This window comes from Zea mays, chromosome 6, assembly GCF_902167145.1.
Source record: "Zea mays cultivar B73 chromosome 6, Zm-B73-REFERENCE-NAM-5.0, whole genome shotgun sequence".
NCBI classification, from domain to species: Eukaryota; Viridiplantae; Streptophyta; class Magnoliopsida; order Poales; family Poaceae; genus Zea; species Zea mays.
The window spans coordinates 121,164,819-121,236,757 of NC_050101.1; the positions used below are offsets into that span (position 1 = coordinate 121,164,819).

At 47.3% G+C, this 71,939-nt stretch overlaps 2 protein-coding genes across 4 annotated transcripts; both read left to right on the forward strand.

Annotated features, from left to right (window-relative positions):
* Positions 1-29,705: 29,705 nt before the first annotated feature.
* On the forward strand, positions 29,706-44,394 carry LOC103629895 (STOREKEEPER protein). 3 transcript variants are annotated; one of them, XM_020539447.2, is made up of 2 exons: positions 29,706-30,775; positions 30,877-30,996. In XM_020539447.2, exon 1 carries the CDS (start codon positions 29,850-29,852, stop codon positions 30,768-30,770), a length of 921 nt encoding a protein of 306 aa, XP_020395036.1. In that variant the 5' UTR covers positions 29,706-29,849; the 3' UTR covers positions 30,771-30,775; positions 30,877-30,996. The 3 variants fall into 3 exon arrangements, with proteins under 3 accessions (XP_020395036.1, XP_008649214.1, XP_008649213.1); XM_008650992.3 differs by lacking the exon at positions 30,877-30,996 and adding an exon at positions 39,979-40,381 and having other exon boundaries at positions 29,707-30,775; XM_008650991.4 differs by lacking the exon at positions 30,877-30,996 and adding an exon at positions 43,929-44,394 and having other exon boundaries at positions 29,710-30,775.
* A 5,399-nt stretch (positions 44,395-49,793) lies between these two features.
* On the forward strand, positions 49,794-52,366 carry LOC100286130 (DNA-binding protein). Its single transcript, NM_001159018.2, has 2 exons — positions 49,794-50,036; positions 50,138-52,366. Exons 1-2 carry the CDS (start codon positions 49,965-49,967, stop codon positions 51,851-51,853), a joined length of 1,788 nt encoding a protein of 595 aa, NP_001152490.2. The 5' UTR covers positions 49,794-49,964; the 3' UTR covers positions 51,854-52,366.
* The last annotated feature ends 19,573 nt before the right edge of the window (positions 52,367-71,939 follow it).

A 71,939-nucleotide genomic window follows, 5' to 3' on the forward strand; every position in this document is an offset into this window, starting at 1 on the left:
CTTATCCTCTCGATGCTCCCCAGCCTTCATAACCCTGGGGTTTGAACCGTACGAGTTTAGATTGAGTGACTTCCCATACAGTCTCGAGTGGTTGTACTTATCATGAGTACAGGTAGTGAAGGATGACAAACCGGTCCTTATATGAGGGGACACTCCTTCTGCTCACACCTAAACCAGCTGAGCCATCACCTTAGGCCCTCCCCTAAACTAGGGAGTCCCTGATCATCCCTACTCAAAGGTGATAAGGGTGAAACCCTTCATCATACATGTTTTGAAAAGCATTTTCTTTTGAAAACTCACACCTTTTCTCAAATCATTTGTAACAAATATGTCAAGGATTGATTGCGGCAAGCGGCTGGGTGGCCATAATAACTTGTCTCAAAATCATATCATGCATAAAATAACAGGGTGAGGGTTGTGGTTGAAAAATTATAGGTAATTTATGCATCAAAGGGATCCAGTGAGCTTGTCGTGCTTATCCGGCGAAGGGGGAAGGGGAGCTCACGGAACTGGCTTCTAGCTCCACTGCCTGGCGTAGACTTGTAGATCTGGCCTCCACGAGACGGCACAAATGCTCCGATAACTATGCAACATGAATAAGCAAACATACAAACCAGCAAGTATACCAACAAATATTTAGTATAGTGGTCAGAGTAGCGATATATGGACGAGTAGAGTCTTGAGCAGAATCTGTGTCATGTGGTGTTTTGATATACTGGTGGTGGAGCGGATGTGCTTACCGAGAGGGTGGATTGGAGGCGAAGCGACACTATGCGTGTAGCCGGCGGAGCGAGGTAACTGAGTGGGTGGGGTGTTTGTCTTGGCTGAGGGTGTTGAGTGTGTGGAGAGGGAGAGGGTAGCTAGGTGTTTTTATAGCTGGGTGTATGTGGTGTAGCACAATGATGTTCACTGTTGGTGAGAATAGTGACGAATGAATCATCTAACTTAGTATGAACAGGAGAGTTATAGGCAGAATATGGGACAAGAGTATTTTGGGAGTTTTCTGGAATATGAACCATGCTTAAGGGATGACATGGTTGGATAGGGAATAGTTTGATAAGAATTTAGAAACAAGAATTATTGGAATCTGAGTTTGGAAGCCTGGTTCAAAGGAATCTCAAGGTTAAGCATGCTCAACTTGGAGAAACATGGGATGGGTGACCAGATGGGAAGTTCCCTACCGGAAGGAAAATCATAGTCACCGAAGTTCGTATGACTGGAATATGGGTCTGGCTGGTCTTAGGTGGACTGGACAGCATGATGGATGAGTAGTTGAAATTTGGGGTGATCGGATGGTCGATGAATAGTAACGATGAATAGTGACGGCGAAAAAGTAATTATAAATATCATCGATGAATAATATCGACGATGAATAGTGGTGGTGAATAGTAACGATGGTGAATAGTGTCGATGGATAGTAACGATGATGAATAGTAATGGTGAATAGTGCTGTGAATAGTCGTATGGACGAACGATGAACGATGAATAGTGGCTATGAACGAACGATGAACGATGAATAGGAACTATGAACGAACGGACGAACGATCAAATGATCGGACGAATGAACGATCGGAATTTCGGCAGCATAACGGCAGGACAAAGATTATCTGGACGAACGGTGAATAGGGACTATGAACGAACGATGAACGATGAATAGGAACTATGAACGAACGATGAACGATCAAACGAACGAACGATCGAAATTTTGGCAGCATAACGGCAGGAAAAAGATTATCTGGATGAACGACGAATAGGGACTATGAACGAATGATGAACGATCGAATGATCAAACGAACGAACGATCGGAATTTCGGCAGCATAACGGCAGGAAGAAGATTATCTGGATGAACGATGAATAGGGACTATGAACGAACGATGAACAATGAATAGAAACTATGAACGAACGATGAACGATCGAATGATCGAACGAACGAACGATCGGAATTTCGGCAGCATAACGGCAGGAAAAAGATTATTTGGATGAACGAACGGACGAACGATCGAACGATCGGACGAACGATCGGACGAACGAACGAACAAACTAAGAACAGAGGGACGAATGATTGAAGAACGACCGAATGATCCTTGTGCTAGCGTGTGCTTATGTGGGAAGTGGAGTGGGCGTGTGTGTGGGGGGGAGGAGAGTTGCCATGAAATGGCTTGGGGTGGGATGAGAGGAGGCCCTTGCCCCTCTATTTATAGCCATGGTGGGGGATTAGGGGGAGGGATGGAGGATTAGGGGGGATGGGAGGATTAGTGGGAGGATGAGAGGATTAGTGAGAGATTAGCATGTATTTGTCTTGTATGAGTGAGATTAGCTGGTAGAGCTCACCGTATGACACCGGAGGCATACATATACGTATGAGCATGAGGAAAGTTATGAAGAAAATATTTGTAGGGACTTTTAAAAATGATTCTGAAGGTATTTCTCAGTAGAAAAATACTTGGAGAAATATTGGTGGAATATTTGGACAGTATTTCTGGAAAGAATCAAAGGGGATCACTGGGAAATATCTGGGCAGTATTTCTGGAAAGAATTTGAGGGGGATCACTGGGGAAATATTTGTAGGATATTTTGAGGGGGATTTTGGAGAGAATATAGACCACTATATTTTATTTGTTGATATCAACTTGCAAACAAACATTTTGAAATGAAATTTAAAATTCATTTTGAGTTTAGAGCGAGTTTGAAAAAATTTCAAGATTTGAATTTTTGGGATGCTACACACGTTCCGCGCCGCTGTTGAGCACGCAGCACTTTCAGCGGCACCGGTAGTAGTCTGCCATCCTGGACAGGGGGTAACCCCGCACGCTGCTCCGGTGGTTCACCCTTGTGGCGCTTGAGGAGGCCCACATGAAATACGTCGTGCAGGCGGGCTCCCTTTGGTAGCTCCAGCCAGTATGCCACCTTGCCGATGCGCTACAGGACTCGGAACGGTCCGGCGTAGCGAGGGCCGAGCTTCCCTTTTGCGTGTGGCTCCAGGGACTGCACGGGCCGATGTAGAAGGCGCAGCCACACCCAATCCCCGATAGCCAGCTCCATGTCGCGATGACCAGCGTCGTAGTACCGCTTGGACAGTTGTTGTGCCTGAACGAGGCGCTGCCGGACCTCCACAAGGATGTTGTCCCGGTCGCGCGACAACTCCTCCTCCGCTGCCGTCCGTGCAAACCCGGGCTGGTATGGCAGGATTGGCGGTGGGGGCGTCCGTACACCACCTCAAATGGCGTGGCACAGAGGGCGGTGTGGAACAAGGTGTTGTAGCAATACTCCGCCCAAGAGAGCCAGTCCACCTAGGCCCGAGACCGATCACCTGTCACACAATAAAGGTACATGGCAATCACCTTGTTGACAACCTCGGACTGGCCATCCGTCTGTGGATGGAACGTCGTGCTCATGCGGAGGGAGACGCCGGCGCATTTGAAGAGGTCACGCCAGACGTGTCCGGTAAACACAAGGTCTCGATCGCTGACGATGGAGGAGGGGAACCCGTGTAACCGGACGACGCCATCGAAGAAGGCCCGCACGACTGATGCCGCCGTATACGGGTGGCCGAGCGGAATGAAGTGTGCGTACTTGGAGAAGCGATCGACCACCGTGAGGATGATCGATTTGCCGCCCACCTTAGGCAGCCCCTCGATGAAGTCCATGGAGATGTCGGCCCACACCTGGGACAGCACCTGGAGGGGCTGCAGCAGCCCCGCTGGCTGCAGGGTCTCTGTCTTGTTCCGCTGGCATGTTGTGCACGTCCGCACCCAATCAGCCACCAAGGTGCAGTCACCAGGAACATAGAACTCGGCGCAGAGGTGATGGAGGGTTTTCTGAATGCCCTCATGCCCCACCGAGTGGGCCAGGAGGATGGCCTGATGTCGGAGGTCGCCGTGATTCGGTACATAGACACGCGAGCCATGAAGGAGGCCATCCTCCAGGCGCCATGGGGCGGTCAAGGTACCATCCTGGAGCTGCTGGCACAGGCGGCTGCTGTCCGAGGATGTCGCTGTGGCACGACGGATGTCGTCGAGGAAGGCAAACGAAGGCCCAGAGAGGGCCAGGGCTCCTGCTGCCCCCGGCTCCCCTACGGCTGGCTGGAGTAGCTCGGCGTCGTGGCGGGACAGTGCGTCCGCGGCGATGTTGAGGCGACCCGGACGATACTCAACCTCGAACTCAAAGCCAAAGAGCTTGCTCAGCCACTGGTGCTGGGGCACGGTAGGCAGTCGCTGGTCGAGGATGTACTTCAAGCTGTAGTGGTCAGTGCGGACGGCGAAATGACGACCCAAAGATAGGGTCGCCAATGGCGCACCTGAGAGCACCTAGAGGGGGGGTGAATAGGTGATCCTGTAAAAATCAACCACTTATAGCCACAAAAACTTGGTTAAGTGTTAGCTCAAGAGAAACAAGTGGCTAAGGACCGAGCTCTTGTGAAACACAATAGTCACGATGAAAACAGGCACAAGAGACACGATGATTTATCTCGTGGTTCGGCCAAGTAACACTTGCCTACTCCACGTTGTGGCGTCCCAATGGACGAGGGTTGCACTCAACCCCTTTCAAGTGATCCAATGATCAACTTGAATACCACGGTGTTTTCCTTTCTTTCACTATTCCCGTTCGCGAGGAATCTCCACAACTTGGAGCCTCTCGCCCTTACAAATGATGATCACAAAGAAGCACGGAAGTAAGGGAGGGAAGAGCAACACACACAAGACTCAAAGCACAAACACAAACACGCACACAAGTCACAACTTGAGCTCACAACACGATGTGGGGAGTTCACTACTCAACTAGAGCTCAAATCACTTATCACAAAGAATCGAATGTGCGAGAATGGAGTCTTGGTGCTTAGAGATGATCAAAGAATGTTTGGTGTACTCCTCCATGCGTCTAGAGGTCCCTTTTATAGCCCCAAGGCAGCTAGGAGTCGTTAGAAGCAATCTGGGAAGACAATTCTTGCCTTCTGTCGGGTGGCGCACCGGACAGTCCGGTGCACCACCGGACAAGCACTGTTCATGGTCCGCTGTCGATTGCCTTCCAAAAATAGAACAGTCGATCGTTGTAGAAATGGAGCCATTGGCGCGCCCATGCGTCGCGCGCGGATTACGCGGCTAACCGTTGGCACAGTCAACTGTTGGCTCACCGGACTGTCCGGTGCCTCACCGGACCGTCCGGTGAATTTTAGCCATACGCCGTTGAACGATTCCCGAGAGCGACGACTTCGCCGCAGACGGCTCACCGGACAGTCCGGTGCACCACCGGACAGCCTGGTGAATTATAGTCGTACACCGCCGTCAGTTCCCGAGAGTGGCCTGTTCACCGGAGGCTGGCCTGGCGCACCGGACACTGTCTGGTGCACCACCGGACAGTCCGGTGTGCCAGACTGCGCTGTGTCTTGGCTGTTCCAGCCAAGATCTTTTCTTCTTCTCTTTTCTCTGATTCCAGCACTTAGACAAATATATTAGTACACAAAAACCAATGTACTAAGTCTAGAATCATACCTTTTTGTTGATTTGCACTTCATCAATCATTTGGCACAAGATTACTCACTCAATACGTGTTGGGCACTTAATCACCAAAACTATACTAGAAATGGCCCAAGGGCACATTTCCCTTTCAATCTCCCCCTTTTTGGTGATTTATGCCAACACATCAAAAAGCAACTAAAAGGAAGTGCAACATCAAAGCAATTGAGAACAAGAATTGTTTTTTATTCAAATTTGGCATATTTGGATCATTCTTTGCCACCACTTGGTTTGTTTTCGAAATCAGACTCAATTTCCTATCTCTAGTTCAAACACACTTGTTTAGGCATAAAGAGAGGTATTCCATGAGAAAAATTGATCAAGAGCCATAAACTCCCCCTTTTTCCCATAATCCTACATTCTCCTCACAAGAGGCCAAATTTTGCACATAAGAGTATTTTGTCAAAACAAAAGTTCTAACTCTACTATTTTCAAAATTCTCAAGTGGTTCTCAAGTGGTAGCTGATCCATTTGCTTTGGCCTTAATTTCTCCCCCTTTGGCATTAAGCACCAAAACGGGATCATTATTGGCCCTTAAACCCCATTGCCTCACCAAAACCGTCAATTAAGAGTAAAAGGGCAATAAGAGCATAGAGATGAACTTGGAGTAAAGTACCCTCTCATCGGAGTGCGGTGGAAGTCTTGTATGGTCCAAGTTCACCTTTTCCCTTTCAATCCACCTTTGAGACTAAATTAAGAAAACTCAAGCACACGGTTAGTCTCAAAGGGTCAAGTTGTAGCATTTCTCCCCCTAAATATGTGCATCATTCACACATGGAGTGAGGTCCGAGGATCCCTTGCACAACTTGAGCACCATAGATAAGCAATAATATGCATAAAAGAACATGATCAAAGGCATAAAACACATGTATGCTCTAGATCAATCCAAGTTACGTGAATCTAAGACATTTAGCTCACTACGCAGCCTGCAAAAGGTCTTCTCATCTAAAGGCTTGGTAAAGATATCGGCTAGCTGGTTCTTGGTGCTAACATAAAACACTTCGATATCTTCCTTTTGCTGGTGGTCTCTCAAAAAGTGATGTCGGATGTCTATGTGATTTGTGCGGCTGTGTTCAACAGGATTGTCCGCCATGCGGATTGCACTCTCATTGTCACATAGGAGTGGGACTTTGCTCAGATTGTAGCCGAAGTCCTGGAGGGTTTGCCTCATCCAAAGTAGTTGCGCGCAACACTGTCCTGCGGCAACATACTCGGTCTCAGCGGTGGATAGGGCAATGGAGGTTTGTTTCTTAGAACTCCAAGACACCAGGGACCTTCCTAGGAATTGGCACGTCCCTGATGTACTCTTCCTATCAACCTTACATCCAGCATAGTCGGAATCTGAGTATCCAATTAAGTCAAAGGTAGACCCCTTTGGATACCAGATCCCGAAGCAAGGCGTAGCAACTAAATATCTAAGAATTCGCTTAACGGCCACAAGGTGACACTCCCTTGGGTCGGATTGAAATCTAGCACACATGCATACGCTAAGCATAATATCCGGTCTACTAGCACATAAATAAAGTAAAGACCCTATCATAGACCAGTATGCCTTTTGATCAACGGACTTACCTCCTTTGTTGAGGTCGACATGTCTGTCGGTTCCCATTGGAGTCTTTGCGGGCTTGGCGTCCTTCATCCCAAACCGCTTGAGCAAGTCTTGCGTGTACTTCGTTTGAGAGATGAAGGTGCCATCCTTGAGTTGCTTCACTTAAAACCCAAGGAAGTAGTTCAACTCGCCCATCATCGACATCTCGAATTTCTGTGTCGTCACCCTGCTAAACTCTTCACAAGACTTTTGGTTAGTAGAACCAAATATTATGTCATCGACATAAATTTGGCACACAAATAGGTCACCATCACAAGTCTTAGTGAAAAGAGTTGTATCGGCTTTCCCAACCTTGAAAGCATTAGTAATTAGAAAATCTCTAAGGCATTCATACCATGCTCTTGGGGCTTGCTTAAGTCCATAGAGCGCCTTAGAGAGCTTACACACGTGGTCGGGGTACCGTTCATCCTCAAATCTAGGGGGTTGCTCCACGTACACCTCCTCCTTGATTGGCCCATTGAGGAAAGCACTCTTCACGTCCATTTGGAACAACCTGAAAAAATGGTGAGCGGCATAGGCTAACAAAATACGAATCGACTCTAGCCTAGCCACAGGAGCAAAAGTCTCCTCAAAGTCCAAACCTGCGACTTGGGCATAACCTTTTGCCACAAGTCGAGCCTTGTTCCTGGTCACCACCCCATGCTCGTCTAGTTTGTTGCGGAACACCCACTTGGTTCCCACAACGTTTTGCTTGGGACGTGGCACCAGTGTCCAAACTTTATTTCGCTTGAAGTTGTTGAGCTCTTCCTGCATGGCCAACACTCAGTCCGGATCTAGCAAGGCCTCTTCTACCCTGAAAGGCTCAATAGAAGAGACAAAAGAGTAATGCTCACAAAAATTAGCTAATCTAGAGCGAGTGGTTACTCCCTTGCTTATGTCACCCAAAATCTAGTCAACGGGATGATTCCTTTGAATCGTCGCTCGAACTTGAGTTGGAGGGGCCCGTGGTGCTTCTTCCTCCTCAACTTGGTCTTCTTGTGCTCCCCCTTGATCATACGCCTCCTCTTGAGGAACCTGTTCATCATCTTGAGTTGGGGGTGCACCATTGTTGAAGAAGAAGGCTGATCTTGCACTTGGTGTTCCTGTGGTCGCAAATCTCTAATCGCCATGGTACGAATTGCGTCCATTGGAACATCGTCTTCATCTATATCATCAAGATCAACTTGCTCTCTTGGAGAGCCATTAGTTTCATCAAATACAACATCGCTAGAGACTTCAACCAAACCCGATGAGTTGTTGAAGACCCTATACGCCTTTGTATTTAAGTCATAACCTAGTAAAAACCCTTCTACAGCTTTGGGACCAAATTTTGAATTCCTACCTTTGTTCACTAGAATGTAACATTTACTCCCAAATACACGAAAATATGAAACGTTGGGTTTGTTACCGGTTAGAAGTTCATACGACGTCTTCTTGAGGAGGCGATGAAGGTAGACCCGGTTTATGGCGTGGCAAGCTGTGTTCACAGCTTCCGACCAAAACCGCTCGGGCATCTTGAATTCTCCAAGCATCGTCCTCACCATGTCTATAAGCATCATGTTCTTCCTCTCTACCACACCGTTTTGCTGTGGTGTGTAGGGAGCGGAGAACTTGTGCTTGATTCCTTCCTCCTCAAGAAATTTCTCCAGTTGAAGGTTCTTGAACTCAGACCCGTTGTCGCTTCTAATCTTTTTCACCTTAAGCTCAAATTCGTTTTGAGCTCGCCTTAGAAAGCGCTTGAGAGTCCCTTGGGTTTCTGATTTATCCTGCAAAAAGAATACCCAAGTGAAGCGGGAAAAATCATCAACAACAACAAGACCATACTTACTTCCCCCGATGCTAAGTGTTGGGACCATGCTTCGTCGTCGAAGGTCCTGCAGGAAGAAACAGCTTCGGCTAAAGCTGCTTAAACATGATGACCGAAGCTACCACTCATGAAGCTTCGGTGTTATAGCATGCCCGAAGATGAAGGATCGAACCGACTTAAAGATAGAATGACCTTTTAGCCCATAAGGGTCTGAGTCATTGTTGTAAACTTTTATGAGGGGTATGATTGTAATTCCTTACAGGCTGTGTCCTGTGTCTATAAATAGTGAACAGTATTCCTTTACTGTTCACGCTTCCCTGTAATTGCAAACGCATTGCCCGGGAATTATTATCTGTCACGGAGAAGGTATAAATGTACTCAAACTCTATGTTCTGACATTTTTATGTTCATATAATAATATATTTGAATGATGTTACTTATTTCTGATACATTTATCTTTAATGTCTCATGTTTTATATATTATTTCATATTATTTTGTAAGTTTAATCACGAAGGTGTGGCCTTCGTGATATTTCACTCATGGTCTTCGTCCGAAGTTCATTAAATCCTTGGGGAAATAATGCTTCAGCGGACGAAGGGCATTAATATTTAACATTTTATGTTGCCTTGTTCTTAATTCATAGCATTTGAGAACAAGTCCCCAACATTGGCGCCCACATCCGGTGAACTCACTTCCACTTTCCTGAGACAATGGCTTCGTTCAAGAACCAAGCTGGAACTGCTTCGGCTCCGAAGCTGATTCTCTCGATAACAGGCGGTTCATGCTCAGAGCCGGCTAACAAGAAACAGAAGAAGGAGGCACAGAGAAGAGTACAACATGTAGGGGTACAAGGACTCTTCATCAAATCAAGATGGTCTCACATCCCAATTACCTTTTCTCAAGAGGATCTTCAGCTCAAGGATTACCCACACAATGATGCCATGGTTATTTCTTGTGTGATCAAAGGATTTCTGGTCCATAATGTTTTGGTTGATACAGGCAGTGCAGCAGATATCATATTTGCTAAGGCCTTCAGACAAATGCAAGAGCCCGAAGACAAGATTCATGATGCTACGCACCCTCTTTGTGGCTTCGGAGGGCGGCAGATTGTAGCACTTGGTAAAATTACCATGCCAGTAACCTTCGGATTCGTCAACAACACAAGGACTGAGCAAATTGTGTTTGACATTGTTGACATGGAGTATCCTTACAATGCTATCATTGGTCGCGGAACACTCAATGCTTTCGAAGCAATTCTTCATCCAGCATATCTTTGCATGAAGATACCTTCGGATCAGGGACCTATTGCTATTTATGGGAGTCAGGAAGCCGCCAGAAAGGCTGAAGGGAATTGGACTGATTCAAAGGCAATCCATAACATAGATGAAGCCGAAGCTTGTGAGCAGTACAAGCATAGAAGGGAGAAGGCTGCTTCGGCCGATTAGCCGAAACCCATGCTTTTATGCGAAGATATCGCAGAGCAGAAGGTGTTGCTGAGATCTCAATTGTCTGAGGAACAAGAGAAAACCTTGATAAGATTCTTGTTTAACAACAAAGATGTCTTCGCATGGTCGGCTAATGATCTTTGCGGAGTTAACAGGGATGTTATTGAACATTCGCTTAATGTTGATCCATCCTTCAGACCCAGAAAGCAGAAGCTTCGGAAGATGTCTGATGACAAGGCCGAAGGTGCTCGAAATGAAGTGAAAAGACTTCTCAGTGCTGGAGTTATCAGAGAGGTAAAATACCCAGAATGGCTGGCTAACACTGTTATGGTAAAAAAGGCCAATGGTAAATGGAGGATGTGTATCGATTTTACTGACCTCAACAAGGCCTGTCCGAAGGACGAGTTTCCATTGCCAAGGATAGATTCCTTAGTTGATGCAGCAGCTTCATCAGAGCTTATGAGTCTGCTGGACTGTTATTCAGCTATCATCAAATCTGGATGAAGAAGGAGGATGAGCCGAAGACCAGCTTCATAACCCCTAGTGGAACATATTGTTACCTTCGGATGCCTGAAGGGCTCAAGAATGCTGGAGGAAGCTTCAGCAGAATGACAGCGAAGGTTCTTCAGTCACAGATAGGCAGAAGTGTGTTACCTTATGGTGATGATATCATTGTAAAAAGCACGAAGCAAGAGAATCACATTACTGACCTACAGGAAACCTTCGCTAATTTCAGACAGGCCGGTTTAAAGTTGAATCCAGAAAAATGTCTCTTCGGGGTGAAGAAAGGGAAATTTCTTTGATGCCTAGTTTCAATAAAAGGGATTGAGGTTAATCCAAATAAAATCGAAGCTATCCTTCGAATGGAACCACCCAGTACAAAGAAGGGGGCTCAAAGATTGACAGGAAGACTGGCATCTCTCAACAAATTCATATCTAGATCAGTAGAGAGAAATTTACCATTTTTCGAAGTGCTGAAGTCAGCCGAAGTTTTTCAATGGGGACCGGTCCAGCAGGGAGCCTTCGAAGAGCTGAAGCAATATTTGATAAACCTAACAACGCTAACTCCACCAACGCCAGGGGCTCCTCTGTTGTTATATGTGGCAGCCTCGCACTCAGCGGTAAGTGCGGCACTTGTCCAAGAGAAGCTTGAAGGGCAAATCAAGAAGCAAACTCCAATATACTTTGTATCTGAAGTTCTTAGTTTATCAAAGAAAAATTATACAGAATTGGAGAAGGTGCTATATGCTGTTTTGATGGCTTCTAGAAAACTTCGGCATTATTTCCAAGCATACAATATAATTGTCCCTTCTTCACAACCATTGAAGGACATTATGAGAAATAGAGAAGCTACTGGAAGGATTGGAAAGTGGGCTGTGGAACTTAATGAATTCTGCATTGATTATGTACACAGATCTTCGATTCAGTCCTAGGCATTAGCTGACTTCATTGCTGACTGGACGCCAGGGGCTCAAGTAGAAGAGGCAAATAAAGATGTCAAAGCATGGACAGTATTCTGCGATGGTTCTTGGGGAACCTTCGGAGCAGGAGCAGCCGCTGTGTTGGTCGCACCCTCCAAAGTTAAAACTTGCTACGCAGCAAGACTTGATTTTAGCTGCACAAATAACATTGCTGAGTACGAAGCTTTACTTTTGGGTCTTCGGAAGTTAAAGGCAATGGGAATCAGAAGGGCGGTTCTTAAAACTGATTCCCAGGTTATCTCTGGTCATATTGACAAGAGTTGTAAGGCAAGAGACCCGAAGCTTGAGAAGTATCTAGATACTGTCCGAAGGATTGAAGCTTCCTTTGAAGGGTTTTCTGTAAAAAATATTCCTCGAGGAGAAAATGAGCATGCTGATTTGCTAGCCAAGTCAGCAGCGCAGGGGTTGCCCTTACCTTCGGAAGTATTTTTTGAAACAATAAAAGCACCTTCGGTTGAACTTCTTGAAAGAGCGGTTCTCAACATTTCTCCTGTTTATAGTGAAGACTGGAGAACTGAGATCATCTCTTACCTTAAGGGTAATTTCCTTTCAGATGACGAAGTTTATAACAAGAGAATAGAGGCAAGAGCTCGTCCATATGTAATAATAGAAGGGGAGTTGTACAAGCATGATGTCTGCTCTCCGTTACTCAAATGTTTATCCAGAGCCGAAGGTATAGAATTGATGAAGGAAATACATGCAGGCTTGTGTGGATCTCATATTGGATCTAGGCCTTTGCTGGGAAAAGTTTTTCGCCAAGGATTTTATTGGCCAAAAGCAGCTTCGGATGCAGCGGAACTAGTCCAAAAGTGCGAAGGTTGTCAGAAATGTGCAAGAGATCAAAAACAACCTTCGTCTCTAACTCAGTTAATACAACCCACTTGGCCGTTGCAAAGGTGGGGCCTTGATTTGTTAGGTCCACTACCACCAGCACAAGGAAATTTAAGATATGTTGTAGTGGCAGTGGAATATTTTTCTAAATGGATTGAGGCAAAGCCTTTAGCCACAATAACTTCGGTTACTGTTCAAAAGTTTTTCTAGCAAAACATTGTTTGTCGCTTCGGAGTGCCGAAGGCTATTACTGTGGACAATGGAACGCAGTTTGACTCCGAAGCTTTTAAAGAATTTTGTGACCAAATTGGCACAAAGATCCATTTTGCGTCAGTTAGACATCCGGAATAAATGGACTAGTTGAAAGGGCTAATGGCATCATAATGACAGGAATAATGAAGTTAATATTCAATCAGCCAAGGGGAAAGTGGCCAGAAGAATTAATTAAAGTGGTGTGGAGCCACAACACAACAGTATCAAGGTCAACAGGTTTTACACCATTCAAATTGTTGTTTGGTGATGAAGCAATAACCCCAGAAGAGGCTAAGGCAGGATCAATAAGAACAGTGGCTTCGGTGATAGACGAAGCTGATTGTTCTGTGGACAAAGATGCTATAGAAGGGATCAGGCTTTAGGCTGTGGAAAACATCAATAAATACCAAGCCGAAACAATAAAATGGCGTGATAGAAAGGTTCGATTGAAGAACATTAAGCCAGGACATTTGGTGCTTCGAAGAGTGGCCAACCCAGACACAGTGGGCAAACTACAACTAAAATGGGAAGGCCCCTTTCTGGTAGTATCTTCGTCAAGACCCGGTTCCTACAGATTAAAGGATATAGACGGCAACGACATTCCTAGATCGTGGAATGCGGATGAGCTTCGGCGGTATTATGTGTAACTTGATGTAATCTTTTCTATTTTTCATTGTTGTTTTAGTTTTTCCTTATGGCACCCTTTTCCTTTCCAAAGGGGGAGAAAGGTTTTTAATGGGGCCACAACATGTAATTTTTCTTTTCCTTATTTCAATTTTATAAGAGTGATATCCCCCAAAAATGTAAATGTAAAAGCTGACAACGCACCATCGAGTGCAATGGAAAAAAGAAAAGAAGGAGAAGCTCAAAAGTCGTTCCCAAGGGAATGCAGAGCTTACAACGAAAAATAAACGCTGATTCCGCCAAAAGTAAAAGGCGAAGAAGCTCCTAAGGGAGGCTTACAGCGAAAAATAAACACTGATTCCGCCGAAAGTAAAAGGCGAAGAAGCTCCTAAGGGAGGCTTACAGCGAAAAGTCAGCGCTGATACACCGAAAAGTAAACGGTGAAGCCGAAAAATAAACGGCAAAAAGATTTGAGTCATTCTCAAGGGAATGAGGGCTATGATTATGGTTTGCACAATGCATTACATCATGACATTTGCATTCATAAACATTCATTTAGACATATATAGGATCATCATTATCGTATCATACAGAAAAGGCAAATGCTTCGGCTATGAGGAAAAACTTCGGAGAAAGAGGAAATTTTCATGCTTCGTTGTGTACGAAAAGAAGGGAAGGTGTTTTTCGCCTTCGGCTCAAAAGTAAAGTTTCGTTCGCAACAAAGCAGATTGTACACGGATAAAGGAGAAACGATATATTACAAGGTATGCACAAATTTACATTAGTTTTTTCCACAATTATATTACAAAGATCTCTTCAGAATTTTTTGCAGGAAAGTCTTTTACATCAACTGTTAAGCTTCAGCCCGTTATTCTTCAGCTTCATCATCCTGCATATATTAAAGCAGAATAAGAAAGGTGCAAATTTCAAGGAGAAGGTGAAAGTAACAAGTATAAGTTTCTCACCGGCTTAAGGTGGCTCCGAGCTTCGTCACCAGCCATTTTTCGCCCGCCATTTACCCAAATCTGAGTCATAAATCTGTTTCCAATGCTTCGGGCTAGGCTTGGGATGTCAACCAAATCTGCTGGTGACAAGCTGAAGTTTGGCCTATTTACAATCTTTCCGTGCGTATAGCCAGCCTTCAGGAAAGCGATGGTTGTGCCTCGAGAAGCTAGCAGGGCGCAGAAGTCAGCATGCCCAGCAATAACTTCGTCAAGTGCATCAACCTCGCCTTCAATGTATTCTAGGGTGTTGGGCAGGTTTTCAGCTGAAGGTGTAAACGTATCAGAGCTGGCTCCAATCGAGTGAAACACATCCTTCAGCCGCTGCACGCATCGGCTGCCAAAATTTAAGCATTTCTCCTGAAGCTCCTTCAATGATTTTTGCAAATTTGAATTCTTCTCGATTTCGGTCTTGACACTTGTTTCGAGGTTCTTCTTTTCCTGCTCAGATTTTTCTAACTTGTTAAGTAATTCATTGTTTAACCTGTTATTTTCGGCTTGGGCTTCAGCCAATGAACCTTCCATAGAATAAATGATGAAGTCCTTCTTTTCCAAGACAGCTTCGTGATCTTTAACTTTGATTTTAAGATCTTGTACAACGGAGTCTTTTTCCTTCAGAGCAGCTTCGTAATTTTTGACTTTGCTTTCTAGATCTTTGATAGTAGCTTCGTTCTTTTCATCCTCAAGATCTTGTTGCATTCTCAGCACTTTACTTAGAAGTATACTCTGCCAAAACAACCTTCGTCAAAAAACAACTTAATTCAAAATAAAAAATATATAATAATAAAAAATTGAGACTTTTTTACCTTGAAATTAGCATAGAGCAGGCTACCGGCGATATGCTGTCGCTGGTATCGGCAGAGGTCTGCTTCAATCTTCGGCAGGCCAACGCTTTTGGAGAAGGTCCTAACAACCTTGGCCTCAGTTCAGTTCCGAAGGCATCTCAGCTTCCCTTCATTGACTCCACCAAATAGCAGAGACCGTGGTTTGTATCCACAGGATATAGCATATTTCTTCAGCTCTTCTTTTTCAGCGTCTGACAACTCTTGTCCAAGTATATCTTGAAAATTAAAATCTTCTTTTTCCAAAATATCTTCAATCTGCTCTTTTCCTTTTTCTGTTGTCGTGTTCACTGTAACCACAGCAGTTTCTTCTTCAGCCATTCTCAGAAGCATATTGTCAATATCTTCAAGTGTAGTTTCCAAGTTAGGATCTTCGTTGGTCCCGGCTTCGGCTCCGGTGGCTTCGGCTCCGGTGGTTTCGGCTCCGGTGGCTTCGGCTCCTCCGGTTTCGGCTCCGGCGGTTTCAGCTTCGATGGCTGTGGGATCGGCAGTGACAATTTTCGACGCCGAGGTCGGTGGCGGTGTCTGATGAATGACATCAGCCACTTGGATCATTCTTTGTTTTTTCGGCTTTGCGGGACTTTCTGCTGCCGAAGCTTCTTTGCCCTTCTGAAAAAACTTCGTCAGTTCTGGCGCCAGCGGGCTTAGCTTGACAGGCAAAGGTTCAGTCATTACCTTCAGAATCTCTTCCACTTCGGCAGTAGAAGGTGTCACAGGAGTTTCCTCCTCCTGGGCCGACGTCTTTGGTTTTGGAGATGCAGGTTTTGGAGATGTACCTTTTCTTTTCCTTGAAACAGCTACCCTCGGTCCAGGGCTCAGTTTTTCAGAAATTTCTTTTTCCTTTTTGGCCAATTTGGTGCTTTCTTTGTCCAGGGCGCTGGCAATCCTCTTTCTCTTCGGGCCTTCGGCATCTCCGCCCAGTTGCTCGTAGTCAGGGTAATCAAAATTCAAAGCATCTAGCACACGGTTCAATCTTCGCTTTCGGACGAGTGCTGAAGGCTGCAGTCATCAACTGATCTTCTTTCTTAGAGTAATTTCCGAGGATATCGTTGCACATAATCTCGATTGAGTCCAGCCACTCTTGGCAAGGCTTTTTAAAGTGTTTTTTAAACTTGTAGTAATACGGCAATCGAACAAATTCTCCCTTTTTCTTTTCTCCCTCCAGCTTCGGCATCTCCCAATCCCTCATTGTTGGAAACACTTTAAAAGCCAGAAATTCCTGCACCAAGTCTCTAGTGCCAATATGATCTGAAATCACGCGAAATTCAGCCAAAGCAATTTGGCTCGGGCTTCCACTTATCATGTTGCATCGGGGCCTCGTTTCTCCGAAGGTTAGCTCTAGTGGACTCTGGACCAATTTATCTTCATCTTTATCAACTTTAACATAAAACCACTCAGATTTCCATCCGGCTGGCCATTTGCTTCGGTAGCTTATCACTGGAAACTTCGAAGTTTTGCGATAAGCAAAGTTGTAACATCCAAAATTCTCATGAAGACCATCTCCTCTGGCTTTAGTCTGATAGTGTAGTTCATGAACTCGACAGAAACCTTCACCGAACGGTTCCACTCCCTGGCTACGAAGGGCCCAAATATAAACACTTAATCTAACAATAGCGTTAGGGGTTAGCTGATGAAGGTAAACCCCAAACTTCTTCAACACATCAGCAATCATCCCGTTCAAAGGAAATCTTAATCCTGCTTTAAAGAAGCTTTTGAACACAACCACTTCATTCTTTTCCGGCTTCGAAGTAATCTCCTCCCCGCCAAAACGAACCAGCTCCTTTTTTGTTTCACTAAAGTAGCCCAGCTTCACCATTTTTGGAAGATCAGCTTCAGAGGTGGTGGACTTTCCAAAGTCCAAATGACTAGGTTTGCTTGGCATCCCGCAGTTGTACTCATCTTCGGAACCAACTTCTTCAACATCAACTTGTGTTGCTTCGGCAGCAGGTGTGTCTTCTGATGGAACCAGCCCGGAACGCCTCATCGCTTCAGAAATCGGAACAGTTTCAATGGCTTCGGTCTCGTCTCCATCACGCTCAACCCTAGCAGTGGAGCGTATTCTGGCCATTTGATTTTAAATTTTCTTGAAAAAATTCTTTGGAAGTCAATAACCTTTTTTCCGAAGCTATCCTCGTGACGAAGCACAAATCAAACTGGAGCTTCATTTTGAATGCAAAAATCAAGCTTCGGCTATGGTTAAATTTTTGGCAGCAAAACAGTGCAATAGCAATGAATGTCGTGGTAACTTCACACCTACCTGTCTGTTTATATAGTGCTGCAGGTAAGAAGGTGAATCGTCAGGATTTTTTCACCGGGCAAACAGTCACTCGCACCCACTGCACGGTGGGCCGCAACAACCAAGAGGGTGAACCTGCATGGTAGGACCGCTCCACGCTCGACAACTGTATCGTTTCTCGGCAACGAGCTCAGGGAAGGTGTTTTTTGGACCTTCGGCTTCCCGAAACCTAAGAGACTTTTTTCACGGATCAAGCTCGTTACGAAAAACGATCTAGCACCGCGAAGGGGCTACTGTTGGGACCATGCTTCGTCGCCGAAGGTCCTGCAGGAAGAAACAGCTTCGGCTAAAGCTGCTTAAACATGATGACCGAAGCTACCACTCATGAAGCTTCGGTGTTATAGCATGCCCGAAGATGAAGGATCGAACCGACTTAAAGATAGAATGACCTTTTAGCCCATAAGGGTCTGAGTCATTGTTGTAAACTTTTATGAGGGGCATGATTGTAATTCCTTACAGGCTGTGTCCTGTGTCTATAAATAGTGAACAGTATTCCTTTACTGTTCACGCTTCCCTGTAATTGCAAACGCATTGCCCGGGAATTATTATCTGTCACGGAGAAGGTATAAATGTACTCAAACTCTATGTTCTGACATTTTTATGTTCATATAATAAGATATTTGAATGATGTTACTTATTTCTGATACATTTATCTTTAATGTCTCATGTTTTATATATTATTTCATATTATTTTGTAAGTTTAATCACGAAGGTGTGGCCTTCGTGATATTTCACTCATGGTCTTCGTCCGAAGTTCATTAAATCCTTGGGGAAATAATGCTTCAGCGGACGAAGGGCATTAATATTTAACATTTTATGTTGTCTTGTTCTTAATTCATAGCATTTGAGAACAAGTCCCCAACATTGGCGCCCACCTCCGGTGAACTCACTTCCACTTTCCTGAGACAATGGCTTCGTTCAAGAACCAAGCTGGAACTGCTTCGGCTCCGAAGCTGATTCTCCCAATAACAGGCGGTTCATGCTCAGAGCCGGCTAACAAGAAACAGAAGAAGGAGGCACAGAGAAGAGTACAACATGTAGGGGTACAAGGACTCTTCATCAAATCAAGATGGTCTCACATCCCAATTACCTTTTCTCAAGAGGATCTTCAACTCAAGGATTACCCACACAATGATGCCATGGTTATTTCTTGTGTGATCAAAGGATTTCTGGTCCATAATGTTTTGGTTGATACAGGCAGTGCAGCAGATATCATATTTGCTAAGGCCTTCAGACAAATGCAAGAGCCCGAAGACAAGATTCATGATGCTACGCACCCTCTTTGTGGCTTCGGAGGGCGGCAGATTGTAGCACTTGGTAAAATTACCATGCCAGTAACCTTCGGATTCGTCAACAACACAAGGACTGAGCAAATTGTGTTTGACATTGTTGACATGGAGTATCCTTACAATGCTATCATTGGTCGCGGAACACTCAATGCTTTCGAAGCAATTCTTCATCCAGCATATCTTTGCATGAAGATACCTTTGGATCAGGGACCTATTGCTATTTATGGGAGTCAGGAAGCCGCCAGAAAGGCTGAAGGGAATTGGACTGATTCAAAGGCAATCCATAACATAGATGAAGCCAAAGCTTGTGAGCAGTACAAGCATAGAAGGGAGAAGGCTGCTTCGGCCGATCAGCTGAAACCCATGCTTTTATGCGAAGATATCGCAGAGCAGAAGGTGTTGCTGGGATCTCAATTGTCTGAGGAACAAGAGAAAACCTTGATAATATTCTTGTTTAACAACAAAGATGTCTTCGCATGGTCGGCTAATGATCTTTGCGGAGTTAACAGGGATGTTATTGAACATTCGCTTAATGTTGATCCATCCTTCAGACCCAGAAAGCAGAGGCTTCGGAAGATGTCTGATGACAAGGCCAAAGGTGCTCGAAATGAAGTGAAAAGACTTCTCAGTGCTGGAGTTATCAGAGAGGTAAAATACCCAGAATGGCTGGCTAACACTGTTATGGTAAAAAAGGCCAATGGTAAATGGAGGATGTGTATCGATTTTACTGACCTCAACAAGGCATGTCCGAAGGACGAGTTTCCATTGCCAAGGATAGATTCCTTAGTTGATGCAGCAGCTTCATCAGAGCTTATGAGTCTGCTGGACTGTTATTCAGGCTATCATCAAATCTGGATGAAGAAGGAGGATGAGTCGAAGACCAGCTTCATAACCCCTAGTGGAACATATTGTTACCTTCGGATGCCTGAAGGGCTCAAGAATGCTGGAGGAAGCTTCAGCAGAATGACAGCGAAGGTTCTTCAGTCACAGATAGGCAGAAGTGTGTTAACTTATGTTGATGATATCATTGTAAAAACGCATTGCCCATGAATTATTATCTGTCGCGGAGAAGGTATAAATGTACTCAAACTCTATGTTCTGACATTTTTATGTTCATATAATAAGATATTTGAATGATGTTACTTATTTCTGATACATTTATCTTTAATGTCTCATGTTTTATATATTATTTCATATTATTTTGTAAGTTTAATCACGAAGGTGTGGCCTTCGTGATATTTCACTCATGGTCTTCATCCGAAGTTCATTAAATCCTTGGGGAAATAATGCTTCAGCGGACGAAGGGCATTAATATTTAACATTTTATGTTGTCTTGTTCTTAATTCATAGCATTTGAGAACAAGTCCCCAACAGTAAGGTAGGCGACGGGTCCAAAGAGGTCCATATGCAGTAGCTCCAGAGGTCTTGATGTAGTCATCACATTCTTGTTGTGATGAGCGCTTCCCACCTGTTTACCTACTTGACAAGCTGCACAAGGTCTATCTTTTTTGAAAAACACATTTGTTAGACCAAACACATGTTCTCCCTTTAGAAGTTTGTGAAGGTTCTTCATCCCAACATGTGCTAGACGGCGTTGCCATAGCCAGCCCATGCTAGTCTTAGCAATTAAGCATGCATCTAGACCGTCCTCCTCTTTCGAAAAATCCACTAAGTAGAGTTTGTCGTCTAGTACACCCTTAAAAGCTAATGAACCATCACTCCTTCTAAAGACAGACACATCTACATTGGTAAATAAGCAATTGTAACCCATATTACATAGTTGACTAACGGATAACAAGTTATACCCGAGCGATTCAACTAGGAACACATTAGATATGGAATGCTCGGATGAAATAGCTATCTTTCCTAGTCCTTTAACCTTGCCTTGATTCCCGTCTCCAAAGATGATCGAATCTTGGGAATCTTTGTTTTTGACGTAGGAGGTGAACATCTTCTTCTCCCCCGTCATGTGGTTTGTGCATCCGCTGTCGATAATCCAGCTTGAGCCCCCAGATGCATAAACCTGCAAGGCAAATTAGGCTTGGGTTTTAGGTACCCAACTCTTGTTGGGTCCTACAAGGTTAGTAACAATAGCCTTTGGGACCCAAATGCAAGTCTTGTCTCCCTTGCATTTGGCCCTCATCTTTTTAGCAACCACCTTTTTATTTTGCAAGAAAGAACAAATGTAGTGTTGCAAGTATGAAAACAGTGGTAGGTTTATTACAAACTTTCCTAGGAGCATGAGACACAATATTTCTCCTAGGCCTACCATTAAAATTGGAACTCAAAGCAATCATGGCATGTGAGTCAAAAGCATTATAACTCCTATTATAATGAACATCTCTAGAATATTTTCTATCATGGTACATGAAAGCATGGTTCTTTTGACTACTACTAGCCATAGGGGCCTTCCCTTTCTCTTTGTTGGGAATGGGAACCCTTTGGCTTGTTAAGTTCTTGGCTTCCCTTCGAAAGCCAAGCCCATCCTTAATTGAGGGATGTCTACCAACGGTGTAGGCATCCCTAGCAAATTTTAATTTATCAGTCATTTTTGCAAGTCTTAAGTTGGGCATTAAGACTTGCTACTTCATCATTAAGTTTTGTAATAGAAGTAAGGTGCTCAACACATGCATCAATATTGAAGTCCTTACACCTATTACAAATCACAACATGCTCTACACAAGGACTAGATTTATTAACTATTTCTAGCTTAGCATTTAAATCATCTTTCAAAGTCTTCAAGCTAGAAATAGATTCATTGCAAATTGATAACTCAGAAGATAGTAATTCATTCCTTTTAATCTCAAAGGCAAGAGACTTTTGAACACTAACAAATTTGTCATGTTCCTCATACAAAATGTCCTCTTGCCTTTCTAGCAGTCTATCTTTTTCATTTAAGGCATCAATCAATTCATTAATCTTTTCTACTTTAGTTCTATCTAATCCTTTGAACAAGCTAGTGTAATCTACTTCATCATCACTAGAGTCCTCATTACTAGAAGTAGAGTACTTAGGAGTTTCTCGAGTGTTTACCTTCTTTTCCCTTGCCATTAGGCAAGTATGGCGCTCGTTGGGGAAGAGCGACGACTTGTTGAAGGCCGAGGCGGCAAGTCCTTCGTTGTCGAAGTCGGACGAAGAACAATCCAAGTCTCACTCTTTGCCAAGGTGCGCCTCACCTTTCGCCTTCTTGTAGGCCTTCTTTTTCTCCCTCTTCCCATTCCTTTCTTGTTCCTGGTCATTTGTATTATCGGGACATTGAGCAATAAAATGACTTGTCTTACCACATTTGAAGCAGGAGCGCTTTCCCTTTGCTTTGTTCTTGTTAGGGTGTTCCTTTCGTCCTTTTAGCGCCATCTTGAAGCGCTTGATAATGAGGGCCATTTCATCCTCGTTTAGCCCGGCCGCCTCAACTTGCGCCACCTTGCTCGGTAGCGTCTCCCTGCTACTTGTTGCTTTGAGAGCAACGGTTTGAGGCTCGTAGATGGGCATGGGACCATTCAATGCCTCATCCACGTATCTCGCTTCCTTGATCATCATTCGCCCGCTTACAAACTTCGAGTATTTCCTCGGGCGTCATCTTTGTGTACCTAGGATTTTCACGAATAGAGTTCACAAGATGAGGATCAAGGACAGTGAAGGACCTGAGCATAAGTCGAACGACGTCGTGGTCTGTCCTTCTCGTGCTTCCGTAGCTCCTGATTTTGTTGACCAGGGTCTTGAGCCTGTTGTACGTTTGGGTTGGCTCCTCCCCCCTAATCATTGCGAACCTTCCTAGTTCGCCTTCCACCAACTCCATCTTAGTGATCATGGTGGCATCGTTCCCCTCATGAGAAATCTTGAGGGTGTCCCAAATTTGCTTGGCGTTATCCAAACCGCTCACCTTATGGTACTCGTCTCTGCACAAGGATGCTAGCAAACAGTGGTAGCTTGTGCATTTTTGTGGATTTGCTCATTAATGAAAACGGGGTTGTCAGTACTATCAAAAAGCATTCCGTTTTCAACGATCTCCCAAATACTTGGATGGAGAGAAAATAGGTGACTACGCATTTTGTGACTCCAAAAGGCGTAGTCCTCTCCATCAAAGTGAGGAGGTTTCCCAAGTGGAATTGAAAGTAAATGAGCATTTGAGTTAAATGGAATACGAGAATAATCAAAAGAAAAGTTTGAGTTGACCGTTTTCTTTTTCTCGTCGTAGTCGTCGTCTTTTTGGGAAGAAGAAGACTCGTCACTGTCGTAGTAGACGATCTTCTTGATGCACCTCTTCTTCTTCCCGTCCTTTTTCTTATGACTCGAGCCAGAGTCCAAGGGCTTATCATCTCTTGGCTCGTTGACGATGGACTCCTTTGTCTTGCCGTTGACCATCATCCCCTTTCCCTTAAGATCCATCTCTTCGGGCGATTAGTCCCTTGCGTGAACGGCTCCGATACCAATTGAGAGCACCTAGAGGGGGTGAATAGGTGATCCTGTAAAAATCAACCACTTATAGCCACAAAAACTTGGTTAAGTGTTAGCTCAATAGAAACAAGTGGCTAAGGACCGAGCTCTTGTGAAACACAATAGTCACGATGAAAACAGGCACAAGAGACACGATGATTTATCCCGTGGTTCGGCCAAGTAACACTTGCCTACTCCATGTTGTGGCGTCCCAATGGACGAGGGTTGCACTCAACCCCTTTCAAGTGATCCAATGATCAACTTGAATACCACGGTGTTTTCCTTTCTTTCACTATTCCTGTTCGCGAGGAATCTCCACAACTTGGAGTCTCTCGCCCTTACAAATGATGATCACAAAGAAGCATGGAAGTAAGGGAGGGAAGAGCAACACACACAAGACTCAAAGCACAAACACAAACACGCACACAAGTCACAATTTGTGCTCACAACACGATGCGGGGAGTTCACTACTCAACTAGAGCTCAAATCACTTATCACAAAGAATCGAATGCGCGAGAATGGAGTCTTGGTGCTTAGAGATGATCAAAGCATGCTTGGTGTACTCCTCCATGCGCCTAGAGGTCCTTTTTATAGCCCCAAGGCAGCTAGGAGCCATTAGAAGCAATCTGGGAAGGCAATTCTTGCCTTCTGTCGGGTGGCGCACCGGACAATCCGGTGCACCAGCGGACAAGCACTGTTCATGGTCCAGTGCTGATTGCCTTCCAAAAATGGAACAGTCGATCGTTGCAGAAATGGAGCCGTTGGCGCACCGGACACTGTCCGGTGCCCCCCGCCGACCGTTGGCACGCCCACGTGTCGCGCGCGGATTGCGCGGCCGACCGTTGACACAGTCAACCGTTGGCTCACCAGACAGTTCGGTGCCTCACCGGACCGTCCGGTGAATTTTAGCCGTACGCCGTTGAACGATTCTCAAGAGCGACGACTTCACCGCAAACGGCTCACCGGATAGTCCGGTGCACCACCGGACAGTCCAGTGAATTATAGTCGTACACCGCCTTCAGTTCCCGAGAGTGGCCTGTTCACCGGAGGCTGGCCTGGCGCACCGGACACTGTCCGGTGCACCACCGGACAGTCCGGTGTGTCAGACTACGCTGAGTCTTGGCTGTTCCAGCCAAGATCTTTTCTTCTTCTCTTTTCTCTGATTCCAGCACTTAGACAAATATATTAGTACACAAAAACCAATGTACTAAGTCTAGAATCATACCTTTTTGTTGATTTGCACTTCATCAATCATTTGGCACAATATTACTCACTCAATACGTGTTGGGCACTTAATCACCAAAACTATACTAGAAATGGCCCAAGGGCATATTTCCCTTTCAGCACCGCCTGAACCAAGTCGATCAGCTCCCGCTCGTAAGCGGCAAGCTTGAGGTGCCGCACCGCAAAGGGATGACTGAAGAACACCACGGGTCCCGCACCTTGGTGAAGGACAGCACCGAAGCCCGTACCGGAGGCGTCGCAGTCCACGACGAAGGTCTTCTCGAAGTCAGGCATCTGAAGGACCGGACCCGTGGTCAAGGCTGTTTTCAGCTGCTGGAAGGCGGCCTAGGTGTCGTCGTCCCAGGCGAAGGCATCGCACCGCAGAAGGCACGTGAGAGGTGCCGCGAGGACATCAAAGTCACGGATGAACTTTCTGTAGTAGCCAGCGAGGCCCAAGAGGCCCCGCAGGCCACGAGCGGAGTGCGGTGCTGGCCACGAGGAGACAGCCTCCGCCTTGGCCGCATCCATGGCCACCCCCGCGGCGGAGATGACGTGCCCGAGGTATGCCACTGAGCGCGCCCCGAAGGAGCACTTGGAGCATTTGAGATGTAGCTGGTGGTCGCGCAGGGCGTGGAGGACGATGCTGATGTGCTGGAGGTGTTCCGCCCATGTCTTGCTGTAGATGAGGATGTCATCAAAGAACACAAGCATAGACTTGCGCAAATAGGGGCGGAGGACGTCGTTCATGAGGGCCTGAAAGGTCGCCGGAGCATTGGAGAGGCCAAACAGCATGACCAAGAACTCAGTGTGTCTCTCGTGTGTCCGAAACGCCGTCTTCTCGACATCAGCGGGGTGCATGCGCACCTGGTGGTAGCCCGAGCGCAAGTCGAGCTTGGTGAAGAAGTGGGCGCCATGCAGCTCATCGAGCAACTCATCGACCACTGGAATAGGGAACTTGTCCTTCGATGTCTTGGCATTCAGGGCCCTGTAGTCGATACAGAACTGCCACGAGTTGTGAGGCTTGCGGACCAGCAAGACCGGGGCAGAGAATGGCGATGTGCTGGGGAGAATGATCCCTTGGGCGAGCATGGCGCTGCACTTACGCTCTAACTCATCCTTCTGGAGCTGGGGGTAACGGTAGGGCCGAACCGCCACCGGTGCCGCCCCCGGAAGAAGATGAATGCGGTGGTCGTAGGGGCGGGCGGGTGGCAGCCGTTGCGGCTCGGCGAAGACCAGCTCAAACTGCCGAAGAAGATCGTCGAGGAGCGGCTGTGTGGGCGTGCTGGACACTACACACGCAGCCGGGTGTGGGGGAACCGCGTCGGGCGCCCCTAGGCCGAACCAAATGATGCGGCAGCCCCCTTGGTGAAGGACATGGACAGGCGATCGTGGTCCCAGAGGATCGGCCCCAGTAGCCGCAGGAACTCGAAGCCCAAAATGACGTCGAAGGTGCCGAGGGTGAGGCCGATACAGTCGATGGAAAACTGTTTGGTGCCCACCCGCAGGTCGACGCTCCGCGCCATACCTTGGCACGGTATGTTGTCACCGTTGGCCACATGCACTTTGATGGTGGGGTGTGGCGTGGATGGCAGCTGCAGGCGGCTCATCAAACTAACCGACATGAAGTTGGTGGTGGAGCCGGAGTCGACGAGGGCCATAAGACGGTGGCCATTGATGGATACGGGCAACAACATGGTGTTCGATGTGCGCACCCCTGCTAATGCGTGCAGTGAGACCGTCGGAATGATGGCTGCGGCGCGCGGGGGTGGCTCTTGCTCGGGCGCGACCTGTAGGTCAGCTCCCTCCTCTTGGGGCTCATCGTCGATGTAGTTGTCGTTCTCCAAGTAGAAGAGGCGGGGACACACGTGCCCACGCACGTAGGGCTCATCACAATTGAAACAGAGCCCTTGACGGTGTTGTTCCTGCTGCTCGGCCGGTGTAAGCTGACGGAACGGTCGCGCTGGGGCGGCTGTACCTGCTGGTTGCGCTGCAGCGGTTGGTGGAGTAGTCAGCAGACGCGGCGGTGCTGGCAGTCCCGAGCGAGACTGCCGGAACCTGCGCACTGGAGGCGGAGTGGTCTGCACCGCTGCACGCTGCTCGAAAGCACGTGCCAAGTACATCGCTGATTGAAGGTCCTAGGGGTCTCGGATGGCCACATCAGCCCGGATGTGGTCGGGGAGGCCGTCGACGAGGAGTTCGACCGTGTGCTGCGTGTCGAGCTTGCGCGTGTGGCCGAGCATAGCGTTGAAGCGGTCGGCGTAGTCCTGTACCATCGAGGTGAAGGGTAGGCAGGCAAGTTCGGGCAGGCGGGTGCCACGAACAGGCAGCCCGAACCGAAGGGTACAGACCTCCTTGAAGCGTCCCCACGTTGGCATGCCCTCGTCTTGCTCCAGGGCGTAATACCAAGTCTGCTCAGCGCTCTTTAGGTGATACGAAGCGAGCCAAGTGCGGTCAGTAACCAGGGTGCGCTAGCCCCGGAAGAACTGCTCACATTGGTTCAACCAATTTAGGGGGGTCGACGCTTCCATCATAGGTGGGGAAGTCGATCTTGTAGTAGCGAGGGGGAGCCTGTGCCGCCTGGCTATAGCCCAGGCCAGCAGCGGGCTCGACGACCCCGGAGGAGGCTGTCTGGGTCATGGGTTCATAGAAGAGGACTCCCTCGACGCCTCCGTAGAAGACCCCCCAGAGGCCGGCGCGTGGGGGGCTTCAGACTGCACCACTGACGACGTGATGGTCGCCGGAGTAGAGTAGATCGACGGCTGCAGCATATATGATGGGACTTGCGACGGTGATTCGGGCCACTGCATCAAGTGCAGCGGTACGCCAGGCGTAGCCCCAGCCATGGAGGATGCGGCAGCGGTGGATGTTGGGAGAGATGTGGTGGGCGGTGGCACAGATGGGCTGGGCGGCAGTGCCATGGGGGTGGAGGCAGGCAGCGGTGGCTGCGGTGAGTTCTGGGCGCCGGTGATGTAGGTATGGATGGAGGAGATGTTCCCCTGCATCACGATCATGTTTCCCTGCATGACAGCCATGTTCCGTGAGATTTCCCAGACTACTTCAGCGAGGGAATCCAGGGTCAGGGGAACAGATGAGGTGCCTGGCGGCACATAACCGGTGGACGGCACCGTGGACGACACCACAGCTAATGGAAACGACACCGACGCCTGAGAAAGCGACGGCGTTCATGGCGAGGAGGGCAGCGGCGCGGACGGATCACTGGACATAGCCGATACCAGATTGATAGGAATACGATCCCTACCACGGATTGGCCTTAGATTGTATGAGTGCGAGGGGGCTAGGCGAGGGAGGAAATGCCCACGGCTGTGTTTGGGCGCCATGGATGCTGGGCATAGGGAAAGAGGGAGATGGGCTGTTGAACGGAAGAACACACTGATGAACAGTAGCGCGATGAACAGTGGCGACTAGGGTCTCTCCCAACTCCCAGAGGGAAGCTGGAAACTATAGTTGTTTCTGCTTAATTCCATATAGGGTGGTGCTTACAATTATTTATACTCCCTTCTAGTACTTATCTAATGAGATCAAATCCCTCTTTTCTCTCTAACAAATTTTATCTCCTTAATCTTCTAATCCTTATCCAACTAAACTGCATGTGTAGATCCGTATCCAACTAATTTGCATGTCTATCTGTTGCCTCTGCTGTTATCCGGCGCCTATAGTGGCAGCTGGTCATAACACTTTCTCTTCAATTGAGTCAAGCTCCTTTTTAGCCTCTCATTTTCTTCCTTGAGCTCATTGTTTTCTTTTGCATAGAAAACATTACTTGTTCCTGAAAATTCTTGATCAATGTAAGATTGGCTTTCTTGAGAACAACATTTGTTTGCACATGATAATATAGTTTCTATTTGAGTACATGTGCATATGTAAGGTTGGTATGATTTCAAATTAGTTAACACAACCTCATGAGCCATTTCTAGCATGATATGTGAATCTATAAATTTATTATGAGAGCACACAAGCATATCATGTTTTTCTTGTAAAGCTAGATTTTCAATATTTAGCTTTTCTATCATGTTCTTGAGCATAACAATTTTATTTTCTAATTGAGCAATATAAGATGAATGATTAGCAGCTCTAATTTGCTCAATTGAAATGTCTTCATACCTTTGGACCAAATCATCATGAGAGCACTTTAGCTTCTCATTCTCTTTGGTCAACTTCTCTAAGTCTTCGATTTTTCTGATGAGGAAGTTTTCTAGCTTATGAAGCATTCTTTTTATTCTTTTGCTCTTTTCATGAGTTTTAGCAAGCTCATCCAATTTTTCTTGCTTAGTTGAGCGAAGAATTGTTGAAGATCATCCTCATATTCACTATCACTTTCATGCTCCCCCTCCTCCTCATTTTTGCTTTCACTGTCACTCCCATTAGTGATAAAGCACATATGAGAAGTGGATTTGAACGACGAACCTTATGAAGAGGTGGATTCGTCGTTTGGTCTCCATCGATCATTTTCTTCTTCTTCAATCTTGTTCTTCGCCTCTCCTTTCGGCAATTCTCATGGCAAGGTCTATTGCCCTAGGACCAACATCTGCACCAAAAGATGAAGTCAAGGCAACCTCAACCTTTTCAAGTCTATTAAGGGCCTGTTTGTTTACCCCAATGGATTATATAATCTGGATTATTTTTGGAGGATTATATAATCTGGATTATATAATTTGGATTATATAATCTGAGTAGTCATGTTTGTTTACCCAGATTATCTGGCGTGTTTCTGTTGGGCGACGGGCTTCTCCGATCCGATAGGCGCAAAAACGATTCGGTAGATTATAATGGCAATGATGGGTAATTTCTAGGAAACTTGAAAGGGTAGTGGGGAAGTGGGAAAAAAATAATCTGAAATAAGCACCTTCTCACTTGCTTATGGATTATCATAATCCAAGAGGTTAGATTATATAATCTGGGCAAATAAGCTAGACTGTTTGTTTGCCTCTTAGGATTATTTAATCCAGATTATATAATCTGGGGGTAAACAAACAGGCCCTAAAATCAGTACTGCCTTACTGGCGTGCCGACGGGTCGCGAAAACCCACGAAGAAACCGTACCCATATCAGCTCCGGAGTGGAGAGTGCTGCAGCCTACGCCACTGCCCACTGGACTCGCCTTCCCCTTCCGCCTCGGCTCCCCATCTGCTCTCCGATTTCTCGATATACACACCGAAATTCGAATCGCCCGCCTGCCGAGCCCTCGCCCCCACAACGCCGATGCCTTCCAAGCGGCCTACCCCGCACGCCATGGACGAAGCCGCCTCCGCCTCCGCTGCCGCCGCGCGCCTCCGCGCCTCCACCCCGCGCTCCAAGAAACGCACCTCCCGCTCCAAGTCCCGCGGCCGCTCCCCGAACCCTAACCCTAGCTCCCGTCGCGAGCGCGCCGCGGACCACGGCTCCGCCGCGCCCTCGCGCAAGAGCGACCGCAAGCCGAACCGCTCCTTCCCGGATTCTGCCACGCTCGCCACGGCCATGGCCTCGGTCCCCGCCGCCTCGGCCCCGTCGTCCGGCGGGGGGCGTGGTAGTGCGGGCGCCGTCCAGAAGCTCTGGAGCGAGGTCGATGAGGTCGCGCTGCTCACGGGCGCTGCCGCCTTCAAGGACCGCACTGGCATCGCGCCGCGCCTCCCGGACATGGGCGAACTGTTCGAGTCCATCAGGGGCTCCCTCGCGCCGCACCTCGATCAGGCCAAGGTGTACTACAAGCTCAAGCGTCTCAAGAGCAAGTTCCAGCACTCCGTGCTGGGCGACTCCAGTACCGCGCACGAGCACCGGCTGCGCGACCTGGGCGCAGCCCTCTGGGGCGCCGAGCTCACGCGCCCTGAAGAGAACGCCGTCGTGACGGCTGAGGAGACCACCGATCCCGATGAGGGATTCATTGACGAAGATAGGGAGGGGTCCGTGAAGCTTCCTATGGTTAAGGAGGTGCTTGGAGAGTACTGGAGGTTGAACGGGCAGACCATGTCAGGTGTGTCACTGGAGAAGGGATTGGTGCTACTTGGGTCGCAGCAAGCTAGTGTGGTTGAGGTTAAATGGAGGCGACAGCTTGAGGCAGATATGCGCATGCAGATGCGCCGACATGATCTGGAAAAGGAGGTCTATGGCCTACTCATCGATGCCATCAAAGGCCTAGGGCCTTAGCTTGGGTACAGATTTTATCATTCTCTGTTATCTGTGGGAGAGATCGATTTATTTCTGCTGTTTCAATTGCTTGGACTAATTAGGCTGCTCTTTTGCTTATCATCAGTTTACAATTGGATCAGGGTGCAAATGCTGTTAAACTTACATCGGAAATTGGCATGCACTATGGATTATTAATTTGCGGATTTAGTTATCGAAAAGAATCATGCTTGTTTGATTTACATAAGTCATGAGGTTTGATTGTGTTGACAATTTAGTATCTTTCCCGTCCTCTAGCCTCATGGCATAATAGCCAATTTTTGTCTCAAAGTGCACAAAATTATGAAATTTGACATACTTTTAAGAAGTTAGGCTATGTCATTCGTTTTTTACATTTACCATGCAATGTTTGTAGCATGATTTTTGTTTGAAGGAAAATTAGCGGTTTTCTTCCAGATTTTTTCTTTTTTTTGGAGTCTTATGGTTATTGACTAAATTTTCATTTTCATAGTTACACCGTGCTTATCTTGTCTTTTCTTCGCAAGGATTATCTAGTCTTCTTTTGATTACATAGTGGAACTGTTTGGTTGTTTTTGTTCCTTCCAGAATCTAAAGCTCTAGCTTTCTTAGTAAAATAGGCCAGGACATATTCATATATATGGCAAGTGTTTGTTTCTGCAACTATTGAGGTCAAGTTTCTGTATCACAATATTAGTGTTCAGAATAGTTGTCAATCTTCTAGAGTTCAGCTTGCCATGCCATGGATAATTGGGTTGCATTTTTTATTCATAACGAGTTTATCGTTGAATAAGCCACAAGGTTATGCTTAAATTAGTTGGTTGCCATGCTCCCTCATCTTTTTTATTCATTCAAAAAGTAAACGGGTTGCATGCCTGTCTGGTTTACTCTTGTTGAGTAGAATTGTGTTTGTAGTTTGGTTTCTTTCTCATCCCAGTTCTACCATCTACTGTAAACTAGCTGTTTTATTTCTGAGTGCCCAATAAGACTAGCACATTTTCATAACTTTTATGTGGTAGCTTATATGCTTGAATACCTGCTACGTTTAATGTGTTTCATTGCATATTAACACATTGAATATTTTTTATGTGTTTTTTTTGAAATGATAGCATGCTTGTTGTGATTATTCTACTTAACATGTGGAATTATCTTTGCAGTTTGCTTTATTTCCCTTCCCAGTTTTACCCTCGATGGCAAAACCACCATTCTTAACCAGAAAAGTTTATTAATTACTATTTTGGCATGGTATTGGTAGGACATGTTAGGTATTGGATTGATGACTCAAACCAATGTTTTTAACATGGTACATTATTATTGTTTTTACTAATAAAGGCGATACTTCTTTTTTTTGAACGCAATAAAAGGTGATACTTCTAGCATAATCAGTTTTAAAAAATTTGCTAGGTGCCAGTTAGGTGATTTGGTGGTGTGTAGTAGGTGGATGTTAGGTAGTCTATATGGATAAGCAGAATATTGTACTTATAATTGGATTTTCAGCAAGTTAGCATGCAATCAATATGAATAACAAAGAATTCAATGAGCTAAATTGGCACAAGTTTCATAATTAATTGAAGTCAAAGAGTGAAACTCATCTGTGTATTTTTTTTCCAACCAAGCACGAATACTTCAAGCCAACAATCTATTCTTGATCTGGTTGCAGTGTTTGAAAGAACTAGTCAAGTATGCATATCTAATATGTTGTATACGACTATACATGTTAGTATAGAAAGGTATTGGGGAATCACTACACACCCATTATTGGGGGGGGATTCTTTTCATATATATAGCCATGCATAGGGGTGGTACATGAGATCATACATGAACAAGCACATTTGTTGAACATCATATGCTAAGTCAGGCCGCGTTAGGGTGAGGTATTGGAGAGCACTGACAAGGCTGTAGTACTCAGAAGGGTTAACAATCAGTGAGCCTGCGGTGGCAGGCAACTTGGCCTGCTTGCCCATAGGCCTGGCAATGGGGTCATATTCTGACATACCAGCACGCTGACCGCGACAAGAAAAACCTTGAGTTGTTGCGCATCACGGATATGGCGAGGAAGCGGTGGAGGGTGCCAAGATATGTCATGGTGAACTTCGAGTGGAGACATGTCGTGATGGGTTGGAGTAGATCACTAGAAGATGCTGTGAGAATGATGTTATTGTTATTGACAAAGAGTAGGTATGCGACACGATCTCTGTTTTTTAGACAAACAAAGCTGTGTTAGACTTGGACCGTTGGACGTAGTGAAGCCGATGTTGTAAATGTATATGTTGAAGCGTTGGTTCCAAGCCCAGGACACCTGCTTGAGCCCATACAAGGACTTCTGCATGAGACCGACATAGTTAGGCGTGGCAGGTCGATGAAATCGGACGATTGCTGTCAGTAGATGGCCTCCTTGAGGTGGCCGTGGAGGAAGGTGTTCTTCATGTCCAGGCCTCCAGCTAATGAATAGGGCGGTGCGAATCTGTTAGACTACCCATCTAGGATTCTAGGGTTCGGGGTGTTCCCCATGTAATTACCGCCTTACCCCTCACTGTAATGGGTCTGGCCCAGTTACTAAGTCTGTTAATACTACTCCCCATCCCTGGTTAGGGGCATGGGTTCAGTTTCCAACATGGTATCAAAGCCTAGGTTTAGGTTTTCTGTTTCCTGTCCTACAGCCGCCAGGGGCATCCTCTCCCCTGCGCAGCCGCCAGGGGGCTCCCCTCCCCTGCAGCCGCCGGCCCCCGCCGCCGGCCCCTCTCCCTCCTCTCCCCTGCGACGTCCGCGCCTCTCCCTCCTCTCCCCTGCGTCGGCCACCGGCCCCCAGCCAACGTCCGCGCCTCTCCCTCATCTCCCCTGCGACGGCCGCCGGTCTCCAGCCGCCGACCGTCGCGCGCCGAGCAGCCCCGTCCACGCCATCTCTGCTTCCCACCTCTCCCCGGCCGCGCCCTCCATCTCCGGCGTGCTCACCCGCCGGATCCGCGCGTCTGTCAAGTGCCAGCTGCCGCCCAGCCTGCGCGCCCTGTCAAGTGCCAGCCGCGCCTCTCCTCCCTGCGGGTCGCGCCCCAGCCTGCGCGCCCTCCTCCCCCTCTGCAGCCCTCTGCTGCCCGCCGCCGCGCCCTCTGCCCATGGCGGACCCCCCCGCACACCGTGGGCCTGGGCGCGGCCCCCGCTTCCCTGGCCGCCGGCGTCACCTCCCTGGGCCTTCCTGCTACCGGCCAGACCCACCCCATGGGCCCCGGCCGCTCCGTGGCCGATGCCGAGGCTCCCTACATCGTCGGCCTACGACCCATCCGCGACGTCTCTTCCCCGGCCCACCGTCGAGGCTCTCCATCGGGGTTTCCTGCCCTCGCGGCACCCCCCGGTACCGACTCCACACTCGGCGACACCCTCGCTACGATCCAGGCGGCTGTGATGGCCTCGCGGGAGCGTGAGCGCGCCGCCTCCCTCGCCCTGGAGCGTGAGCGTGCCCTGGGTGCCGCTCTGACCACCCAGATGGCCACCACGCAGCGCCTCCTCGGCCGCCCACCGGTCGCCCCTGTGGAACCCCCGGAGGACCCCCTCGCCTCTGACCTCGACGCCGACCTCATCGCTGCTCTCCACGCTCAAGCCGCAGGTCTGCACAACATCCGGGCTCTCGTGTCCGTGGTGTTGGATCCGGCGTCTCCCCACTACCCCCGTTGGCGAGGACAAGTCCTTCTCACGCTGCGGAGGTTCGTCCTCGACGACCACGTCCTCATCGACCACGACGCTCCGCCGCCTCGCCCCTGGTGCCTCATGGACAACGTTGTCCTCTCGTGGCTCCACGGCACCATCACCGTTGAGCTCCAGGACATCATCCGCGACCAGGCGGACACTGCGCGCCAGGCGTGGCTCGCTCTCGAGGATCAGTTCCTCGGGAATCGGGATGCGCGGGCGCTCCACCTCGACGCCCAGTTCCACCTGTTCTCTCAGGGGGACCTCTCCGTGGGTGAATATTGCCGCCAGATGAAGGGCCTGGCTGACTCTCTCCGTGATCTCGGCGAGCCAGTTGCCGATCGTACCCTGGTGCTGAACCTCCTGCGTGGCCTCAGCCCTCGCTACGGCCACCTGAAGGCTCTCATCAAGCGAAGCGTGCCCTTCCCCACCTTCCACGCCGTGTGGAACGAGCTTCTCCTTGAGGAGCTCACCATGGCGAATGAGGCACCCACTCCTGCCTCGGCTCTCTACAGCACCCCTACCAGCGGTCTGCCACCTTCAGGGGGCCAGGCCACCCGTCCTCCGTCGACCGGGGCTCCCACCCGCCCTCCACCCGCCGTCCCGGCGGCCCCTCGTCCGACTTCCACGACCGACGGGGGTCGTCGCTCCCGCAAGGGCGGCCGTGGGAGTGGCGGCTCCTCTCGTGGTGGTCCCTCCGGCCGGGGTGGCGGCCACGCGTGGCCGTCATTCTACAACCCCTGGACCGGGACCATCGCCATGTGGCCGGGCCAGGCACCGAGTGCCTCCCGTCCTCCGGCGCCGGCTCTCCTGACTGCACCTCACTACGGCGCGCCTCCTTACGGTGTCCCCGTCGTGCCCCAGGCCCCGCCCGCGCTCCTGCCCCCGGGGACCCACACCTCGACGCCTTGGTCCCTGCCGGCCGGTGGGTGGGACAACGCCTCCCTCGCTGCTGCCTTCAGCACCATGGCGATGACCCCACCCCCCTCCGACTGGGTGATCGACTTCGGTGCCTCGTACCACACCACTCCCACAACATGCACGCTCTCTCGCTCTCATCCCCCTCTCCCCTCTCACCCATCCTCGATCGTCGTTGGAAACGGTTCCACTCTGCCAGTCACCTCAGTAGGTGCCTCGGTTCTCCCTGGGCCGTTTTACCTCAACGATGTTCTCGTAGCTCCCCACATCACTCACAATCTTCTTTCTGTTCGTCGATTCACCACTGACAACTCCTGTTCCCTTGAGTTTGACCCCTCTGGTTTTTCTGTGAAGGATCTGGCCACCAGGACCCTTCTCGCCCGCTGTGACAGCTCGGGGCCGCTCTACACACTCCAGCCCTCCACCGCCGGCGTGTCTCCACCCCCTGTCCTGGTCTCCACCACCTCCTCCACCACATGGCATCGTCGTCTCGGCCATCGTGGACCCGACGTCATGACCAAGATTACCAGTAGTCTAGATCCTTCATGTAGTAGGGGACATTTTGAGGGTCTCTGTCATGCTTGTCAGTTAGGCCGACATACTCGTCTCCCATTTACTACTTCTTCTCGGGCTGAGCAGGCTTTTGACCTGGTTCACTGTGATCTTTGGACCTCTCCTGTACTCAGTCTTTCTGGTTATAAATACTATTTGGTGATTTTGGATGATTTTTCCCATTTTCTCTGGACCTTCCCGCTTCGGTTGAAGTCGGACACATTCACCACCCTCACACACTTCTTCACCTGGGTATCCACTCAGTTTCGTCGCCCGGTCCGTGCTCTGCAGTGTGACAATGGCCGCGAGTTCGATAACAACGCCTCTCGCTCTTTCTTCCTCACTCATGGCGTCCAGTTGCGTCTCTCGTGCCCCTACACCTCTGCACAGAACGGCCGAGCCGAACACATGATCCGCACCACCACTAATATGCTCCGCTGCCTCCTCTTCCAGGCGTCTCTCCCTGCCAGCTGCTGGGCAGAGGCCCTGCACACTGCCACCCACCTCCTCAACCGTCTTCCCTCGAAGGCGGTGCGCCACCCTACCCCTCACTTCGCCCTATACGGCACAGCCCCTTCCTATGACCACCTTCGCGTGTTCGGCTGTGCCTGCTACCCTAACACTTCCGCTACCGCTCCACATAAGCTTTCTCCTCGCTCCACCCGCTGTCTATTCCTTGGCTACTCCCCTGACCACAAGGGGTACCGGTGTCTGGACCTCACCTCCCACCGCATCATCATCTCTCGTCATGTCATCTTCGACGAAGATGTGTTTCCCCTTGCTGGCTCCACCCCACCCACCGATCTTGACTCCCTCCTCGAGTTCGATCCGATTCCTCACCCACCTCCGGCTCCCCGTCTTGCGTCGTTACCTGCTCCTCGTGCAGCCACTACGACCTCTTCCGCGCCACACGCGGCCCCGTCGACCCCGCCTGCGCCACGCGCGGCCCCGTCGATCCCGCCTGCGCCACGCGCGGCCCCGTCGACCCCGCCTGCGCCACGCTCGGCCCCGTCGACTCCGGCTCGCTTCGCCAACCCCGCACTCGTCTACCATCGCCGCGGCCACGCCACTACCTCGGCGCCCCTCGACTCGGGCCCGTCGACGAGCGCGGCCCGGTTCGCCGAACCTGCCGTCGTCTATCTCCGCCGCGAGCCGGCCCCACCATCCACTCCCGACGTTCCGGCGGTTCACTCCGAGTCGTCTGTTTACCACCCGGTCGCCATCCACCGCGACCCCGGGCACGTCCACCCGATGGTGACTCGGCGCGCTGCTGGCGTTCTCCGCCCCGTCGACCGGCTAATCCTGGCAGCTGCTACGTCTGGCACTCCACCCGACGCTTCCCCGGTACCCTCCTCCGTTCGCACCGCCCTCGCCGACCCACATTGGCGTCGTGCTATGGAGGAGTACGCGGCCCTCTTGGCCAACCACACCTGGGACCTGGTGCCGCGTCCTCCAGGCACCAACGTGGTCACCGGCAAGTGGCTATTTCGCCACAAGCTGACCTCGGACGACTCCCTCGATCGCTACAAGGCCCGTTGGGTCCTTCGGGGCTTCACCCAGCGCCCCGGAGTGGACTACGACGAGACCTTCAGCCCTGTCGTCAAGTTCGCCACTATTCGCGCCGTCCTCTCCCTCTCCCGCGACTGGGCGATCCATCAGCTCGATGTCAAGAATGCCTTCCTCCATGGCACTCTGACGGAGACTGTCTACTGCAGCCAGCCCACCGGCTTCGTCGACGCTGACCGTCCGGATCTGGTCTGCCGGCTGAATAGGTCCCTGTACGGCCTCAAGCAGGCGCCACGGGCTTGGTACAGTCGCTTCGCCTCCTACCTGGCCTCCATCGGCTTCGTCGAGGCCAAGTCGGACACGTCCCTGTTCATCTACCGGCGCGGCGACGACACCGTCTACCTCCTGCTCTACGTCGACGACATTGTGCTCACGGCATCCACCGCCGACCTTCTACACCGCACGATCGTCGCCCTTCAGCGGGAGTTTGCGATGAAGGACCTGGGGCCCCTACACCACTTCCTCGGCATCACCGCCGAACGTCGGCCTCAGAGTCTCTTCCTCCACCAGCGCCAGTACGTCATCGACATCCTGGAGCGGGCTGGCATGTCTGACTGCAAGCCCTGCTCCACGCCTGTCGACACTCAGGCGAAGCTCTCTGAGGACGACGGGCCTCCGGTCGCCGTCTCCCTCTTCTTCTTTTTTCCGTCTATGTATAAGTATAAGGCTCTTTCGAAGCGGAATGTATTCTGCTAATGTGCACCACGGCACGGAGTTTAGATGAAATCCCGGTGGACCTTTGGGCTGCTTTATCTCATTCCACTGCAGAATTGGGGGTTCACAAGAACTTTGACATCTTTCCGCGAGAGCTGGCAGATCATCCACTCTTCATTGAAAAGTGCGTAAATTGCCTACCTAGTTTTAAAATTAATTAGAAAATGAGTGTCACAGCAGTAGCTTTTAAGATAGATGGTAGCCATGAATAAGGATATAAATGAGAGGAGTGAGTGTGAGGAGAACTTCCCATTTGCTGTTCTTAGACCCTGTAATAAAAACTTTGGAAGCTTCCTAGGAGCGAGTCAGCAATTTCGCTCGTTTTCCTGGTATCCAGACTTTCATAGTAGGTCTCGTAGCCAATATCCCTACCAGACAATCCAAAATGGAACCTTAGAGTGCTTTACCCGTGACCTTTCTTGTTGCTCCCTGGGCAAATAGAAACTATATCTTTTTCTATAAATACTTTTCAAGGAAGTCAGTATCAGACCATATGTAGTTCTCGTCTCGAGGGTCTTACTTCCTTTTTCCCGGACCAAAGAAAAGAGATAATTTATTAGCCTTCTCACATGGACATAAAGACACGAGTTAATCATTCGCATGCAGCCTCACATAAACAACAAATAACAAGCGCATGCAGCCTCACATAAACAACAAATAACAACGCGCACAAGCTTAACACTCATATATTTTTTAGATAATATGGACATAAGATTCCCCTCTTACCCCTAACTAACGATTATGCTGCTCTCGTCCTGTTTTTCCATACTTCCCGCAGCGCAAGAAAAAGAAAAACTAGAAATAGGAACAAACCGAGACCGAGAGCGAGAGCGAGAGGGTGAATGCCAAATTGATCCAAAGGACTCTCCGCTAAATGACGCGACGTCATACCGGAGCCTCACCGGCGCGCTCCAGTACCTCACGTTCTCCAGGCCCGACATCGCTTACGCCGTCCAGCAGGTGTGCCTGCATATGCACACTCCGCGGGAGCCCCATCTCACTGCGCTCAAGCGGATTTTGCGCTACCTCCGCGGCTCCCTCGACTACGGCCTCCTACTCCGCCCATCCCCGACGTCGGAGCTCGTGGTCTACACCGACGCTGACTGGACTGGCTGTCCCGACACGCGCCGGTCCACCTCCGGCTACGCCGTGTTCCTGGGCGCCAACCTCGTCTCTTGGGCCGCCAAGAGGCAGCCCGTCGTCTCTCGCTCCAGCGCTGAGGCCGAGTACCGTGTCGTGGCCAACGGTGTGGCAGAGGCCTCCTGGCTGCGCCAGCTCCTCCACGAGCTCCACAGTCCTCTTCAGCGCGCCACCACTCGTCTACTGCGACAACGTCAGTGCGGTCTACCTCTCCACCAACCCCGTGCAACATCAGCGCACGAAGCACGTAGAGATCGACCTACACTTCGTCCGCGAGCGTGTCGCTGCCGGTGACGTTCGGGTTCTCAGCGTCCCCACCACGCTGCAGTTCGCCGACATCTTCACCAAGGGACTACCGTCGAGTGTATTCTTAGACTTTCGATCCAGTCTCAACATCTGTACAGGATAGAGTTGTGACTGCGGGGGGTGTTAGACTACCCATCTAGGATTCTAGGGTTCGGGGTGTTCCCCATGTAATTACTGCATTACCCCTCACTGTAATGGGCTTGGCCCAATTACTAAGTCTATTAATACTACTCCCCATCCCTGGTTAGGGGCATGGGTTCAGTTTCCAACAGAATCGTTGCCTATTGGACAATCGGGTTGAACATCTCGCCAGAGTTGACATTGGCCTGCTCTGCAGGTCTGGGACTTCGTCAACGAGCATGAAAGGGTGGTGTCACTGATGGTGCAGATGACACATGTATCCTAATAGTTTTATGTGCACAACTATAGTTCAAGTTGTGTAGGTAACTGCATCAATCATGTTTAGGCATTTGGAGGTTCTACTTGTGTGGGAGAATCCTTAAGGCATCATACCTTTGTGGTTTTTAAATAAAAAAAATGGACTTTGTGCTTGTATGTTGCCTTGGGTTCTCCCTGACGGACAATCTTGGCTTAGACATTTGATTTTGAAAGGTTGCTAATTGGTTGGACTCTGCAACATTGAAAAGACAAGGCAAACTATATTATGGTTGACATGTATTCTATTCCGTTGACAATTATGGCGTGCCCTCTGTACGGCAGTCAACCATCTAGTTTGTTTTCTTGACATGTCATCTATTCCATGGGAAATTATGGATGCCCTCTATTGTATGGCAGTCAACCATCCAGTTTGTTTTCTTAATGGATTCACAATAGACCCGCTGTCTCCACATTTTGGCAGCTCACCTTTTGGTCTCTACCACTTATTATCTGAGTTGCCAAATGCAGGGAGTTCCATCCTCCATAATATTTAGATAAGTCACATGGCTGTGATTTCTCCCTCCTTGTTGTGTGTGTTGTCTCCTTTTGTACTCTTTGTTTGATGTGGGGTTGGCTGTGGTGGAGAATGAGATCAGTGACAATTGATTCCCTATTTTATTTATCGGATAAGTGTAAACAGTGCCTTGTGAATAATGCGTAGATTGGTTTGGTTTCTTAGGGAAGAAATAAGTTAGGTTGATTTGGTTAGGATAAGGAAAGAGATATGTTAGATTGATTGGTTAGGATAAGGAATAGATAACTTAAATTGATTTGGTTAGTTAGGATAAGAAAAGAGATAAGTTGAGTAATTTGGTTAGGAGATTTTCTTAGGGCTTGTTTGGTTAAAACTTAAGGGTTGATTTGGTGACAAGGGGATCACGGAGGGATTGGAGGGGATCGAGGGGAAATGAACAATTTTCCCCTCAATCCCCTCCAATCCCCCCGTGATCCCTGGTCACCAAATTAGCCCTAAAAGGGGACTGGAGGGGATTGAGGGGGAAATTAGTTCATTTCTCCCTCAATACCCTCCAATTCTCTTCTAACCAAACAAGCCCTTAGGGGCCAAATAAGCCCCTCTATATAAAGAGAGGAGATGCATCAATCTAAGGAAGCAAGAATTAAGAAGGAAAACCCTTCCCTGTTGCGTGGTCGTGGGTAAGGCCCCGGCCGGCCCTCTCGTGCCCCTCAACCTTAGCCGCGGTCTGTTTGGCCTGGTTATCTCCATGCAAAGCCATCTCATCTGTAATGCCCATCCCATGAGGGGGCATTTTGACCTACCTGCAAATCCGCATTTCCATGGTTTTGGTGTAGCTAAGCCAGTTGGTTGTACTCTTCTTTCATTTTATCATGTATTGCTACTTTGGCTTGCCCTGTTCAGCAAATTCTAACTATATGCCATTGGTGAGGTCTGAACTCCGAACCAAGTTCCTCTTTACTGCCTGGGAAATCTTTAGATACTTCAACACTTCCCCCTTTATCTAGAGAATATCATTTTTACAGCATCCATAATGTGGGCAGTACTTCCTCTCGAGAACATTTGGATCTTAGTAACTAGGTTCTCGGATCGATGGGATCGAGGAACGGGAACGTGGTACGTGGTACACTTCTAAAACTAGGATTTAACACTATGGGAACGAGATTGTTCCCACGTTTCCGAAACGAGGAACATGGCCATGTTCCCAGTTCTCGGTTTCTAAGATTTGGATTTCCATGCCTGTCTAGATTAAGCTTTGTGTGGAGTTGTGCTTTGTTCACCTTTCTCTGATCCAAAACAAAACATGACCATAAATACAATCGCCCTTAGGCCGAAACAATCGCAAACATGGAATTAGAGGAATGCAGGAATGCACTCAAATGGAGGACAAACCATAAATCAACCGATTGCCGTGGGATCACAACTTATGGCTGAAGGAATCTGATGCACTGCATGTCGCCACACCAGAAAGGAGTCATTGCGTAATTGACGGCATCAAAGAAGACTAGCCTCTGATATCACCTGCCACACTCATGGTTGCTGTTGAGATCAATCTGACGATGTGAGTAGCCAAAAAAAAAAGACATGAAATCAGAGGCTAGATGATCTAGATACACGAGGAAGAAACCTTCCTTTCCTGTCTGTTCTGTTTCTTTAATTTCTCTATATTCTTTCTTTTTGCTCTCACCGTCCAGACTCTTGGAACATATACACATGTCTTCCACCTGGGTCCCATGGATGGTTGTCCCCTTGTCAATTAAAGCAATGGGCACCTTGCTCTTCATCATGGGTGTTACACTGGGGTATTACATGTAGAGCATCTAGTATTTATTGAATGCTGAAAAAGAAAAAAAGTATTACATGTAGGGCAAGTAGCCAAAAGGATAGATCCACTTCCGGAGGTTCTTACATGATTGGGGTTGTGGTCTTGGGAAGGGATACATTGAGGCAAGCCTTCCCGCAAACGTGAAGAGGCTGCTTCGAACCTGCGGTCTCGGTGAGACAGCTCTCACCACTGCACCAGGCTTGAAGACGTTCAAAATAATGGATTATATGGGAACTTTGGGCCTGTTTTGTACCGACCTTGGCCATTCTGCCTGATCCATGCAGAAAATCTAGGCTTTGGATTTCAGACGCCTAGGGCTGGATTTGCTGTCTGTTCCAGGTTGCCTGGTCAGCAGAGAATCAGGTAGAATCTGATAGGAGATATCAAGTACTAAAGGAAACAATGTTTTTATTATAAAAAACAGTGATAACACAATTGTTTTTCAGGAATCTTTCAGTGTAATGTTCTGGTAGCTTCCAGTTAGCAGTCATGGAATTTTCCTAAATCTTTGAATTGAGCCTTAACTAGTGCGGTACTCCATCTGAAAGCATTTGCGGATAATTTTAGCAACATGGGTATCTTTTTCCTTTTTGGATGGGTAACCATGGGGTTTCTAAAAGCACCTGAATTTGTCTCTATACCAAATGAGCTAGTATTGATTTGCTACATGAATAAGTCTGGAGGATATCTGGTGGCTAAAGCAAGGTTGCATGACACTTGTTTTTGTGGTGCATTTTGTTGTGCTTTTTGCTGATCATTCTTTCATTGGTTCTGCATAACCTTGCATTGTTGCATCATTTGTTGCTTGATTTTGTTGCCCCTTTGATTAGTAACCATTTTCTAGATGAAACTTTATAAGACGATCACTTCTTTTAGTTAAAACTTGTGCTGCTGTGACTTCTGATTGACAAAAGCTGCCATTTTGGCCTACTTAGTTTCTATAAATTTCTACAAATCATAGCAATTTTGTGTTTCAGGGAAAAAATCTGTAGTACATTTCACATGCTTCAGTAAAACCGTTAGCAAAAAAGGGTGGTTTTTATTAGAGCCTTTTCTTGGAGTAATTTTTATTACCCAAAAGGCAAAAACCAAATTAGTGATGATCACATGCTTGAATAAGGCTCAATGGAAACAAAATTTGCTGCTTCCATATGCTACAACATTCGTTGCGAGTAGTGACAAACACGATACATGCACTCTTAGTTATGTTATGATTTTTTAAGAGCCTAAGGGCTTGTTCGTTTAGGAGTGGAGAAGGGGATTGGAGGGGAATAAATCCCTTCGTAGTCAAAATTAAATATGAAGGGATTTAATCCACCTCAATTCCCTCCGATCCAAGGTCTAATTAAGATCTTTTATTTTCTGTACTCAATTCCCTTCAATACTCTATACTGGCATTTTATTTTCTGTTACCAACTGTAGTGAAAACAACTCGTTCAAAGCCTGTATTCAGATAATCCTAGCTATACCTTTGGAATATTTGCATAATTCTGATTGTATGAAAGTAAGAAACCGTTTACCTGCTACTAAAGCTAAATTTCTTTTGCAGATGCGGTTGATGGAGTACATAGCTGGATACATAGGTGGGATGTTATTTTGTAGGCTGATCAACCCGACCCGACCTCGTGGTTGCTAACTGACAGACCTAACACGGCGTGAAGGGGATTGTGGGGGTTTGCACGATTCAGTCGTGTCAATTTATGTCTAGTTGTTGAACTATTCAATGTGATTGTCAAACTCGCTTAGGTCTGGAGATGTTTATTTAACTAATCTATCTGAGAAGAAAGCTTTGCCTATGATCAGACAGCTTTCACATCAACGCTACACTTCCTGTAAATCATTCGCCAAGATGACGCTGTGTTTCAGGTGTAGAATCCAGTTTCCTGTAGTTCAGTTTCTCTTCTTGATTACGCTACTAGATTCTGTCTGGACATGTATATATGTATGATTTGGTCGGAGCTGTTCGCTCTCCACTTGTCAATTGTTGCTGGCGTGGTAGTCATATTATCTCATTTGCTCAGGGCACATGGTGTGTCAATGTGTTATAGATTAGTATTTGAGCTTCAAGCAATCTAATCCAATTCGATTTTTGTCAGTTTAGGAGTGTTTGAATGCTAATAGTTAGTTGACTAAAAATTACTAATTGAATCAGCTATGTAACTAGTAGCTAATTTACTAAAAGTAGCTAATAGCTGAATTATTAGCTAGACTGTTTGGATGTCTCAGCTAATTTTAGCAGCTAATTATTAGTTTTAGGGGGTGTTTGAATACACTAGAGCTAATAGTTAGTGGCTAAAATTAGTTGAGAAATCCAAACACCCTAGCTAATAGTTCAACTATTAGCTATTTTTGGTAAATTAGTTAATAGTTAGATAGCTATTTGTTAGCTAGCTAATTCCAGTAACAATTTTTAGCTAACTAACTATTAGTTCTAGCGCATTAAACACCGTGTATTAAACACTAAGAGTGTTTAGATCTGAACAAAGCTTATACTACCACACGCCATTTAGACCCTTCTATCAGAATAGAAATCTTAGCCGATTGTTTAACTCAGCCGAATGTGTTTTGAGTAAGTACATGGCTATATTAAAGTTACAAAACATTCCAAGACAACGCACAAATCAGCTATATTTAAGGGTGTTTGAATGCACTAGAACTAATAATTAGTTGGCTAAAAATTATTAGTAAAATTAGCTAGCTAATAAATAGCTAACTAACTATTAACTAATTACTAAAAATAGCTAATAGCTGAACTTGTCACTTGGGAGCCTATATACTTGACGTAGATGGATTCCATGCCGAGGAGAAGCACCATGTCACTATTTGTTTATTTTATATAATCTAGCTTAAATAAATTAAGAGATAAACAAACAACTTATATTATTAGATGGATTGTATAATCTAGATACAACGGTTAATTGACATTTTCTGATTGCAAAAGGGGCCGGGGATGTTTGATGCAATTGGATGATGAAAACAGTGAGAGAAGGAAAGGTAGCTGTGAGAACCAAAGAGACAACGGGTCCGTTTTTCTTCCCTCACAAAGAGGTTTGGTAAGGTGACCCCTTCTCCCCTCTCCTCTGGCTGCGGATGGCCTTTCTAACCTGGTTAAAAAAGCCCAGCATGAAGGTTTGCTGGTAGGTCTTATCCCCCATATTGTTGACAAAGGGGTGGCTATCTTGCAATATGTAGACGGCATCATTTTTTTTTGCTTCAAGATGACCTTACTATGGCTAGAAATCTGAAGTTTATTTTGATCTTGTTTGAACACATGTCGGGCTTAAAAATCAATTTTCACAAAAGTGAGTTCTACTGTTTTGGTGAAGCTGAATCTTACAGATCCCTGAATGCTGCCATTTTCACTTGTCCTTTCAAGGAGCTCCCTATGAAATATTTGGTAGTTCCTATCGATTCCAAAAAACTTTGTAGTTCTCGGTGGCTTCTAGTTGAAGAAAAGCTAGGGAAAAAAGCTAGAGATGTGGAAAGCTAAAAATGGCAGCATTCAATGATGCTTTGGCAGAGTGGTTTAAACACTAAAAAGTATCACTTAGTGGATTGGGATTTGGTTTGTCAAGCAAAAGATCTGGGGGGTCTATGTTTGCTAGACCTCGTATGTATGAATATTAGTTTGTTGGTTAAGTGGCTTTGGAGGCTGGAATCTTCTGAGAGTCTTTGGCAACAGATAGTGAAGGGAAAATATCTTAAAAATCTGCCTTTGGTGTTGGTGAAGAAAAAACCTAATGACCCATGGTTTTGGAAGGGCCTCATGGATGTGAAGGAACATTTCCTTCGGTTCAGCAAAAAAGATCATCAGTAATGGTAAAAATACTAGTTTTTGTATGATGTTTGGTGTGGAGATGTACCCTTTTCGGATAAGTTTAAGAGGTTATGTGAGTTATCCTTTGATAAAAATATTTCAGTCCAAAAAGCTCTTCAAAATGATCTGTCTAACCTAAAATTTAAAAGGAGAATTTTGGTGGAGACTGCAAGGTTGTTTGAAAACCTCAAATCGTGTTGTGAGAACATCGGTCTATCCAATTCTTTGGATAAGACCATCTGGACTCTCAGTGCCAAAGGCTTTACTGTCAAGTCAGTTTACTCTCAGCTCAGATGCAACTCTATTAAAGTTCCCTTCAGGTTTTTATGGAAAGTTAAACTTCCACAAAAGATTAATTTTTTTGTCTGGCTGTCAGTTAGAAACAAGATCCTTAGAGCAACTCCAATAGTTATGTAAATTTTAGCTCTCTAAATCACAGATTTAAGAAGTTGCTAAATAACTTTTGGAGTAAAAAAAATGTGAGTTCTTCAATAGTTCTCTAAATATAGGTTGTAGTATTGTTTTGTATCTATCCACATAAAAAATAAAGTCACAAATGTAATCAATTACCTTCATTATCTACATAATACAGTAAACATTTTTGTTTAGGGAGTTGCTAAATGGTTGCCAAATGTAGAGAGGAAATAAGGTTAGATGAGAAGTTGTTAAATTTAGAAAGTTCATTTAGAGAACTGTTGGAGATGAGTTTTTGTGTTAACTACTTAAATTGTTGATTTAGGAAGTCTGTTAGAGAACTACTGGAGTTGCTCTTACCAAAGAAAATCTTAGAAAAAGAGGATGGGTAGGCTCGACTGACTGCTGTTTCTGTGGCATCAGTGAGTCGGTGCAACACCTCTTTTTCGAGTGTTCGGTCGTAATTTACATCTGAAGCATTATTCAAATTGCATTTAACCTTCCTATTATGCCGAAGAATATGGACCATCTTTTTGGTAATTGGACCCGTTCTTTTAAAAAAAATATGACCGAAAATTGATGCTAGGGTTGTGGGGTTGTTTTATGGGCTATCTGGAAGACGAGAAACAATTCTTGTTTTGATAACAAAGTCCTTTCTGATCCCACTAATGTGATTTACCTCTGTTACTTTTGGATGGACTATTGGGCTGTGCTGCAGACCAAGACAACAAGAAAGAGGCTGCTGGAAGGAAGCCACCGGGTTCGAAGGACGACAATTGACTTCTTGGATCGGGCGAGAGGCTGGGCTCTGGTATCCAGGAGGATTTTGGCATGATCAAAGCTTGGAGTTACCAAAAAGCTTGTGTCGGTTTATGTAGTTCGCTGTAGCTAGCTCAGTTCTAGGCCTTTTGATAGTCTGGCATTTTCTATTCCGGCGCATGTGTGGCGTGGTCAGGTTTTAATCTTGTTCAGTCTTCGACTTTAAAGCTGATGTTTTTGTCTGTGTGATGGGCGGCTCCTCAGCTAGCTCCTTGGATGTTTCCATCGGTAACTCTGTTTGTTTCTATTTCGTAATGAAATAGAGGGGTTTCCCCTTCCATCAAAAACATATAATCTAGATACATAGATTACGATAATCCAACAACGTGTTATTATGTGTTTGTATAATTCATAAGCTAAATTATATAACCGTAGAAAGAAACAAACAAAGCTAACTTAGGGCTAACTTAGAATGATGTGCAACTGCAATCCTGCAACAGCGATTCTGGAAATGGACCCCGCCACCCTGGGCACACCTGAGCCTAGAATTGCCCTTGCCGCCGACGCAAGGACGAGCAAGAGCAACAACCCTCGTGAAACCTGGAGCCCCCAAAATATTTCTACTGTATGCCTTGTTCCACAATGTTATAAACACCGGTGAACTCAACCCTGGCGGCCAAAATCCCAACAGCCTCAGGTCAACACTGCCCAAGACGACGCCGTGACGGAGAAAGAGCCGGAGACACATAGGTCCCAATAGCGTCACCACAATCTCTGGCCAGCAACACCAGGGAAGCAAAATCCAACCGAGGTGGAACCAATGAGCTCTATCCGAAACCAGTCACCTTGGGTGTGATTGGTTCATGTTTCTGGATAGCAAAAGATGAAATCCGGCAGCCAGACTTTCCTAGGCCAGGTTTTTGCATGCATAATGCATGACAGTTTGTTTGGATCATTATTTCTATCGTATGACTGGTGAACGTGATGGGTTTGGTATTCTAGTGCCAGTTTGTTTGCTTGCATGATTGAGAAACTGGTCAACAAGATGCACCTTCTTTTGGAACGAAGCAAGTGCCCGCACGCTATCTAAAAGCATGATACAACATACACGAGCGGATCCAGAACAAAATAAGAGCGAGGACACACTTATAAAGACGAGCATCCAAACATCAAAGTGATGTTATCTATACTTGACTGAGCATGGAACCTTATGTAAAATTTTAGACTACACTACTTACAACAAAGAAATGAGCGAGGGCCTGTGCCCTCACTAGGTCCGCCCCTACAATACATTTATCCTTACCGTTCATCACATGAGCTACTAACCATAATATCAACTGCGCTATCAATCGTGGTCAGCTCTTCTGTGCATAGCCTTTATCAGCAACCTACACCTATATCATCGCTCCATCAACTTTTATTTTAGAAATTTTTATTTAAAACGAAACATGACATTTTGTTTAGGAAAAAAAAATCACCTGACCACGTGATGAAGAAAAAAACTACAGAAGTCAAAAAAAGAATGAAAAAAAATGAAAAAGTTACATAGTTCTTAAAAAATGATACTCCCCTGTTTCTTTTTAGTTGTCGTTGGATAGTTCAATTTTGTACTATCCAGCGACAACTAAAACGAAACGGAGGGAGTACAATACTCCTCCCCAACATCGTCCACATTTTCTTCCTAATCTATTTTTCATCTAAATTTAATTGCTCGATCAATTTGTTTACGACCAACGCGTGGGGTTTTTTAAGGCTATCTCTAGCAGGCCCCTATCCCATCCCATATCTCTGTGGTATTTTAGTGCCAGTTTGTTTGACTGTTGAGAAACCAGCCAACAAGATGCACCTTCTTTTGGAAGAAAGCAATGTGTCAGTGGTCGCACACTATATAAAATCTCGATAGAATGCACTCCATCATTACGGTTCGTCACACCGACCATAACATCAACTCCGCTATCGAACATCGTCCGCTCTCAATAAGAAATCTGAAACCCTAACTGATTCCGCGCACACGCGGATGGTCCTGGCCGCTACGGTGGACAGTCCGACCTTAGAGCCGTCCGCACTCAATTTTGGTGCTCAACACTTTATATAAACTATAAATTTTTATAATAGCATAAATAGAAAATACTCTAACTTATATCGTTTACGCTTTCCTAACAATTCTGATTCAGTTTGGAGCCATCCGTATTCCCCACAAACAGACTATCTCCAGCAGAATATTATATTTTATCTTATATCTTATTCCTTATTTTAAATTTATCATATACATATATTTTTCAGTCTAATGAGTCTCACCTTCACCTCACCTCACCTCACCTCACCTCATGCACAGGCCAAGCGGGCGCGCGAGGCTCGCGGGAAACGCAAACGCCAGGCTACGGGCACCGATTTGCACGTGCTGCATCCAACGAACCTGGTTTGATGCCCTTGTCGGCATCGGGGGGCTTCGCCTACCCGCATCACCCACCCTCTCCCCGCTTCCCTATCCCTCACGCAGTCAGGAGATCCCCAATTCCCCATTCACCAATCCCCAGTATTGTAGTAGGGGGAAAAACGAGAGAAAAGAAACAGCAGTAGCGGAGGCAAGACGAAATGGTGGCCGCCGTCGCGTCGCCTTCGTCGGCGGCACCCTCCGCCGGCCGTCCCCATCCGACATACAAGGAGGTAATATAGCCGCTCCCCGTCTCCCTCCTCGGTTCGTTGGAGTGAATATTGAATCTTGCTGCTGCATCTCGATCGATGATTTGGGTTGGATGCGCCCGCAGATGATCATGCAGGCGCTGACGGAGCTGCGGGACCCGAGCGGGTCGAGCCGCAGCGCCATCGCCACCTACATCGCCGACCACTTCTCCGGCCTCCACTCGCGCCACGATGCCCTCCTCTCCGTCCATCTCCGCAGCCTCAAGTCCCATGGCCAACTTCGCCTCGTCTCTGGCAACTACTTCGTCTCCACCGCCGCTCAGCGGCAGGGGCGAGGCTCCAACATCCCGCCCAACCCCAACCCTGCTCCGGGGCAGAAGCGTGGTCGGGGGCGGCCTCGCAAGTACGCAGATTCAGCCCCTTCCGCTTCGATCCCGGCGTTTCAGGACGCCAAGCGAGGGCGTGGACGCCCACGCAAACGCAAGAGCGCCCAGGACCCGGTGGCTTCCTCCCCCTCCCCTTCGCCGCTACAGGGAGCAAGTGTTCCGCCGCCTCCATCTGGGGTCAAGAGGGGGCGTGGACGCCCTCGGAAGGACGCCCTTGTCCCTCCGCCTTCCTCTTCTTCGCCACTGCTGGGAGGGATTGATCCACCGCCTCCATCTGGGATCAAGACGGGCCGTGCACGTCCTCGGAAGGCCCTTGTCCCTGTGCGTTCCTCCTTTTCCGAGCTGCTGGGAGCTGTTGTTCTACCACCTCCGTCTGGGGTCAAGCGTGGCCGCGGACGCCCGCGCAAGAGTGCCTACCCCGCTGTGGCGCCGTTGGTGGGAGCTGAGAAGGGACCTGCTGGTGGACAACCACAGAGGAATACCACTCCTCTCTCACCGACACCTGCTACCATGTCCCACAGTGGTAAGAGTGAGACTGTCCGGCTGCCCAAGGTTGCTGTTGATATCAGTGCTTTGCGTGGTTCCTCCATGAACATATCTGCTTCTAGTAACAGTTTGGTTGGTGCGAAGCGGGGAAGAGGGCGCCCACCTAAGGTTGTGGTTGCTGGGAAAGAGAAGATGCAACCTGAATCTGTGCAGTCCGTGGATGCTTCATTGACTAAGAGAGGGCGTGGGAGGCCCAGAAAGGAGAAGGCATTGGAAAGTGGCCGCATGAAAGCCTCGCAGATGACTGAGGGTCAACGTGAAGCTCTGACTGCAGACCAAGCTGGGGCTGTCCAAAATGAAGTAGAAGATAGGGATTTGCAATCCTTGGGTACTCCTTTGACAGAGAAGAGAGGCCGCGGTCGTCCTAGAAAGAGGCCGTTGGAAATCGAAACTGCAAAAGCAGGGGCTGCTAAGCGTGGGAGGCCAAGAAAGGAGAAGACATCTGAAACTGGGGACTTGAAAGTTGCACAGATGACTGAGGGTCGGCATGAAGCTCTGCCTGCACAAGCTGTAGACCAAACTGGGCCTGTGCAAAATGAAGTTGAAGCTATGATTTTGCAATCCCTTGCTACTACTCCTTTGATGGAGAAGAGGAGTCGTGGGCGACCTAGAAAGAGGCCATTGGAAACTGAAACTGCAGAAACCCAAGTTGCTGCATCGGTGGAGAAGCGAGGGCGTGGGAGGCCAAGAAAGAAGAATCCATCGGCAGGGTGGTCTGCAGGAACCAGGGATACTGCATTAAAGGGGATTAAGAGAGGGCCTGGGAGGCCAAGGAAGGCCAGGCCTTTTGAAACTGAGTCTGTGAAAACTGCACTTGAGGTGTCTAGGGACTTGACAGAAGATGGGCCTCAAAAGGATGGGGATCTTGTGTCAGGGAAGAAAGCAGATACTCATGGTGTGGTTTGGTAGTGTCAACTGAGGAGGTAGCCATTGCTCCCATGGATGCTGGGTGCGCAGACGCCAAGGGTTGATCTGATGGATGTGGGCACCAAGAGTCACTAGTGCTCTGATGGTGCGAACAAGAACAAAAAAGAAATAATGATAGTACCTGAAAGGCTAAACAGAACATGCAGCTAATAAGTGTGTTCATGGATATAATTAATAGCCATACTGCAAGTATTGCTATATGTTTGCACCAGTTTGATTACTCGTATGTTTTTGAGCAGTTCCATTGGAAACTGCGTTTGATGGGTTTCACTTTTGGGGGTTGGATTTAAATATCTAACCCACATCCTCTTTCTTTGTCAAGGACTATAACATTTTTGTAATTTTGTTGCTTGTACTGGAAACTAGCCATCATAAGGTTCATTTTGTTTTCCAGTTTCAACATCTTTTAGTGATATGTTCACATAATATCTCTGTTTTGTGCTTTATTTGGTGTGTCTATTGGGTGTTTGGTTGGAGGAATGGGACGAGTTGGTCCACTATTGCTTCATTCAGTCATTCCTCATACTAATAAGCACAGAGTATTCAGTATAAAAACAAGGATTTGTGTCATCTGAGTAAATTTTGTAGAATGGTATTATGATGTACCAAACCATTGAGGTTTCTCATACCAACAAGTCAACAGCCCCCATATATTTCCATAGGCTACTCTTCACTAGCATGTCATATTCAATTTGCATGTTGATTTCATTACAATTATAGATGTGAGTTTTCCCTTCTTGTTTGATGTTTTGGTAATTAATGATATTATGCGTGAACTAACGATTTCATGAAGGAATGTGAAAGTAGGATGGTATAAAGATGAACACTTTTAAGGAAGGTACTAGTACCTATGCTTATGGCGGTTGGATTGTTTACGGCAAATGTATAACAATATGTTTTTGTTTTACCGGTCAAAAGATGATTCGAAGTTGAAAATTGACCAGATTTGTAGACTAGATAGTCATACTATCAAGAGACATTAATTATCTTGCTTGACGGGGTCTCTAGTGCGTCATTGCTTATATAGTTTATACATTTGCAAGAGTGCCAAAAACCTTGTGAATTTCAAATAAAGCATGTGAAAAATATCTTTAAAAACGAGTGATGAAAATTGGTACGATAGACTGTTTGTCCTTGGAGCACAGATTGTTCGTCAATATAACTCATGAAAGTGGAAAAACATGTGTAATTTTGTCATGAAAGTCTATGGTAAACTTTGCTCTTGGGGCGTGGACTGTCCTTGACTATAACTGTTGAAAGTTGATGGTAAACTTCGCTCTTGGGGCGTGGACTATCCTTGGCTATAACTGTTGAAAGTTGATAGAACATGTCCAATTCTACCAAGGACCTGAAAAGTCCACGATGGAATATCCGCCCCTAAGGCACAGATTGTTCGTCAATATAACTCATGAAAGTGGAAAAACATGTGTAATTTTGTCATGAAAGTCTACGGTAAACTTCGCTCTTGGGGCGTGGACTGTCCTTGGCTATAACTGTTGAAAGTTGATGGTAAACTTCGCTCTTGGGGCGTGGACTATCCTTGGCTATAACTGTTGAAAGTTGATAGAACATGTCCAATTCTACCAAGGACCTGGAAAGTCCATGATGGAATATCCGCCCCTAAGGCACATATTGTTCGCCGTTGTATGTGGACAACAAGGCAGAAACTAGACAAGTTCTTTGTCTTCCTATGGTGAACGACGAACTATCTATGTCTAGGCACAGACTATTTGTAGGTCTTTTTCTTCTCGGTTTGTAGTTTGTTAGATCAATTGTGTTGTGAAGGTTTTGAACGACGGACTGTCCGCCATTGGTTCATGGATTGTTCGCTATTTTAGTTTTTGAATGCTCTAACATGCATTTATAGCCGTTGGAATTCAAGTGCGGACTATTCAGGTCTTGTACCATGGATGACCAATGTTCATGAAAAGGTACTATGACAACTAGTTCTAGAGAAAGGCCTATACATACATGGTGCTCGGGGCTAGGCACTCATTTTTGGCCATTTGAATCACTTGTGACCACATTTGAGGCTTCTCTTTTCTCTCTCTCACTCACATTGCTTAGTGGTTGATTCCTAGTGAGATTGTGAGTATCCTAGTGCATTGCATAAATTGTTTGAGCTTTGGAGCACTAGCGAGATCATCAAGCAAGGTCAGTGACTTGTTACTCTTAGAAGTTCTCATCTCCTAAATGTCTTGGTGGTGCAACACCATTGAACTCTTCAAGAAGATTGTGAAGAAGGTGTTTGATTGTGAGAGGCTTTGTGCTTGCCTTACTAGAGTGGTGAAAAGTATCTCTAGTGGAATCGAGATTTGGAAATGTTCTTTAATCCAAGCCAGCTTATAGACTAAGTGAAATCTTGGTAGAGGAGCAATTGCAAGTCATTGACTCTACCTCAATATAAGATAAAACACAAGGCTTTTCTCAAATGCGTTGGCATTTTATTCCAACTTTCTTCATATTGTACAAGTTTACAAACATATCTTCGGCTTCTTGGTGCAAAATAGTGCGAAGGTGCTTCGAAGGCTAAGTAAAACGAAGCTAAGACCCTTCCAAAGATCCCTTTATGCATGACACTATTCATCTATTTGTAGAGAAGTTGAACTGCTTCGTAGAAAATTACAATCATGCCCATAAGGTTTACACACATAGTTTACAAATGACGTAGGGACATTGACATCTTTTCTCTTTATTTTTTTGCTGCGCAAGTATTAAACTTATTCTCCTTTGTCAGCTTGCGTTCAAAGCTTTTTCCATGGCGGAGCTATTAGTTTCGACTCGTACCTTCGTCGCTTGTGTGTACATACGAAGCTTCGCTACACGTTGCTTTGGCCGAAAGCTAACTTCGTTCGGCCTTCATTATACACCTAAAACACATTTGATTATGCAAAATTACATGTGTTTTCAGGACCTTCGGCAAGGTAGGTCACAACAACAACGATCAATGATAGGGCTACGGGAGGGCCCGCCCATAGGCGTGCCTGTGAGGCCGAGAAGAAGATCACCGTGCTGATCAAGGATGTTTGAATCGGGGTCACCATGCTTGATCAACTGTGTGGTGAGCATGACAAACTAGTGGATATCATCACCGTACTCAGCGCAGAGCATGACATAGTCGTGCGCCGACCAATGATATGGAAAAGGATCTCGTTGGTTCGTCATCTCTATCACTTGCAAAAATTCTATGCTCAAGGCATATTCACCATGCTTCTGGCAGAGGTTGCTAAGGGAAAGGGAGAGTTGGTTCATTCTCGCACATAGATGACCGGTGAATCCCATACTTGTTGTCTCTGCTTCGTTTGTCATCATCCCAATCTACCAATGACTTGTTGATGTGTTGAAAGTCGCATAGAGGGGGGGGGGTGGATAGGCGAAAACTGAAATTTACAACTTTAAACACACTACAAGACGGGGTTAGCGTTAGAATAAAAACCGAGTCCGGGAGAGAGGGGAAAACAAATCAACTAAGAAATAAAATAGATGGCACGGTGATTTGTTTTACCGAGGTTCGGTTCCAAAGAACCTAGTCCCCGTTGAGGTGGTCACAAAGACCGGGTCTCTTTCAATCCTTTCCCTCTCTCAAACGGTCACTTAGACCGAGTGAGCCTTCTCCTTAATCAAACGTGTCACTTAGACCCCGCAAGGACCACTACACACTTAGTGTCTCTTGCTTTGATTGCAAGTCACTTAGAGAACAAGAATGAGGAAGAAGAAAGCCAACCAAGCAACAAGAGCAACAAAGAAACACAAGAACGATCCTCTCACAAGTCCTAAAGACTAGAATTGAATTGGGGACTTTGATCGGATCAAAGGCTTTGATTTGTGTCTTGGAGTGTTGTGTTTTGCTCTTGTATTGAATGGGATGTGATGAATGCTTGGATGGTTGGAGTGGAGGTGGTTGGGGGGTATTTATAGCCTCTAACCACCAATTCAACCGTTGGGGCAGGCTGCTGTCGATGGGCGCACCGGACAGTCTGGTGCGCCACTGGACAGTGTCCGGTGCGCCAGCCACGTCACCCAACCGATATGGTTCTGATGGTTTCGACCATTGGAGCTTTGTCGTCTGGTGGCACCAGACAGTCTAGTGCCGCACCGGACAGGAACTATGCACTGTCTGGTGCGCCTCTGGCAGCTGCTCTGACTTCTGCACACACTGTTCTTCACTGTTCACGTTGCAGGCGACCGTTGGAGTCGACCGTTGCGCTGCCTAGACGTTGCTTCACTGGTGCACCGGACAGTCCGGTGGTACACCGAACAGTCCAGTGAATTATAGCGGAGTGGCTCTTCTGAAACCCGAAGGTGGCAAGTTTGAAGTCGTACGGCCGTGGGCACCGGACAGTGTCCGGTGGCACACCGGACAGTCCGGTGCGCCAGACCAGGGTTCTCTTTGGTTTTCTTTTGCTCCTTTCTTTTGAACCCTAACTTTGATCTTTTTATTGGTTTGTGTTGAACCTTTGGCACCTGTAGAATAAAAAATCTAGAGCAAACTAGTTAGTCCAATTATTTGTGTTGGTCATTTCAACCACCAAAATCATTTATAGGAAAAGGTTAAACCCTATTTCCCTTTCAATCTCTCCCTTTTTTGTGATTGATGCCAACATAAACCAAAGCAAATATATAAGTGCAGAATTGAACTAGTTTGCATAAGGTAAGTGCAAATGTTGCTTGGAATTAAACCAATTTATAATTTTACTAGATATGCATGGTTGCTTTCTTTTATTTAACATTTTGGACCAAGCTTGCACCACTTGTTTTGTTTTTGCAAATTCTTTTAGAAAATCTTTTCAAAGTCTTTTTGCAAGTAGTCAAAGGTATATGAATAAGATTTGCAAGAAGCATTTTCAAGATTTGAAATTTTCTCCCCTTGTTTCAATGCTTTTCCTTTGACTTAAACAAACCCCCCTGAATGAAATTCTCCTCTTAGCTTTCAAGAGGGTTTTAATAAATATCAATTGGAGATATATTTAGATACCAATTTGAAAATACTAACCAATTGAAAACATACTAATTTGAAATATGTCAATTAAATTTTTTTGAAAGGTGGTGGTGCGGTCCTTTTGCTTTGGGCTTAATATTTCTCCCCCTTTGGCATTAATCGCCAAAAACGGAGTCTTTTGAGAGCCCTTTTTTCCTTTCTCTCTCATTGGTACAAGTAAATACGAGTGAAGATTATACCAATTGAAGAGTGGTGTGGAGTGACGGTGAACCGTAAATGGTACCGATAGAGTGGAGTGGAACCCTTGTCTTCGCCGAAGACTCCATTTCCCTTTCAATCTACGACTTAGCATAGAAATACACTTGAAAACACATTAGTCGTAGACATAAAAGAGATATGATCAAAGGTATATAAATGAGCTATCACTACAGGAAACACCTAAATTTTCGTGGGCCAAAAACCCACGAAAATAAGCCTAAACCGACGAAAATAGGGTATTTTCGTCGGCAGGCCGACGAAAATAGCCGCCGAAAATAAGTTCGACGAAAATAGACACCTATTTTCGTCGGCCAGGTGGTAGCCGACGAAAATAAGTGCCAGACTATTTTCGTCGGCCCGGTGCTGGCCGACGAAAATACGCCAGGATATTTTCGTCGGCCTCGGTGGTGGCCGACGAAAATAGCCTGGGAACATATTTTCGTCGGCCACCACCGAGGCCGACGAAAATTGATGCTCCCCCCCCCCCAAAACAGATTTTTCTGCACCTATTAATAATTCACAGCAATATACACAATATCACAATTCACATATACAGATTCACAAGCCTAATACATAATTCACAAAACACATTCACATATACATAAATAGTCCATTCAAATAAGTCTAGAGTATCCATAAGTCCAAAAGTCCATTGTCCATTAAAATACACAATTCACAAAACTCTAGTCCATAAGTCTAGAGTCCATAAGTCCATAAGCTACTAACTACTCACTACTCACTCCTCACTGATCACTCCGGCGGGCTGTGGGAGTTTTGGCCACTCCCTCCTCCGCCACCAGGAAGGTGGCCACTCCCTCCAGCACCATGGACGAGGAAGTCTTGGACGTTGACACCACCCTCCGATCCATGAGCATGTGACGCTGAACCCTGCAATTCATCAATCATTCAAATAAGGCTGTATACATATACATTGCTGTGTTTGGTCAATATTTGCGTAAAACTAAACATGGAACGTCACCTGTGATCCATGGTGAGGAGGAGGTTGTGCATGCATCCACGGGTAACGAGGGCGGCGTGGATGGACGGCGGGCGCGCGCGATGGATCTCGGTGATCGTCGCGATGGCGGCGTGGACGGACAGCGGGCGCGCGCGACGGAGCTCGGTGATCGTGCGACGGAGCTCGCCGAGCTTGCGTGAGAGAACGGCGGCTACGGGGCGCTAGAGAACGGCGGGCCCACGCGACGAAGCTCGCCGAGCAGAGAACGACGAGGTGGGGCGCGAGCGGGGCGAGGCACGGCGCGAGCGCGGCGAGGCACGATGGAGCTCGCCGAGCTTGCGTGCGCGCGACAGCGAGGCGGGGCGCGGCGGATCACGACGGAGGTCGTCGGGCTTGCGTCCGCGCGACGGCCACGGGTGCAAGCGAGCGCGGCGAGGCAGGGCACGACGGAGCGAGGCGGTGCCGGCAGGCGCGCGCGACGGCGAGGCGGAGCGCGGCGGGGCACGACGGAGGTCGCTGGGCTTGCGTGCGCGCGACGGCCACGGGCGCAAGCGAGCGCGGCGAGGCGGGGCACGACGGAGCGAGGCGGGGCACGAGCGCGGCGGCGGTGGGGCGCGAGTGCGGCGGCGGCGCGACGGGATTTAGGGCAGGCGGGGCGCGAGCGAAGAGATTTCGTGCTGAGCCAGGGATGGACGATTAAGGGACACTATTTTCGTCGGCCTCACGGAGGCCGACGAAAATAATGGTCGGTTAATGTCGTATTTTCGTCGGCCTCTGCAGGCCGACGAAAATAATGGTCGTATTTTCGTGGGCCTGGCGGAGACCGACGAAAATACACCACATTTTCGTCGGTCCCGAGGCCGACGAAAATAAGTTTCGTATTCTCGTGGGCCTGCCCACGAAAATAGCCACATTTTCGTCGGTAACGACGGCCGACGAAAATAACATTGCATTTTCGTGGGCCGGCCGACGAAAATAACCCGGCCCACGAAAATTTATGCGTTTCCTGTAGTGTATGTGTGTAAAGTTTCAATCAAAGTTCCGAGAATCAAGTATATTTAGCTCATTGCTAAGTTTGGTAAAGGTTTTCTCATTTAATGGTTTGGTAAAGATATCGACTAATTGTTTTTTGGTGCTAACATAAGCTATCTCGATATCCCCCCTTTGTTGGTGATATCTCAAAAAGTGATACCGAATGTCTATGTGCTTAGTGCGGCTGTGTTCAACGGGATTATCCGCCATGCGGATTGCACTCTCATTATCACACAGGAGAGGGACTTTGCTCAATTTGTAGCCGTAGTCCCTGAGGGTTTGCTTCATCCAAAGTAATTGCGCGCAACAATGGCCTGCGACAATGTACTCGGCTTCAGCGGTAGAAAGAGCTACTGAGTTTTGTTTCTTTGAAGCCCAAGACACCAGGGATCTTCCCAAAAACTGACAAGTCCCTGATGTGTTCTTCCTATCAATTTTACACCCTGCCCAATCAGCATCTGAATATCCTATTAAATCAAAAGTGGGTCCCTTGGGGTACCAAAGACCAAACTTAGGTGTATAAACTAAATATCTCATGATTCGTTTCACGAACCTAAGGTGAATTCCTTAGGATCGGTTTGTAACCTTGCACACATGCATACAGAAAGCATAATATCTGGTCGAGATGCACATAAATAGAGTAAAGATCCTATCATCGACCGATATACCTTTTGATCTACGGATTTACCTCCCGTGTCGAGGTCGAGATGCCCATTAGTTCCCATGGGTGTCTTGATGGGCTTGGCATCCTTCATTCCGAACTTTGTAAGAATGTCTTGAATGTACTTCGTTTGGCTGATGAAGGTGCCCTCTTGGAGTTGATTGACTTGAAATCCTAGAAAGTACTTCAACTCCCCCATCATAGACATCTCGAATTTTTGAATCATGATCCTACTAAACTCTTCACAAGTAGATTTGTTAGTAGACCCAAAAATGATATCATCAACATAAATTTGGCATACAAACAGATCTTTTGCAATAGTTTTAGTAAAGAGTGTAGGATCAGCTTTACCGACTTTGAAGCCATTAGTGATAAGAAAATCTCTTAGGCATTCATACCATGCTCTTGGGGCTTGCTTGAGCCCATAAACCGTCTTTGAGAGTTTGTAAACATGATTAGGGTACTCACTGTCTTCAAAGCCGGGAGGTTGCTCAACATAGACCTCTTCCTTGATTGGTCCATTGAGGAAGACACTTTTCACGTCCATTTGATAAAGCTTAAAGCTATGGTAAGTAGCATAGGAAAGTAATATACGAATTGACTCAAGCCTAGCTACGGGTGCATAGGTTTCACCGAAATCCAAACCTTCGACTTGTGAATATCCCTTGGCCACAAGTCGGGCTTTGTTCCTTGTCACCACACCATGCTCATCTTGCTTGTTGCGGAATACCCACTTGGTTCCTACAACATTTTGGTTAGTACGTGGAACTAAATGCCATACCTCATTTCTCGTGAAGTTGTTGAGCTCCTCTTGCATTGCCAACACCCAATCCGAATCTCCTAATGTGTTTTCCACCCTGTATGGCTCAATAGAAGACACAAAAGAGTAATGTTCACAAAAATGTGTGACTCGAGATCGAGTTGTTACCCCCTTATTAATATCGCCGAGGATGGAGTTCATGGGGTGATCTCTTTGAATCGCTTGGTGGACTCTTGGGTATGGCAGTCTTTGACCCTATTCTTCTTGATCATCTTCCTTGTCTTGATCATTGTCATCTCCCCCTTGATCATTGTCCTCCTCTTGAGGTGGCTCATCCTCTTGATCTTCATCTTCATTGTCTTGAGCCTGATCCTTATCTTGGGTTGGTGGAGATGCTTGCATAGAAGATGATGGTTGATCTTGTGCATGAGTGGGATCTTCGGATTCCTTAAGACACACATCCCCAATGGACATGTTCCTTAGCGCGACGCATGGAGCCTCTTCATCATCTAGCTCATCAAGATCAACTTGCTCTACTTGAGAGCCATTAGTCTCATCAAACACAATGTCACAAGAAACTTCAACTAATCCAGTGGATTTGTTGAAGACTCTATATGCCCTTGTGTTTGAGTCATAACCAAGTAAAAAGCCTTCTACAGCCTTAGGAGCAAATTTAGATTTTCTACTTCTTTTAACAAGAATAAATTATTTGCTATCAAAGACTCGAAAATATGAAACATTGGGCTTTTTACCGATGAGGAGTTCATACGATGTCTTCTTGAGGATTCGATGAAGATAGAGCCGGTTGATGGAGTAGCAGGCGGTGTTAATCGCCTCAGCCCAAAACCAGTCCGGAGTCTTGTACTCATCAAGCATGGTTTTTGCAATGTTCAGTAGAGTTCTATTCTTCCTCTCCACTACACCATTTTGTTGAGGTGTGTAGGGAGAAGAGAACTCATGCTTGATGCCCTCCTCCTCAAGGAAGCCTTCTATTTGTGAGTTCTTGAACTCCGTCTCGTTGTCGCTTCTTATCTTCTTGATTCTCAATCCGAACTCATTTTGAGCCCGTCTCAAGAATCCCTTTAAGGTCTCTTGGGTTTGAGATTTTTCCTGCAAAAAGAATACCCAAGTGAAGCGAGAATAATCATCCACAATTACAAGACAGTACTTACTCCCGCCGATGCTTATATAAGCTATCGGGCCGAATAGATCCATGTGGAGTAACTCCAGTGGCCTATCCGTTGTCATGATGTTTTTGTGTGGATGATGGGTGCCAACTTGCTTTCCTGCTTGACATGCACTACAAACCCTGTCTTTCTCAAAATGAACATTTGTTAGTCCCAAAATGTGTTCTCCCTTTAGAAGCTTGTGAAGATTCTTCATCCCAATATGGGCTAGTCGACGATGCCAGAGCCAACCCATATTAGTCTTAGCAATTAAGCAAGTATCGAGTTCAGCTCTATTGAAATCAACTAAGTATAGCTGACCCTCTAATACTCCGTTAAATGCTACTGAATCATCACTTCTTCTAAAGACAGTAACACATAAATCCGTAAAAAGACAGTTGTAACCCATTTTGCATAATTGAGATACAGAAAGCAAATTGTAATCTAAAGAATCTACAAGAAAAACATTGGAAATGGAATGGTCAGGTGATATAGCAATTTTACCAAGTCATTTGACCAAACCTTGATTTCCATCCTCGAATGTGATAGCTCTTTGGGGATCTTCGTTTTTCTCGTAGGAGGAGAACATCCTTTTCTCCCCTGTCATATAGTTTGTGCATCCACTGTCTATTATACAACTTGATCCCCTGGATGCATAAGCCTACAAAACAAGTTTAGGCCTTGTTCTTAGGTACCCAAACGGTCTTGGGTCCTTTCACATTAGAAACAAGCACCTTGGGTACCCAAACACAAGTTTTAGAGCCCTTGTGTTTGCCCCCAACATATTTGGTAACTACTTTGCCTGATTTGTTAGTTAAAACATAGGAAACATCAAAAGTCTTAAATGAAACATTAGATTCATTTGATGCAGTAGGAGTTTTCTTTTTAGGCATTTTAACATGGGTAGAATGCCTAGAGCTAGATGCCTCATTCTTGTACATAAAAGCATGATGTGAAACATTATGAGGTTTCCTAGCATGAATTCTCCTAATCTTATGCTCAGGTTAACCAGCAGGATATAAAATGTAACCCTCGTTATCCTGAGCCATAGGAGCCTTGCCCTTAACAAAATTAGACAATCTTTTGGGGGCATTAGATTTGACATTGCTTCCCTGTTGGAAATCAATGCCATCCTTGATGCCAGGATGTCTCCCACTATAGAGCATGCTTCTAGCAAATTTAAATTTTTCATTCTCTATCTCATGCTCATTAATTTTAGTAGTAAGTTGAGCTATATGATCATTTTGTTGTTTAATTAAAGCAAGGTGATCATGGATAACATCAACATTTACATCTCTATATCTAGTACAAATAAAGCATGATTAACAGTAGATGTAGATGGTTTGCAAGCATTTAATTCTTCAATCTTAGCATGTAAAATAGCATTCTTATTTCTAAGATTGGAAACAACATCATTGCAAACATTTAAATCTTTAGCCTTAGAAATTAATCTAGCATTTTCATCCCTAAGGCTAGAAATTGATTCATTCAATTTATCAATCTTAGCAATCAAACTAGCATTTTCATTTTAAGATTGACAATTGAATCATGACAAACATTTGATTTTTCAACCTTAGCAGTTAAACTAACATTCTCAGTTCTAAGGTTGGATATAGTGTCGTGGAAAATGCTAAGCTCTTTAGGTAAGTTTTCACATTTTTTATTTCCTGAGCATAAGCATTCTTTACCTTAACATGCTTTTTATTTTCCTTAATAAGGAATTCCTCTGGGCTATCCAAGAGTTCATCCTTCTCATGAATAGCACCAATTAATTTATTTAATTTTTCTTTTTGTTGCATGTTAAGGTTGGCAAAAAGACTAAGCAAGTTATTTTCATCATCACTAGAACTACCCTCATCATTAGATGTAGTATACTTGGGGGGTGGTTCTAGCTTGTACCTTCTTTTTCTTGCCGTCCTTTGCCATGAAGCATTTGTGGCCGACGTTGGGGAAGAGAAGTCCCTTGTTGACGGCGATGTTGGCGGCGTCCTCGTCGGAGGAGGAGTCGATGGAGCTCATGTCAGAGTCTTATTCCCGACATACGTGGGCATCACCGCCCTTCTTCTTGTAGTACTTCTTCTTTTCCATCTTCCTCCCCTTCTTGTCGTTGTCCCTGTCACTATCTGAAAGGGAAATGTGCCCTTGGGCCATTTCTAAGTATTTTGGTGATTTAGTGTCCAACACAAGTGCCTAAGTGTTAAATGGTGGACAAAGTACAAATCAAGTATAAAGGTATGTTTCTCAGACTTAGTACATTGTTTTAGAGACTAATGTATTGTGTCTAAGTGCTGGAAACAGGAAAAATCAGGTTGAAATTAAAGATGGCTTTGTTCAGCTAAAGTCAGCTCTGTCTGGGTGCACCGGACTGTCCGGTGGTGCACCGGACAGTGTCCGGTGCGCCAGGCTGAATCAGGCGAACTTGCTGCTCTCGGGAAGTGATTAACAGCGTACAGCTATAATTCACCGGACTGTCCGGTGTGCACCGGACTGTCCGGTGAGCCAACGGTCGGCCGGGCCAACGGTTGGCCGCGCGATCCGCGCGAGACACGTGACCGAGCCAACGGTCGGAAGGGGGCACCGGACTGTCTGGTGTGCACCGGACAGTGTCCGGTGCGCCAACGGCTCCAAAGTGCCAACAGTCGGTTTCGCCAAATAAGGAAGGAGATCCGCACCGGACAGTGTCCGATGGTGCACCGGACTGTCCGGTGCGCCAGGCGACAGAAGGCAAGAATTGCCTTCCTGGAATGCTCTCAACGACTCCTAGCTGCCTTGGGGCTATAAAAGGGACCCCTAGGCGCATGGAGGAGTACACCAAGCATTCTCTAAGCATTCCTAAGCACCAAGACTTCGATTCCGCGTATTTGATTCTTTGCGATAGCAATTAGAGCTCCATTTGAGTTGTGAACTCGCTGAGTTGTGTTGTGAGCTCTTGTTGCGACTTGTGTGCGTGTTGGTACTCTGATTTCGTGTCTTGTGTGCGTTGCTCATCCCTCCCTTACTCGGTGCTTCTTTGTGAACATCAAAGTGTAAGGGCGAGAGGCTCCAAGTTGTGGAAATTCCTCGCAAGCGGGATATAGTAAAGTGAAAGCAAAACACCGTGGGATTCAAGTGGGTCTTTGGACCGCTTGAAAGGGGTTGATTGCAACCCTCGTCCGTTGGGACGCCACAACATGGAATAGGCAAGTGTTGGACTTGGCACGGGATAAACCACTGTGCCATCTCTGTGTTGATCTCTTTGTGGTTATCGTGTTGTGCAAGCTCTCCTCTCTAGCCACTTGGCTTAATTGTGCTAACTCCTAATCAAGTTTTGTGGATTAAGTTTCAAGTTTTTACAGGATCACCTATTCATCCCCCCTCTAGGTGCTCTCAATTGGTATCAGAGCCGTTCTCTTCAAGAAAAGGACTAATCGCCTAAAGAGATGGATCCTAAGGGCAAGGGGATTGTGATCAATGATAAGGAGAAGGAGTCCTTCGTCAACGAGCTGAAAGATGACAAGCCTACCGACTCGGGCTCGGGCCACAAACGAAAAGATGGGAAGAAGAAGAAGACAAGGCGCATCAAGGAGATCGTCTACTACGACGACAGCGACGAGTCCTCTTCTTCCCAAAAGGACGACGACAACGACTATGAGAAAAAGAAGACGGTTAATTCAAACTTCTCTTTTGATTATTCTCGTATTCCTCAAAGTACTAATGCTCATTTACTCTCCTTTCCACTTGGTAAACCTCCTCATTTCGATGGAGAGGACTACGGATTTTGGAGTCACAAAATGCGTAGTCACTTGTTCTCTCTCCATCCAAGTATATGGGAGATAGTAGAGAGTGGAATGAAATTTGATAGCTCGGATAGTTCTTTGTTTATCAATGAACAGATTCATAAAAATACACAAGCTACTACTGTGTTGTTAGCCTCATTGTGCAGGGACGAGTACCATAAGGTGAGCGGCTTGGACAATGCCAAGCAGATTTGGGACACCCTCAAGATCTCACATGAGGGGAATGACGTCACCATGCTCACCAAGATGGAATTGGTGGAAGGCGAACTCGGGAGATTCGCGATGATAAGAGGGGAGGAGCCAACCCAGACGTACAACAGGCTTAAGACCCTCGTCAACAAAATAAGGAGCTATGGAAGCACGCGATGGACGGACCACGACGTTGTCCGCCTAATGCTAAGGTCCTTTACCGTCCTTGATCCACATCTTGTGAACAATATTCGTGAGAATCCTAGGTACACGAAGATGACGCCCAAGGAGATCCTTGGAAAGTTCATAAGCGGGCGGATGATGATCAAGGAGGCTAGATACGTCGACGATGCATTAAATGGTCCAATCCAAGAGCCTCAAACTATTGCTCTCAAGGCAACAAGGAGCAAGGAGGCGCTACCTAGCAAGGTGGCGCAAGTTGAGGCGGCCAGTCTTAATGATGAAGAGATGGCCCTCATCATCAAGCGCTTCAAAACGGCGCTAAAGGGTCGCAAGGAGCACCCCAACAAGAACAAGACAAAGGGGAAGCGCTCCTGCTTCAAATGTGGTAAGATTGGTCACTTTATCGCTAATTGTCCCGATAATGATAGTGACCAGGAAAAGAAGAGTGGAAAGTGGGAAAAGAAGAAGAACTACAAGAAGGCGAAGGGCGAGACACATCTTAGAAAGGAGTGGGATTCAGATTGCTCCTCGTCCGACTCCGACAACGAAGGACTCGCCGCCACCGCCTTCAACAAGTCATCCCTCTTCCCCAACGAGCATCACACATGCCTCATGGCAAAGGAGAAGAAGGTATGTACTCGAAACAATACTACTTATGCTTCTTCAAGCGAGGATGAGTCTAGTGATGATGATGAAATAGACTATTCATGCTTATTCAAGGGCTTAGATAGAACTAAGATTGATAAGATTAATGAATTGATTGATGCTTTGAATGATAAGAATATATTACTAGAATAACAAGAGGACCTTTTATATGAAGATCATGATAAATTTGTTAGTGCACAAAATTCTCTTGCTCTAGAAGTTAAAAGGAATGAAATGCTTTCTTGTGAACTATCTACTTGTCATGAAACCATTTCTACTTTAAAATGTGTTAATGATGATTTAAATGCTAAACTAGAAGTAGCAAATAAATTTAACTCTTGTGTAGAACATGTTATGATTTGCAATAGGTGCAAGGATTTTAATGTTGATGCTTGTAGTGAACACCTAGTTTGCATTTATAAATTAAATGATGAAGTGGCTAGTCTTAATGCCCAACTTAAGACTAGCAAGAGTGAATTTGACAAGCTAAAATTTGCAAGGGATGCCTACACGATTGGTAGACACTATGGGGGATAGATATCCCCTGGGTCCACTAAAGAAGTAAAAGGCCTCACGAAAGACCCGAGGGCCCAATAATTCGTAAGGTCATTCTTTCGCGGGCCTAGGGAAAGACAACCAACTAAGAAGAGAAGACGTGAGACCGGACTGGTGCAAACCCGGACGGCCCACAACGTCGAACGAATGAATCGCAACAGAGACCCGACTTTCCCGCGCTGAAGCCCCCATGCAACGGAGCCATGCGAGAATAAGTCGGCGAGGGTTACGTAGGGATAAACTCAAGAGGTTCACTATCTTTTAGCTACTTGTTGTTATCATATCACATGTACTGCCCCACGGTCAAGTGTATAAGGCCTAGGGGGCACCCCTTCAGAACGATCGACCCTGTTTTACTTAGCCACCCACATAAACTCTCTGCGCCCTCTATCCAGAGAACCCTCTTGTAACCACGCTCATATACTCACCAGGACGTAGGGTGTTACGCACTTCTAAGCGGCCCGAACCTGCAAATCTTGTCCATTGTCCCTCGTGCGATCGGCACGAACCACTTTGCTACAGTCGTCGACACCGTCCTACTCCTAAAAACACCTTGAGGGGCAACCCCGGGTGTACGGTCGGACCCAAAACACCGACAGCTGGCGCGCCAGGTAGGGGGTGTGTCGACGATCCAAGCTAGCTCAATGGCCGTCACCTTCCACAGCAAGATCGCCGTGCGTCCCGGATCTGTATTCTGCTTCGGGACAATCTCATCTGTAGCGGATGAAGAGGGAATTCTACACCGCCTCGCAGATCTGCCGGAACAGAAGTCTCCTCCAACAAACTCCGAAAATGCTGGAAAGACGCTACCTCCAGTTCTTCGGAAAAAGATTATCTCCGGGGAGGCTGGAGCTAGAAGCTCGCTGACCCGGAAGACTCCGCTGTCTACTTCCCCGACGAAAGAATGGACACGGGTCGTGAGAAAGAAGGAGACCAAGGAGAGGCAAGTCGTTCTTCCCGTTCCTCCGGCCTCAAAGGAGAACGGAAAGAAAGTCGCCGCGACAGCAGTACCGTTCTACCCCGACGTCCTCTTCATCGGGAGAGCAGAGTCGCCCGCCGTCTCTGACGATGAACCGACCGTGCCTGGAGAAGAACCACCTCAGCGAGAATCCCGCCGACGAAGGAACCGACGCAGGAACGTTCGACGACATCACGCAGCCGGAGAACGGGATCCGGAGCAGCCTGTCTCGCGAGACGAGGTCTCAGAGATAGGAGAAACTCCGGAAGAACGCGTCTTCAGGGAACGAAGGAACTCCCGACGACGTGATCGCCGGCGGACTCAGGAGCAAGCCGAGCAAGATGCAAGGCAACGACGCGAGAATCCGCTCTTCGGGCGCAACCTGAACCCCGACTTCGCCCGAGCTATGAACACGCCGAGCGAAGTCGGAGGCGTTCTAGCTCGGATAGCTGACGGACTTCCTCGGACTCCCGACGCCGAGGGATACCGACGCCTGTTCACTCAGGCGGCCAACCATCTTCTACCGCTCGCTCACCCACCGAACGATTTGCGACACGCCATCAACAGTCGCCGAGACGCGCGAAGCTCTATCAATGCTTCGCGCGAACGGCGGCATGAGAACGAAATTCGCCGTCGGGAGGAGTATGACCGAGATCATGGCTTCCCGACTCAAAGTCAGGCCACCAGGACTGAGTCAGCAACAGCTTCAACTGGCGGTACCACCCGGGGACGATCGAGGAACCACCGCCACCACTCCCCTCCCCGGGACAGGCGTCATCCCCGACGACAGGAGGACACGTGCGGAGTATCCGCCCTAACTCCGCGCCTTAGGGCCATCCAATGGCCTCCCAACTTCAAGGTATCCAATGTCGACAAATATGAACCTAAGCAGGATCCAGGGGGTTGGTTAGCCGTCTACACCACCGCTGCTCGGGCTGCCGGGGCATCCGAAGACGTCATGACCGCGTATCTACCCATCGTCCTTGGGCAAGATGCGCTGCAGTGGCTACGACATCTACCCCGACATTGCATCGACAACTGGGGAGACTTCAGTCGATGTTTCACCGCCAACTTCCAGTCTCTCTCCGACAAGCCAGCGCAACCATGGGACCTCAAATCCATCAAGCGCCGGGGGGATGAGACTCTCCGGTCATACCTTAAAAGGTTCCAGACCATGAGAAACCGCATCCCCGAGGTCACGGAGGCGGCCGTGATCGAGGACTTCTACAGAGGATCTAACGACTCGGCTTTCGTCCGAGCCATACTACAGAAGGCGCCGACTACCTCCGAGGAGCTATTCCGGGAAGCCGACCTCTTCATCACCGCCGACGAGCGGGCCCTGGATCTCATCGGAGGAGCAAAGCCCGCACCGGCAGCACCACGACGCGACGCGAACCAGCCACCCGACAAACGCTGGGAGAAGAGGCCTCGTGAAGAGGTACACACCGCCGGACCACCCGCCTCTCGCGCCCGAGGAGGGCCTCGTGGAGGCGAGCGCACGCTGGACGACATCCTCGACGCCCAGTGCCCGTACCACAAGGACATGCGCCACACTCTCCGCAACTGCCGGGATTTCAAGCACTCCGTCGGGCATGGCCGACCCTTCCAACCTCTACCGCCTCCTTCGCCGAGGGGAGGACCAGATGAACCACGACAGCCCCATCAGCCGGAGGAGGGGGGAAGAGGAGCTTTCCCACGCGTTGACAGGGAGGTCAACGTCATCTTCGGCGGACATGGGTCGCAGGAGAACAAAAGACAACAAAAGCTCAACGACCGCCAGATACTGGTGGCGACCACCGGCCCTCCCGCCCCATACCGGTGGTCGGAACACCCGATCACTTTCACTCGGGAGGATCAATGGCTCAACTTTGACCATCCAGGCAAATACCCGCTCCTCGTCGATCCGGTGATCCGAGAGAGCCGGGTAAAGAAGGTGCTAGTGGACGGGGGGAGCAGCATCAACGTCACCTTCCCCCGTACGCTCCAAGGCTTGGGAGTTCACCTCAAAGAGCTCCACGAGTCAGACACTCCTTTCTTTGGCATCGTGCCGACGGAAGGGGAATACCCGCTGGGCCACATCTACATGCCGGTCACCTTCGGGACTCCGGATAACTACAGAACCGAGTTCCTGAGGTTCGAGGTGGCGAACTTCGACTGCGGGTACAACGCCATCATCGGGAGGCCGGGGCTGGCCAAATTCATGGCCATCCCGCACTATACATACATGATACTGAAGATGCCAGGACCGCAAGGAATCATAACTGTGCGCACCGACTTCCAAGGCGCCGCAGAATGTTTCCGAATGGCCGTCCAAGCAGCCCTCACCACCAAGCCGTCAGCGATTCCTTCTACACCGGCGAACTCTAAGCCTGAGGAAGACCTCGCCGTACCGGCAAACGAAGCTCAGGCCGCGACCTCTATGCGGCCGACTGAAGAAACCAAGCGGATCAACCTGGGGTTTGCTGATGAGCGCAAGACGGCCGTCATCAGCTCCAGTTTGAATGACAAATAGGAAAGCGCGCTCGTCCAGTTCCTGCAAGATAACCGAGACGTATTCGCATGGCAACCTGCGGATATGCCGGGAGTCCCGAGGGAGTTGGCCGAGCACAAATTGAAAGTCTATCCTCAGGCGAGGCCCATCCGGCAAAAGCTGCGTCGTTTCACGCTCGACAAGAGAGAGGCCATTCATGCCGAGTTAGCTCGCTTGGTCGCGGCTGGATTTATTAGAGAAGTATTACACCCCGAGTGGTTAGCCAACCCTGTTCTTGTACTCAAAAAGAATAAAGTGGATTGGCGCATGTGCGTCGACTATACTGATCTCAACAAACACTGTCCAAAGGATCCCTTCGAGCTCCCGAGGATAGATCAGGTGGTGGATTCCACCGCTGGGTGTTCTGTGCTATATTTCTTAGATTGCTATTCCGGGTATCATCAGATTAGTTTGGCAAAAGAAGACGAGGAAAAAACGGCGTTCATCACCCCGTTTGGTGCTTTCTGTTATACCTCCATGCCGTTCGGCCTCAAAAACGCTGGAGCGACTTATCAGAGAGCCATTCAAACATGCTTAGCCGATCACTGGGGCAAGCGTGTGGAGGCTTACGTAGATGACGTGGTGATCAAAACGGAGAATCCGGAAAACTTCATCGAAGACTTACAGCTGGTTTTCAACAGCCTGAGAAGATATAGATGGAAGCTCAATCCTGAAAAATGTGTTTTCGGGGTACCAGCAGGAAAGTTACTCGGATTTATTGTCAGCCACCGGGGAATTGAAGCTAATCCAGATAAGATTGAAGCTATCATGAAGATGGAAGCTCCTCGGTCGCAAAAGAAGGTTCAGCGACTCACTGGATGTATGGTAGCCCTGAGCAGATTTATATCCAGGCTGGGAGAAAAAGGTATATCATTTTACAAACTACTCAAGGAGGTGGATAAGTTTCAATGGACTTCAGAAGCACAAGAAGCTCTAGATGCACTGAAGAAATTCCTGACAACACCACCAGTATTGAAACCGCCCCGGCGAGCTACGCTGACTCAACTGGCCGAAGATTTGCTGCTATATATTTCTTGCACGACTCACGTGGTAAGCACTGCGTTGGTAGTCGAGCGAGTGGAAGAAGGGCATGCCTATCCGGTACAACGTCCTGTTTACTTCATCAGTGAGGTTCTAGGCCCATCGAAGAAAAAGTATCCTCAGGTTCAGAAGCTATTATATGCAGTACTTCTAACTGCCCGCAAGCTGCGTCACTACTTTGACGATCACAAAGTCATAGTAGTTACTGGTTTTCCAATAGGGGACATTCTCCACAACAAGGAAGCCATTGGCCGAATAGCCAAGTGGGCTTGCGAGTTGGGATCCCATGATATCGAGTTCCGACCTCGCACTGCCATCAAAACTCAAGCACTGGTCGATTTTGTATCAGAGTGGACAGAACAGCAAGTTCCAGACAATCCAGAAACGGCAGAAGTGTGGCGAATGTATTTTGATGGC

What these genes read in the sequence shown, in the direction of transcription:
- LOC103629895 (XM_020539447.2), top strand. Translation starts at nt 29,850, where the DNA reads ATGCCTTCCAAGCGGCCTACCCCGCACGCCATGGACGAAGCCGCCTCC.
- LOC100286130 (NM_001159018.2), top strand. Translation starts at nt 49,965, where the DNA reads ATGGTGGCCGCCGTCGCGTCGCCTTCGTCGGCGGCACCCTCCGCCGGC. An exon ending in CCCATCCGACATACAAGGAG is followed by an intron (nt 50,037 to 50,137) that starts GTAATATAGCCG and finishes ATGCGCCCGCAG; the next exon opens with ATGATCATGCAGGCGCTGAC.